A 72,089-nucleotide genomic window follows, 5' to 3' on the forward strand; every position below is an offset into this window, starting at 1 on the left:
AACTATTGCACTCTTTGCATCTCAATGTCATCATCCCAGATGGTCCCTCTGCCTGGAATTATTTCCTTCCTTCATCTAGCTAACTCCTAACATCCTTTAGACCTCAGATTAAATAATATTGCCTCACAGAAGGCTCCCTTGAGATAGTAATGTAATTAAGCAATCTCCAGCATGTTTTTCACACTACTCTGGGATATGAAATCATTTTAGAAGCTGATAAGCTTTGAATCTTATATTTATTTCCCTTGTCCTGCTAGCAAACATAAGGTTTCTGGGTTAGAACAGACCATTATTATTTATAGCGATAACCACATTGGTTTCCCAAGCCCTGTTCTCCCTCTATGGGGTGATAAGAGCCAGATGGTTATGTCTGCATGTATAAAAAAGCGGTTGTTGCACCACAGGAGAGGACCCTGACATTACAAACCTGAGAGCTTATACAGCAACTGCTATACAGCTGCATCCTCATCTTCTGAGAGAGGACAAACACCTTATCTCCCAAGGTAAAAATAGCCACGTCGAATAGAAACGAAGGGCTCAGGATTTCACTCCTTTGGAATGTGAGGAGCAAATGGATCTGGTAAAAGGAGACATTCTTTATCTTTATTGCAACTCAGTTTTCTTTACTCAGAAAGCCTGACCAAGTAAATATAGCAAAATAGACAATTCCAAGAGTCCATTTTTTAACATCAAAATATCAAACAAAAACAGTGTTACCTTAGTCAGAATCTGGGAAATAGTCAAAGGTTTACAGCAACCAAGAAAATGATGAATCAAGAAAGAGGCAACTTGCCTGGCCAGCTGTGGCTCAACGGTTGAGCATCGACCTAGGATCTAGGTGATCAGGGTTCAATTCCTGGTCAGGGCACATGCTTGGGTTGCGGGCTAGATCCCCAGTCAGGGGCCTGCAGGAGGCAGCTGATCAATGATTCTCTCATCATTGATGCTTCTATCTCTCTCTCCCTCTCCTTTCCTCTCTCTGAAATCAATAAAGATATATTTAAAAAAAAAAAAAAGAGGCAACTTAAAAGTAGTAAGAAAGCTTTATGAGAAGCATTTTAATCATCCTTATTGCATTTGCCTCCCTGGCTTGGTGGCTGTTTTGAAGACAGCACCCCACATTCCTAAAGGGGAACCCTGGTCCCTGGTTCCAGAAGGAACAGAGCAGACTTTATTTTCATAAAAATCATGTTTGTCTTTTTTCACCATTTGGGAGGCTACTTGCAAGAATGATACAAGATGCTTGCCTTTGTTTTGTACAGAAACGTGTCTGCACAAAGAGGGGACAATGCTCAAAAAACTGGAAGACAAATGAACATCATGCTGCTGCCTGGGACAAATATTACTGTTGAGGCAAACAACAGAGGCACTGAAAGCCTGAAAGGAAAAGCTAGGGAGAATTTCTCTGGGAAGTTAGGGCATTTAAAAGTGCCTGCATATACTGGGGAATCTGAAAGCCATCTACCTGCCTAGGGCAGAATGTATCCTTGGGAACAACCTAAGAAGACCCTAAGCTTTCAGCTCTGGTGAAATTTTATTTTAATTTACTTATTATCCTATCTTGTTTTCTTTTCTTTTTTTCTATTCTATTCTGGTGATCAAAGAAATCTCTGTCAAACACTAGGTGAACACAAGCTAAAGGAACAGAGACTTTAGAGACCACACATGACACAGAATACACACTTTATAAAAATTATGTATAAAAATCACCAAATAAGCAAACAGCTACAGCCCACAGCAAGCAACAAAAACAAATCCTAATTAGGAAAAAGAATCTGTTTCCAGAGTTAGCGCATTTTAATATTCAAATGTCTGATTTCTAGCACACACACAAATTACACGGAGCATTTGAGATCTTGCTCCCCTACATATGTCCTCAGCTTGGCTTAAGTAAACTCATAAGAATTAAAAAACCAACCAAATAAACAAACAAAAAACACCCCAAACAAAAAGACTTACAAAGCATGCAAAAAACAAAAAAACAAAACCCAGGAAGTATTGCCCATTCATAGAAGAAATTAAAGAAATTAATTCCTAAGTCCTTGAGAAAGCACAGACACAGCAGAATAATCTCTCAACAAACAGAAAATATAAATAAAGGGATATCAATTATAAAAAGAAACCAAACAGAAATAGTGAAGCTGGAAAGAACAATAACAGAAATGAAAATTCACTAGAGGGTTACAATAGCAGATTTGAACAGGCAGAAAGAAAAAACAAGTGAACTTAAAGACAGGCCAACTGAAAGCATCCAGTTCGAGGAGCATAAGGAAAAAGAATGAAGAAAATGAACAGAGCCTAAGATACCTATAGGAACTATCATGTATATCAACATGCATTATGGGAGACCCAGAAGGAGAGGAGAGAGAAAGGAGCAGAAAGAATATTTTAAGAAATGGCCAAAAACTCCACAAATTTGATAAAAGACAGAAATACACACATACAAGTTCAACAATTTCCAAAAGGGGTAAACACAAAGAAATCCACCTCAAGGCACATTATAAACAAATTATCAAAAGACAAAGACAAAAAGAGAATCTTGAAAGCTGTGAGAAATTTATCCCATATAAGAAATCCTTGCCCTAGCCGGGTTTGCTAAGTGGTTAGAGCATCGGCTCTCGAACTGAAGGGTGCCAGGTTTGATTCCAGCCAAGGGCATGTACCTTAGTTGCAGTCTCGATCCCCAGCCCAGGTTGGGACACATGTGGGAAGCAACCAAACTGATGTGTCTCTCTCACGTGGATATTTAAAAATCAATGGAAAAAATATTCTCAGGTGAGGATTAACAACAAAAAAAGAGTTAATGCCGAACAAACATAAAGAATTCATACAACTCAACAGCAAAAAAAAAAAAAAAATCTGATTTTTTTTAAATGGGCATAGGAAATGAACAGACATTTTTGCAAAGAAGACACATATGGCCAACATGTACATGAAAGGGTGCTGAACATCACAAATCCTCAGGGAAACATAAATTAAAACCATAATGAGATGTCACCTCACACCTATTAGAATGGCTGTCATCAGACTTACGAATCTCAGAGGGATGGAGGGGAGTGGTGAGTGGAGGGGAAAGATTAATCAAAGAACTTATATGCATATATGCATAACCCAAGGACATGGACAATGGTATGGTGAGGGAGTGGGGAGGAGGGTGGGGCAGGGTGGAATGGGTCAATGGGGAGAAAAAGGGACATCTGTACTATTTTGAACAAAAACATTAATTAATTAATTAATTAAAAAACACAAGGGATAAATGTTAGCAAGGATATGAAGAAAGGAGAACCCTAGTGCACTGGTCCTGGAATTTAAATTGGTCTAGCCACTATGGAAAACAGTACAGAGATTTCTCAAAAAATTAATCATAGAACTACCATATGATCCAGTAATTCCATTGCTAGTTATATATCTGAAGGAAATGAAATCCCTATCTCGAAGAAATATCTGCACACACACATTCGTTGCAGCATTATTTACACTAGCCAAGACATGGGAATAACCTAAGTGTCCATTTATGGATGAATGGATGAAAAAAATGTGGTGTATATTTACAATGGAATATTATTCAGCCATAAAAGAAAAGGAAATTCTGTCTTTTGCAACAACATGGATGATCCTTGAGACATTACAATAAGTGAAATAAGTCAGAGAAAAACAAATACTGTATGGTCTCACATATATGTGAAATCTCTAAACAACACAAAATACCTGAACTCACAGACACAGAGAACAGATTGGTGGTTTAATGTGAGGAGGGGTGGGTGAAGGTTATCAAAAGGTACAAACTTCCAGTCATAAAATAAATAATTACTGGGGATGTAATGTACAATACAGTGACCATATAATAATAATTATATTTAATAATTACAATTACTAACACTGTATTGCATATTTGAAAGTTGCTAAGAGAGTTGATCTTATAACTTCTCACCACAAGAAAAAGAATTGTAATCGTGTGGTGATGGATGTTAACTAGAAATATTGTGGTGATCATTTCACAATATATAAATATATCAAATCATTATATATACCTGAAACTAATATAATGTTATATGTCAGTTATATCTTAATTTAAAAATGTTTAATTAAAAAAAAAACTTTTAAAGCCTTTGAGCCAAGGCCATGTTCTTCCCAGACAACCCCCACAAGACAAATTCCAGGAACTATCCATATCTTCCCACTGAAGAACTCCTCTGATGAGCTACCCCAAATCTCCCTATTGGGTTAGGCAATACTTTGTCAATTCTACATTGCAATTTTAAACTCTCTCTGCCCAATTCTGTTTCCTTCTCCCTTTTACTTTCAAAAATGTCAAATCTGCATCAAGATCTGAAGGTTTACCAGACCCAATCCTTCCTCCCTCTTAAACTTTCACAGGCCTTATCTTCCAATAAATCTCTTGTACTTCTAAACTCCATCTTACCCTAACCTTCCTGCAGGATCTGAACTGATACACCTTCATAGCACTTATTACAATTTGCAATGTTATGTTCATATGTTTGTTTGTATATCTCCATCACACTGCAATCTCCTTTGCAGTCTTTTCCACTGAAGTGTCCTTCTCTCATAAAGCCAGGATAACCTCCATCCTCACCCTTCCTCTAGGCCAGGACAGGGCAGGAGTAGTTGTACAATTGTGTTTTACATAAGGGATCACAGCTGAGAGAATGAAAAGAGACTAAAATCGTATTTCAGAGCTACATCTTCCAAGTGTAGGATTTTTCAACCTTGGCATTACTGACATTTTAGATTGGATAATTCTTTGTAGTGTAGTGGTTATCCATTACTAAACATCTAGCCCTCTATTCAATGGCCCCCTTCTCAGTTGAAACATTGTGTTTAAATGTCTCCCAACATTGCCAAATGGGGGGGGGGGGGGGGCGGCAAAATCACCTCTGATTGAGAACTATAGGCCTTGAAAAAAAGAATGTATTTTTTTTCTAATTCTCCCCCAAATGCCATATGGTGAATTAGTACCCCTGATGGAATTTACCATGGTCCTGGGAATATTCCTCCAGGCTAAGCAGATCTAGATGCCTTGGCAACAATTCCCACACAATGTGAGGCTTTCAGTCCCTTCCTCCTATGTCTGTCCTTTGGACCCTAAATGGGTCTGCATATGTTCTCAGGAATTAGGCTTAGGACTGGACAGAAAATTCTAGGTGGCTGGCTGTGACTAAAAGCTCTCCCCTCCTGGCAGCAAACTTAAATGAGGATCCATCCAGGGCATCACCTTGGTGTTCCAATGGACAAATGAACATTGTCTCTTGGCCTCTATGCCTTCTCATCACACTTCTCATCACAATCTACAAACTGTTTTATCCAATTTTGCTTGGGAAATCATTAGTCATCCTTATGAAAATTCCTGTTGCTGTTCACTCTGAAACATGTTTACTTCTCACATGAGAAGTGGCTAAAGAAAATCTATAATTCTGAGAGTCTGCCCTTAATAGTTCAAGGTTTCTGTTCCGGCTTAATGTTGTGACCCATAGCTATCTTGACATCATCAGACATAGAAACCTCTCATGCCTCTATTTCAGATGCTCTGGAGTATGAACGCCATCTCTTCAAAGTTCCTACATTCCACAAAGTGTATTTCATACATGTCCCTTAACGTATATTCCAACTCTGGCTTTTCCCACAAATCTGGTGCAAATCCATGTCCTGCCATTTCCTCATTACGCTGTACAGGCAGAAACTTCACTTTATCTTTGTGGATTTGCTTCCCTCCCCGCGCCCGCCAACTGGTTTCATTTCCTTACTTGCCTTCATTTGCTTATATTTCGGATTCTGAATATTCGGTGTGCTCAAGACTTAGTGGATACAGGATTTAGAAGAGGGGATTGCAAAAGTCACTTTAAAAAAACAAACAAAAAAAAAACCCGCCTGGCCCGGCGTGGCTCAGCGGTTGAGCATGGACCTAGGATCCAGGCGATCGGGGTTCGATTCGGGTCAGGGCACATGCCCGGGCTGTGGGCTCGATCATTTATGTTTCTATCTCTCACTCCCTCTCCTTTCCTCTCTCTGAAATCAATAAAGATATATTTTTAAAAAACCAAAAACATTACCACCGTTTCAGCCCAAGCTTAATGGAGAAATACGATGAGTGCCGAGGAATTTTCTTGGAAGAGACCTACAATAAACTCGTGTCCCAAGTGTGGGGGTGGGGTGGGGGTGGCGTTCCCGGAGAGACGACCCAGGACTGGCGCTGGAAGGGGTTTGTTTAGAGACGAAAGCCCGTTGCTCCTCTGGCTCCTCTCCGCGCGGGGCTGAAAGGAGGATCCCTGCGCGATGCCCCGAGCCAGCGGCTGCGCGTCGCCCGCACTGAGGCGGGACACTCGGCACTGAGCACAGGGCAGGGCTCAAGTCTAGGCGTCACTGCTATAAACTGCAACGAACCCAGAGTCCTCGAGATTAAAGTTTTTAAGATCCGAGGTAAGGTTCAAAAGCCACCCTTCCTGAAGGAATAGCTCAAACTAAACATCCCTTTGAAAGTGTAACTTTGCATTCAGTCCATTATCCCCTCAAATAGCTTTTTCTCGGCCTCAAACATCGGCGGGCCTGAGAAAACTAAGACCTCTCTCGACCATAATCGGCAGGCTGCGGCCTCAGACCGGGCGGAAACAAAGCTCCACGCCGCGGGCCTGCCCACCCTCAGGCCAGGCGGCGGCCGGAAAGGACCAAACTTAAAATCGCAGCGGCGCGGGAGCGCGCAGGCTCCGTCCCACCTAAGCCTGTGTGACGCAGGCCTCCCTGCCGCAGAGCGTCATGGGAGGAGGGGCGGAGCGCGAAGACCTCGCGCCGTGTGAGGCCGAAATGGATTCTGCGGACGACTAGAGAGAGGGGCGCGCTCGGTACCCGTGGCAACTTGGGGTTACCTGTTTTCTGTGGAAACAGCATTGCCCCGCCGCGCGGAGGCCGCCCCAGCTAGCGTGAGTCCGCGTGAAGCGCACGGTGACGCCGTTCCTCAGCGCTCCAATGCGGTCCTGGCTGGAGGGCGGGGTTTTCAAATTTGAATTCACCTACTGTTGCGGAGGGTAGGGAACCCCCGGCTGCGGGCTGGGGCCGGCGAGGTCCGGAGGCGCGATTCCTGGGGCGCCTGGCCCCCGTCCGCACGGAGCGGAGCCGGGCCTGCCGCCGTTCCCCGCTTCACCCGAGGTATGGCCTCCCCTCATCCCCTCTCCTGCCGCCGAGCCGCCGGCGCTGCGAGGCCCGGCCCTTCAGCATTCTAGGCCCTCTCGAGCTTTTGGACGTTTCTGGCTTTGGCAGTGGTTTTATAAATACTGATTCATTCGGTGTGTGCATTTGTTGCGTGTCTAGTGCAGTTATCAAGAGTGGACCACTTTCGTTCAGATTCCTTTTGATGATGTGCGCTCTACGTCTTTGTTCTAAAGTCACTAATAGGAAAAAACCTTTCGAATGATTACCAGGTAGGAAGATTGTGTGCATCACTGCCTGGTTTTTCACCGTGGAACCCAGGATCCACAGGGCTATAGAGACAATTGATCCATCCAGCTTGTTTTCTTCTGATTAAATTAGATATTCTTTGCAAACATTTTCAGATGTAAAAATAATTTAGAAAATGGAAGGCCCCTTCATCCTTCTTTTCAAAGATAAACACTGTTTACAGTCTGGTACACTTCCATATTTTTCCCTGTGCTTACGCTGGGAGAGGGAACAGAAATGCAATTGTATGGTCTATTCTGCTGCCTTCCTTTTTTTTGTTTAATATATCCTAGTTACTTTCTAGTTATTACATATATATGTTGTCAATGTAAGAAACATTCAAACCTGTAGAGAATTTTTGTAAGTTTATTTGAACCAAACTGACAATTGATAGAAAGCAAAATCTCAATGGATTGAGAAAAATGCTCTGGGAAGTGGCAGTGCTGCACCCTGCTTTATACATTACAATCAAAAGAAGAAGTAGGTGGGATACATGAAATCCATTGGTGATAGATTAGGGAGGTGGGAGAAAGCAAAGCAGGAAAACCTTTGGGATTGGATAAAAGGTAAAATGATAGACACAGACCTCTTTTACATAGGTGGGTACAGGTTAACAGTCTACAATAAATTCAACAATAACTGACGATTTGTGGTCTCAGCTCTTGTGCATTCATTGGCTGTGCCCTGAGGGGTCTGGAAAAAGGGAAGTTAACCTGACATTCCTAAGGTGTGTTATATATGCCAGAAGGTGATAGACAGGCTCAACTTAATTTTGTTAGGAAGATTTTAGCCTAGGATATACCTGCCATAAACTGTTTTTCGTTAAAAGTTTTCATTTCAGACCAACATGGCCCCTTTTCATCCACAAGGTTTCTATTGACTACATAGAATTCAGTTTGTATGGATGTAGCAGAATTTCATTCCATATTGGACATTTAGATTGTTTCTAATTTTCTCTGCACTTCAGTAAACCCCTTATATAGTACCTCTTTAAAAACTTGGGCTTTGAAATCAGGTAGTCTTGGGTCCACTCCTAGTCATTGTCAGTGAAACCTTGGGCAGGTTATTTAACCACCCTGTGCCTTAGTTTCCTCATCTTCGAAATAGCTTTAAGCAGTTAATGAAAGCACAAGCATGCCATTTTAGAATTCACCTTCTCTTCCCCAGTCCAGGAAGAAGCTAATGATTTCTTATTTTTGATCTCTGTTGAGGCAAGTATGCTTGGCCTTCAGGGCACTCTGTTCTTTCCTTAACTTGAGGAACGCCAATTACTGAATCCCCATTGTCTAAGGTTTCTTTGTTTCATTAGAGTCTGAGCAGTTTAATTTTTCTTTGTTTTGTTCTTCCACCTAGAAGGAGAATGGGGCTTCAGATGTTTCTTGATGGCCTCTACCCAGTGGTGCTTTGTTTTTATTCTGTATCTATTCTGCAAAGCCTCTATGGTCAGAGGAAATCCTTGGTGATTTTTTCCCTTCATTATCCTTCCTTGTTCCATCAACCACAGTGAAACCACTGTCCACTATTGGCAACTCCTTTGGCTTCTGTTGAGTTGCTATTTGTCACATAATGGGAAAGAGGGACTCATAGAAGAACTGTCTTCCTGGGGGGGAGTGGAATTTGAGGATCTTAAGTCTTGACTGCTCACCTCTCCATCCTACTACATGCTTGAATTGAGAGGGAGGAGGTTGGGCAACATCAAAGAGAAGTTATGGACTTGTCTTGGAGCCTTTCAGTGTGACGGTAATTATCTGCCTTTAGGTGAAAACAGTTATGTATGTCTACTACACACTGGGCTTATTTTCAGTTCTGCTAGTTAATTTGCTGTTTATACTTCCTGTTGAGCATTTCATTCTGGTCTAAAGAATTGACATTGTGTAAACCTACACATACTTTGCCATTTTTCCATGCAATTGTCCCAGTTTATTCATTTTTGTTTTTGAGAGTTTAAAGTGAACAGCCAGTAAGTGTTGTAGCTCCCAGCACAGGATTCCTGTCACTAGCACATTGCCACATAATTATATGTGATAGTACATATTTGCTGAGTTAACCTTCTGTGGACGAATTCAATGGTTTTTGTGTCACAAGGCTAGGCTCCCTAGATACCTTTCTTTGTCAACTCTTGTTATTGAGAAATAGTTCCTTCTGTTTTTCTCTTCTAAACTGTTGGAAAAATAGTAGTTTTTATATGAATTTTTAACTTGCATATTTATTTTCACAGAAGTTAACCATAGATAAAGATGTGTTTGGTCTAGCGGCATTAGTATTTTCTGTGATGAGTTTTTTATGTTTACATGATGTCAAAAACTTATTGGAATAAATATAAATTCGGCAATAAGAGATGCTTTAAATCTAGACTGGTAAGCTCCTTGGGTTGTACTATTTACCAAGTAGTACAGAATACAATTATATGGCTTATCACCTAGAATCTTAATTTCTAGGTGTCAGATATGAAATGTGTACATAAGAAACAAGCTGAAACAAGTCTAAGACCATGTATGCTCAAGTACATGATTCCCTTGAAAAATTCTCCATAGTATTAAAAATTTTTTAAATTAGAATAGCCCAGCTGGGCGTGGCTCAGCGGTTGACCTAGGATCCAGGTGATCAGGGCTCGATTCCCTGTCAGGGCACATGCCTGGGTTGTGGGCTCAGTCCCTAGTTGGGGGCGTGCAGGAGGCAGCCGATCAATGACTCTCTCATCATTGATGTTTCTATCTTTCTCTCTCCCTCTCCTTTCCTGTCTCTGAAATCAATAAAGATATATTTAAAAAAAAAAAAAAGAATGAATATAATTTACTTTTGATTTGAGGGTTTTTCGACTAAAACCTCATAATTGAAACATCCTGTAGCATAACAAAATCAGGACTGGGGATTTTTAACTAAAAAATTGAATAGCCTTTTCAGCTTTCGTTAGGATATATTATGATATCTGCTGCCTTAAAATTTAAGTATCTAAAGGGGAAAACCATATTTGTGAAACTTAATCTTTTCTAACCTAATATAATGCCATATGCAGATGTCATTTAATGCTTTTTGATGCTAATATTAGTTTGGAACCTTCAGGACTTGAAGTTCACGTAAATTTCAAAAACAGATATTCAAAATTCAGTTCTTAGAACTATTAAATAGATATTTTGGTGAGTGCTGCTTTTTTTCCCCTCACCCTAGAATATGTTTTTATTGATTGATTGATTGATTGATTGATTGATTGGTTGGTTGAGAGAGAGATGGATGGATAGACAGATATCAGTTGCCTCCTGTACATGCCCCAACCAGGTATCAAACCTACAACCTTTTGGTGTATGGGATGACACTCCAACCATATCTGATGTGTGAGCTATAGATTATCCAGTGTCATTATGAATCAATTAAACTTTTTAATTAGTATAAAGTTATTATGGAAAGCAAATAAACTTTACTTTTTCTACACCAAAGCATAATGAAGGTTGATTTCAATTGAATTACAGGTTCCTCTGGGCCCCTGTTGAAGATCTGTCCTGAAAATTGTGGTTAAGTAAATTTTCTGATAGAGGAAATTTGTTGCTTCTGTTTATCAAGATGATTACAACACCTTCAAAACATCCAGGAATTCACTTGTCCTCAGAGACATCTTCTCAGAGGAGAAATGTGCCTATTCATGCAGTTTTTTTTGACAGCATTCCTTCAGGCACACTTACTCCTGTAAAAGATTTGCTGAAATATCAGAACTCCTTTTTAAAATTGAATGACCGTAAAAAAAATCAATTCTCAGAAATGACATTTTTTCAAGATAAAAATGTATTTCATTCTACCATGGTAGCAGAGCCTACCACCTCTAACAGTCTTCTTAATATTGATATCAGTGCTATAAAGCCCAACAAGGATGGATTTAAAAATAAAGCAAACTATGAATCACCAGGAAAAGTATATCAAAGAATGAAAGAAAAGGTACTGCGTAATAAGCAAGAACAAGCATCAAGAAACAGTAATGTGTTGGAACCACCGAAAAGTGAAAGTAACAAAATTTTTGCCCATAATGGAGCTGAGAAAAGAGTATTGCAGCATCATACCTACCTCTGTGAAGAAAAGGAAAACAACAAATCATTTAGATCAGAAAACAGCTTATTAAGAGGTTAGTTACATTATGTGTTGGTTAAAAAGCTATAATGTGTCAGTTATTGTGTTCGGCACTGTTTTAGGTACTCAGGATACAGCAGTGAACAAAATGGACAAAATTTCCTGCCTTCATGTAGCTAACTCACATTCAGGTGGTGGGGGTCAGATACAGTAGGTAATTTTTATGGTACCGTAGAAACGTTCTATGGAAAGAAATACATAGCAGAGTAAGGATGATAGGGAGAGTTAGAGCACGTTGTAATTTTCAGTGGGGTGGTCAGGATATGCTTCAAGGAGAAGGTGAGCTGAAAAATTGAAGAAGGTGATAGATACAGAATGGGAAAGGGTGATCCAGACAGGTAACAGCTGGTACATATGCCCTGAAATTTCAGTGTTATTTCAGGAATGGGCCTCAGAAATTCAAAGACTAGCTTATGAGATTAATGTATCAGAGTGAGTGTACAGAGCTGGACGGTGGGGATAACTAGAGGGTCAGATAATGTAGGGCCTTATAGGTGAATGTAAGAATTTGGTCTTTTACTGTGAGCAAAATAGGGAGTCATTGAAGGTTTTGAGTAGAGAAATGACAAGACCTGGCTTACATTTTTAAAAAACCCTTCTGGCTGTTAATTTGAAATAGTTATTGCAGTAATCCAGGTGAGAGATGTTGTTGGCTTGGTCCAAGTACTAGTTGTGAACATAAGTGGTTGGATTCTGGGTATATTTTAAAGGAAAAGCCAATCACATTGACCCACAGAAGGGGTGTAGAATGTTAGAGGGATATAAAGGATGACTCCAAAGGGTGTGTTTTTTGTTGTCGTTTGGTTTGATTTTTATTACCCAAGCAACTGGAAGGATGGGGTAATTTAACTGAAATGGAGTTGACTGAAGGAGGAGTGGGATCAGGATCTCAGTTATTTTTATCAGGTGAATTTTGATATATGTCTTTTAAAAATTGAGGTGTAGATATGAATTAGGCTGTTGAAAAAAATTAGTTGAAACTTAGGGGCATAGTCCAGGTAAGAAAAACATATTTGGGAATTAATAGTACCTAAATGGTCTTTAAAGATACAAAATAAGATGAGATCATCAAGGAGTAAGTGTAGAAAGAGAAAACATTCAAGAATGAGTCCTGGGGCACCCCAAAATTTAGAAGTTAGAATAAAGTATAGAAAGTAGTGAAGGCCACTTAGAAGAAGCTAAGGAAGAAGGAAAACTAGGCTTGATACTCTGGAAGCCAAGAGAACAAAATGCTTTAAGGAAAGAGTCATTAGTTATGTCTAATGCTGCTCATCAGGTCCAGGAAGATGAAGGCTGAGATTTGACCATTGGGTTTTGGTGGACTGATAGAAACGGAAATGTGATGCAAGAGGGTTCAAGAGAGAACATGGAGAGAAATTGACAATGGTGAATATAGACAACTCTTTCTGAGAGGAGCTAAGAAATACGGGAAATATGGTTTAAAAAGATTTTCTTTTTAATGATTGGTGAAATAACATTTTAGTATGCTGTTGGGAATAATCCGGTAGGGAAGGAGAAACTTGACATTGGAAGTCTGATACCCTTGGGTAGCTGAGAGGGAATAAAATCTAAAAGAGGAGATTTGGCCTTAGCTAGGAACATAAACATCATCAATCAAACAGGAAGGTGGGCAGTGTTGTATGACTTCAGAAATAATCTGAAATGGGAAGTAAAGTCGTCAGCTGTGAGTGATAATAGGAAGCAGGTATTGAAATTTGAGGAGGTGGAGGTTTGAATAGTGGAGGGGAGTGGGAAATGAATGACCTAGGCTTAAATTTGATTTCCTGAACAACATTAAGGACGTACTTGAGATTTGTAGACATGAATTTAATTTGTGGACGTGAATTTAAATAAGACCAATCAGTATGGTTGTGAGTTTTCCTCTTGCCCTATTAGCTGCATAGGTGCTGTTGGGCAGTAGGCAAGGGGTTGGATTTTATCAGGACACCAGTTTTACCAAATAGGATGAAATGAGAGAAAGACATAATAGTTGGGGTTGTGTGTGCAAGGTAATAACCACAATTGGGCATGAAATTTAAGTTGGTTAGACAAGGAAAAGAAGACCCTGAAGGAGATGAGGAAGTGTGAAGAAGTCTTGTTGGGATGGTCAGTGGATTTGAGAGAGTGATCTGGAAAGATAGAAAGTGGTCAGAAATGGGACGCTTGAAATTGAGATTTTAGTGAGTTGAGTAATTAATAAAGATACTTTACATGTGTTATCTCATTTAACCCTTTCAGCAAACGCTATAGTAGATGCTCATTTAATAGACTAGGAAATGGGACTTATAAAGGGGTTTTATCTGCCCTTGTCTCACAGATAAGTGATAGGCTGAAAATTAAATACGGGTATCTATTAGAAAGGCCATGGTCTTAACTACTACACAGTAGATGGTGGGTGCATTGTTGTGTTTCAAAGACAGTGATATATTTTGACACAAAAAGCAGAGTTTTCTAGGGGAGTTTAGGCTGGAGGCAGAGGAGTACACAAAATAATCTGTTTCTCATACAGCCTGGGAGAAAAGGGAGAAGAAGCAAATGAAATATGCACATTAAAGTACATTTTATATGTAAAGTGGAATTAGAGAGCGGAAGAAACAAGTAACTGACTGCTTTGAGAATCTGATGACTCTTTCCCCAGAAAAGACATATACAAGCACAAATTTTGTGTGTAGTTTCAGAGATATTTTAGAGAGCCTCTGCATGGATGTTGGACTCTCAAATATATGTCCCAGTTTATATAGCATGTTATATTTGATCAAATTACCTGTTTGTCTTTACTGCATTGCCCTGCCATTTCTGTAGAATGAGTTAAAGAAAGAGAAATTTATCCTTTTGTAACATGTCATTATAATAAAATCTTTATATTATGATTTCTAAGGCCAAAGCAGCATACTTATTAATAAGCATAATCACTCCCAATTTGTTTCAAGTATAATATTTGAAATTAAACACATAAAATAATTTAGTTTAACAATCTAGGAGCTATCGCAGAATAAAATGTAAGCACTACTCGAAGTTCTTATTGTTTAGTTGATAAGCCTACCAGATTTGTGCCTTTGAAGATCTGCTACAGAGCTGTCAAAGGAATATAAGTTATTATTGAGTCTCAGCATTTTGATTTTTAAAGTATAAGTTACACTTCTTCAACTGTTTGTTCACATTTTAGAAATTTTCAGCAGCAGAAGCAGAATTTTCAAAACTGGATGGCACTTCACATATAATCTTAACACACACACACACACATACACACTCACACACACACACACACACTTAATTTTATTCCAGATCTCTAGGCTTCTAAGTCCAATAGTATACCTTTGTCTAGAGCTGGCAAGTTGTAACATTGAGAAGTTTTAAAAAATTATTTCTCAGCATAATGTAGGTATAGAGAATGGGTTGAAGGCATGAGAAGATAATAAAGGGGAAAACTTATCTAACTCTCATATATTACAAAAGTATATATACTATATTGGTCTAATCATTACTGAACCTAAGTATTTAAAGATTTTAAAAAGGCATTTTTTTCCTTCTCAGTGGCTAATACATCTCTACTTCTTTCTTTAAAAGAAATTTCAGCCTCAGTCCAAGAAGTTCCTCTAGAACCATCAAATAATATTTTACTCCCAGTCAAGCCAAAGATTCAACGTCAGCAGGCAAAGAAAGCTCCTCTGCACAATTTAACTTATGGTAAAGTGCTTTTGGTTTTGTTTTTTGGTTTGTTATTTGAATGTATTGTTAAATGTTCTAGATAATTATTTTCCCTGTGTAGGCAAATAAGCTCTGACTGTGGATGAAAGATTAAATCATAAAAGCCAGAAGCACTCAGAGAAAGCCTGGGCAGGGGGGTGGTGTATTCCTAACCTGAAGACTTCTTTTTAATATGAAGTTTTAAATTGTCCTGTTTCTCTCTTTTAATTTCATATTATTTTTCTGAAAATTTTGTTTGGCTTTGTATTTTTTGCAGAGCTTCCAGTTCTCAACCAAGAACATGAAAATGTTTCAGCTGCAGGAGTCTCAAACAGAGCGTTAACTAGAGCACAGCTGGCTAAACAGATTCTTTCAAAGGGGAATACAGTTGCAACCACTAAGTTAAAAAAGGACACATTTATTTTAGAAGGCATTGATTCTGCCTATGAAAAATCCCGAAATACTACTACTGAGACTCTCAGTACTCACTGTGTTTATAAAAATGGCAGTCAATTAATGGTTTCGGATAATAAGGTAACCAAAGGGACTTCACAACAGGAAATTAAGGAAGAAAATGAAAAAACAATGCCCGGAGAAACTGATATTCCAGGTTCCATAAATGACACATGTAAAATTCTGCTTGCAACTCCAAGATTTCATGTAACAATACCTCAGAGATCAAAAAGATATACTTCAAAGCTTCTTCCTCCAAGTATATGTCAAACTACTACAGATGGAGTTAAAAATAACAAGGTAGGAAAGCCTTTAAGGCAGATGTGTATTTCTGTTTTTATCCCCATTCTCCAAGAGCTTGACCTCTTAAGCTGTCTCATTATTACTGTTGAATGTAGAGGCAGTGGGTTGAAGGTAAGAAGGCCCAGGTGTTAATTATTACCTTGCTCTATTATTAGTTGTATAACCTTCAACAATTTACTTATTCCCTTTGAGGATGAACACTGATTTTATTCCTGTTTTTATTTTTATTTTTCCTGATTCTTGGGGTACTATTAATACAACAAGTAAGAGAAAGGAATTGTGTATAGCATCTAAAGATCTGAGAATTTTTTCTGTTGTAAGGTAACATAGTATTCAATAAAAGACTTCAGACCATCAAACTATGTTACATTAAGACATTCGCTGAAGAAACTGGAACAACAAGTTCAAGGAGAAAGATACGAGGTTAAGTTTGTAGTTGTTAAAGGTTTGACCGTTAATTTTTAAAAGGATGATGGTAGTGTTTTCCATACAGAAGCCAGGGTCTCAATTTCTACCCAGCAGCTCTTAAAATAGTAAGTTGTGTCATCCTCTGTTCAAAATTCTCCAGTAACTTATCTCAAGAGAAAACACTTAAGTCTTTACCATGGTTTACAGAACTGTACATAATTCAGTTTCTTGAGATATCCAGCTTCATCACTTAGAGCTCAACAAATATTTGCCAAATGAATATTTTCACATTTTATATAAGCAGTATAGTACAGGGTTCTAGAGCCAGAATTCCACTTTTGAAACCCACCTGTGCCACTTACTAGCTATGTGTGACATGGTCAAGTTATTTATATTATTTAACTAGACTTTACAGAGTTTCTTTATCTAGAAAATAGTACCTGCCTCCTACTGTTATGAGGATAACCTGAGTCAATGCATCTGAGGTGCTTGGAACACTATCTAGTGTTAACTTTTATTTTTAATACCATCTGACTTATTCTTCGATGTATGTATTTCAGGTAGTTCCAAGTGTGGAAGTAGGAAAAAAAGGAACTTTATTGCCTCTTCCCCAAATCCTACCTCTAATTTTTTTTTTTCATCCTCACCCAAGAATATTTTTTCCATTGCTTTTCAGAGAGAATGGGAAGGGGACAGAGAGAGATAGAAACATTGATGTGAGAGAGACACATTGATTGGTTGCCTCCTGCTCTTGTGCCAACCGGGATCAGGGATTGAGCCTGCAACTGAGGTATGTGCCCTTGGCCGGAATCAAACCCGGGACCATTCAGTCTGCAAGCTGATGCTCTAACCACTGAGGGAAACCGGTTAGGGCTTATGAGTTTTTTCTTTTAATATAAATTGATTTTGTAATGCTTATGCTACCAGTAATGCAGAAAATATGTACTTTATTTTATGTTTGATTAGGTAGTCCAGCTACAGGAATGGATGATTAAAATCATCAACAATAACACTGCTATATGTGTAGAAGGGAAATTGATGTAAGTATAACATTTGAATATTCTTTTAATAAAATAAGATACTGTGTACAAGAGCTTACAAGGAGAAGCATGAGAAATAGTATCTTCCTACAAAACAAAACAAAATTAACGGTTGAAAACTTAAGGCAAAAAAAGGTAAAATGACTATACATACTGATTGTAACTAGCTTTCTTGTTTTTGCCTCTTAGGTTATTTTTAAAATAGTGACAGCTCAAATTTTTATACACAGTGCTTTTTTTCCATAGGTTTTAATAAGTTGACTGGTATTTGCTGCTTAATTATAAATGGTTAGTTAATATTTACTACATGCATTTCAGTTCAGATTCTCACAACTAAATTGCGACAACCAGATATAAATTACTGATCCAGACAAGGAATCAAAATTAATTTAAAACTTTTGCCATACAGCTATATATTAAGTAACCATTGGCACTTTCTGGTTCTCCCTAAAGTGAAAGTTTTATCAGGTAAGGGCTTTAATTAATTCTGCTAATCTATTGGCACCATTTCCTGTTCTTCAAAACCAATACCTTAGTGGTAAAAAGAACTGTAAAAAAAACATGTAATGAAAACAGTACAGGATATCACTGTTCAAGGTACTTACTTGGAAATTTATAAGTTGAGTATATAAACTCTGTCTCATCCACTCCATTTCTGCCTGCCTTTTACCCATTTTTTGAATAACCAAGAGGCAGCATAGGTTGGAATCTTAAGCCTTTGTTGGAATCTTACAGCTGTTTCCTGACTGTGTGACTTGGGCAAGTTATGTATTCTCTTTCAGTCTCATTTTTTTCATCTGTACAGTGGTGGTAATATTACTACCTTTTTGGGTTATTTTGAGGATTAAATGAGTTATATTTTTAAAACAAGAAGAGAACTTTAAAGTGCTATTTAAGTGTTCGTTAAATAAAATTAATAAAGCAAAAATACAGAGGATGAGAAGTAATCTTGTATTAAGGTATAATGTATGAATTTAGTCTCATTTGACCAAATGAAAGGAACTTAACTTTCTTACTATACTTAGATTTAGTATGTTTATTATTAGTTATCTAGTGAATTGGAGAATGGTCAAAATTTTTCTGTTACATCTTCATGTTTCATTCTATTTTATATGTATTCTTCATTTAAGGAAATGTGAAGAGGAGATTTATGGGTAAATAATTTGATATTGCAATTTGCTTTTTCCCTGCAACAACTTTTTGGTACTTTCCGAAGAGAAGGATAAAAACATTCGCTGTATAGTGAGGGTTGGAAACCCGCAAGATTAGATGGGTCCAAACTGTGTAATTGCATGAAAGCTAACACAGTGTAGGTGTTCAGAAGAGGGACGGGGAAATCACTCTTTGGAAGCTTACCATCAGTTAGGATGGAATTGCGAGCGTTGTCAACGCCCGCTGTTCAGACATTCCCAGCTTCCTTGCTAATGATATATTTTATACTAGGAGTATGGTTTGGTCACAGCACAGTTTCTTGGCACATACTCTTAGGGTCACATTAGCCAAACAGTTGAGCTCTGCAACGTTTGGCCCTCATATGTTTTATAATTAGATTAACAATATTGTTAATGTAGCTGGAATGCAAATTTATTGCTATCTATTATAAATTGATATACTTATCTATGTACATTGTGACTACTGGTAAAATGAATATTTTGGCCTTAACTAAGCTATTTTTTTCCTCCTAGAGACATCACTAACATATATTGGCACAGTAATGCAATTGTAGAACGGATTGAACACAACAAACTTAGGACATTATCAGGCAACATTTATATATTAAGAGGAATGATAGACCGGATTTCCATGAAAGAAGCAGGTAATGACTCATAAAATTAATTGATAAGTTATTTTAATAGGTGAAGCAGTTAACCATATTTCTAATAGTTATATACATTTTTTTACTTTTAATTAGGTGTTTTAAAATTGTGAATCAATCAAAACAGAATTGACCACATTATATAAAACTATTTAACAATTTAAATAAGTCGATTGATTGATTGATTGATTGATTGATTGATTGATTGATTTTAATTCAAGTAAAGTGTTTCTTATTTCGGAAGAATTGCTTTATAAGAAAATAATTTAACTCCCTAGGTCCTCTCTTTGTTGAACCTTCCCAGCACAACCCCAATCTTGGTATAATCTAATTTTGTGCCTATGACTTGCACATAGCTAATGTGACTGAAGAAAAACACATCTGAGCAGTCTATTTTAAATTTATAATTACTAGCAACAGGTTGTGGTCCCTTAGTGCTGCTTAGCACCCTACAACATTTCTCTAATCCATTCATTCTCCCATCCTCCTTAATGACTACTTCATATTTTTACATACCTCCTCCCTCCCTCTCTCAGATGGGGAGATGGGGTGAGGGAGAGGGGGTATGACCTGAGCAATTGGAAGAGTCAGAAGAGAACGTATTCTCACATGTGCTCACCTGCTTGCATCTGGGCCTGCTTTTATATGGATGAACGGTCCATGTTTCTGTCTTTGTCAGCCTCTGCATTTGTACTCTAGCTCACATTTTCCCTTTTACTCAAAGATTTCACTGCAATAATTCTCCCTTCTGTCAAAAATAATCCCTTTTTTTTCCTTTTTCTTTTTTAAACATATCTTTATTGATTTCAGAGATTGGAAGGGAGAGGGAGAAAGAGAGATAGAAACATCAATTATGGGAGAGTCATTGATTGGCTGCCTGCTGCACACCCCCCACTGGGGATGGAGCCCGAAACCCAAGCAGGCATGTATCCTAACTGGGAATCGAACCGCGATCTTCTAGATCATAGGTCGATGTTCAACCACTGCGCCATGACAGCCAGGCCCACTTTTCTTTTTCAGAGAACAGTCCTTTTAACCACACTTCTTTTAACCACTGTTGCTCTCAATTATAGCAAAACAACTCAGAAGATTTGTTATATCTAGTTACTCTTGAGTTTTTTCCCATTTTTTTCTTGAATTCTCTTTTATTATGCTTTAATCCCCAATACTTCACTGAAACATCCCTTATCAAAGTCATCAGTGGCTCCCACATTGCTAAATCCAGTATAAACTTGACACACTTAATCTTACCTACCTCCTTGAAACACTTTTAACTTGGCTTCTGGAATACCATATTCCAGTTTTCATGCTGTTTCACTCCCTGTTGTTCCTTAGTTTTTTGCTCATTTTTCTTTTTCTTCTTTGCCTCTTAATGAGCAAAGACTCTAGGACACTTTCTACATTCAGTGCTGTGCTGATTTCTTTTAGGCTTTAAATCTTTTTTCTTTTTTTTTTTTAAATATATCTTTATTGATTTCAGAGAGAGGAAAGGAGAGGGAGAGAGAGAGATAGAAACAACAATGATGAGAGAGTCATTGATCAGCTGCAGCCCGCAACCCGGGCATGTGCCCTGACCGGGAATCGAACCCTGATCGCCTGGATCCTAGGTCAACGCTTAACCGCTGAGCCAAGCCCGGCCGGGCTAGACTTTAAATCTTATCTATATGGTGACAAGTGCCAAATTTATATCTAACCAAAAATACTCTCCTAGCCACTCATTTTCCATCTGCCCATTTGACATCTCCCTTAGGATATCTACAGGCATCTCAGACTTAATACAGTTATGTATCACTTAATGATGGATTTACGTTCTGAGAAATATATTAGGTGGTTTCATCATGCGAATATTATAAAGTGCACTTACACAAACCTAAATAGTGTAGCCTACTACACACCTAGGCTGTAAAGCATAGCCTATTGCTCCTAGGCTACAAACCTATACAGCATGTTACTCCACTGAATACTAGAGGCAGTTGTAATGCAATGGTATGTATTTGTGTATCTAAACATATAGAAAAGGTACAGTAAAAATATGGTATAAAAGATTTTTTTAAATGGTTACTTGTGTAGGTCACGTACCATGTGTAGAACTTATAGGACTGTAATTGCTCTGGGTTAGTCAGTGAGTGAATGTGAAGCTGGGACATTACAGTACACTACTATAAACTTTATAAACACTGTACAGTGAGGCTATACTAACTTTATAATAAAAAAATATTTTTCTTCAATAATAAATTAACCATAGCTTATTGTAGCTTAAACTCTATAAACTTTTTAATTTTTTTAACTTTCAACTCAAAACACAAACACATTATACAGCTGTTTTAAAATCTTTATATCCTTATTTTTTAGCTGTAATGCATTGCACTGTGACATCATGACACTATGATGTCATTAAGTGATACAAGTGTTTTGCCATCACAACAATTACGAAGTCACTAGGAAATACAAATTTTTCAACTCCATTATGATCTAATGGGACCACCTTCATATATGCAGCCCATCGTTGACCGAAACATCCTTATGCAGTACATAACTGTATATCTAAAACCTGATCTCCCTTAAATCTGCTTAGTCTACAGTCTTCCCCCTCTTTCCATGCTTCTAGGCTAGCCAAAATCCTTGGAGACATCCTTAAATCCTCCATTTCTCTCACACACACATCTCTGTGTCAGTACATCTTATTGGCATTATCTCCATAATATATCCAGAACCTAGGCCTCTGCTGACTGTCATGGTCCAGACCCCCTCTTGTTCTGTTTGAATCTTTGCAGTAACCTCTTAACTGGTCTCATTGTTTCTCCCCTTATACTTCCACAGACTCTTCTCAAAATAGCAGCTGTTACAGTCCTGCTCAAGTCAATTCCTGTGGCTCCTCTGGTCATAACGTTTCCATAGCTTACCCTCTCATCCAAAGTAAAAGACTAGGTCTGTAAAATTACTCCAGTGCCTTATAATCTACTGTGCTCCCCCACTGCCTCTGTTATCCATCTGAGTAGCCTCCTAATACTAGCCTCTCCTCACTCCACTTTATGCTGATCTCTTCTACAAAAGCAGCCTTTCGTTTTATTCTGTACTTCAAGTCCTTCAAAACTTTGCTGTGTGGCTTGCTTCAGGTCCTTCAAAGCTTTACTCAAAGCTTTACTGCTATTTCAGTAAAAACATCTCTGACTATTCTTTTTTTTAAATGCTGTCTGCACAAGCACACTGATATCCCTATTCCCCCTCAACTGCATAATTTTTCTCCATAGCATCAGTGTCCATCTAACAAGATATTTTACTTACTGGTTTAATTTCAGTTTCACACTAGAAGGCAAGTTTCATGAAGTATGGGTTTTGGTTGTTTTGTTAATTGCTGAATCCTCAGTATCTGCAACAGTGTCTGCCTGGCACATAGTAAATAAATAATAAGTATATGTGATTTTGAATGATTTAATGAATCAATGACATCGCTTTAAAATTCTAGGACCTTAGATAATTTTGTTTATTTATCGTTAAATAGGATATCCATATTATCTCATAAGGAAGTTTATGTTTGGCTTTCCAGAAAATTGGAAAGAGCACATTGATAATTTTCTAGAACAATTAAGGTAAAGTACTTTTTATATTTTAAAAAAACATCTTTATTGAGGCAGAATTTACATTTGATAAAATGCACCCATTTTACGTATACAGTTTGGTGAGCTTTTAAAAATGTATACTCATGTAACCAGTATGAAGTGGTTTTAATTTCTTTTTTATAGAAAATAAAACCTTGGACATTTCACAGAGTTATCTTTACTCTGCCCATTAAGAGTTATGTAGCTGTTAAATACAAGTCTGAAGTTCTTTGGTCCTTTTTCTTCCATTCATTCCCTCTGTAGTTGAGTGTGTTGGCACTGGAGAAAACAGGGAAGAATTTGATTAATTCTTGCCCTTAAGGAACTCATAGGAGATAGAGTGATGTAAGTTAGTCACAATACAATGTAAACATAGCGGGCTGGCAATTTTTTCTATAAAGGGCCAGATAGTATTTTTATGGGCATACTCCCTCTATCGCAACCACTCAACTCTTTATAGAGGAAATGCAACCATAGTCAGTACTTTAATGAATGTGGCTATGTTCAGTAAACTTTATTTACAAAGATAAACAGCTGATAGGCTTTGTTTTGTATTTTCTTTTAATATCAGCTTAAGTAGGAAATATAAAAGCATAGAGCAGGAAACACTTAAGAGGTTTTATTTGAATCTTTTGACTTAACAAATTATACTTGAGTTTTTTGTGGGAAAAGGGGGTAGAAGCCATGAAGGTTTAAATAATGTAAGATTAAAGGTAATCTTTACTACGGTGAAGAAAGCTTTGGCTGAGGGAGGTGTTTTTTTTCTGTTTTTTTGGGGTATAGCATTCGTGTTAAAGGTTAGGTTAGGGGTTGGGTTTAAAATTAGGGATAGCTTTAGGATTAGGTATAGGGTTAAAAGTTAAAGTTACGTTTAAGATTAGGATTAGTCTTTGGTTTAGGGTTAGGTTTAAAAATTAGGGGTAGGGCTAAGATTAGTTTTAAGGTTAGGTGTAATATTTGGAGTTCGGGTTATGGTTAAGTTTAGAATTAGGGTTAGGTTTAGAATTAGAGTAAGGTTTATGGGTAGGGTAAGGGTTAGGATTAGGTTTAAAATTAGGAACAGTGTTAGGATTAGAGTTATGGTTAGGGCTGGCATGTTATACTTAGGGTTGAGATTAGGTCATAGGAGAGTTTCATTTATTTGCGGGTGTAGTTTTGTTTCACATTTTTGAAAACCAGCATTAGAGGGAAAATGCTGTATTTTTTAGGGCTTGTGAAAAGAAAAAGAAAGAGGCCAGACAAAAACAGAAAAGTGGAAGATTTGTGCCTGACATATTAAAGTCAATGGAAAATGATGCAGGAGTAAACCAGACAGATGGCCTCCAAAGAACCAGCAGCATTTATGACCTTGATTGTAATCATTTGGGTATGTTTGCTCTTTTGTTCTCTATTGGAGTAGTGGTATATCCTCATATGAGCCCCACATTGTTTAATTGTTCACAGTGCATATAGTATTGAGTTCTCATATGGTCCTAAAGTGTTTCAGTTTTCACTACTTGAGGAAAAACTGCAAAGCAGATAGCTAGCTCATAGTCAGCATTCAGCTTACTTCATTAAATGTTACCTTTTAATTTATCTGATAAATATATCAGTAAAAGATAACTTTCAGTTTCCTAGACCCAAGGTACTTAAGCTGCCAGCCTACCTCAAACCTGTATATTAAAAATGCCTAATTTGTACCAAATTTTATTCCTGTTAGTAGACAAAACCAGTTCGCTTTTATGGAGGAAGTGGCATGGTTTTTTGAATGGCCATTGCTATAAAGGTAGCTGGCAAAATTGTTCTGTGTCACCTCTTTGCAGAAACTAATTTGCCTCACATCCCAATCCTCCCCCACTCCTGCCCCAAAGAAGTATGACCATTAATTAACTTTCAGCCTTTTCTAGAAAATATAGATGAATAAAAGTTACTAGAATCTGTTGTATAATTTCTGTTGGTTCTGCCTTGAACTTGTAACAAAGAGCTTTACAGAACTGCAAAAGTTGAGGATTGCTTCTACCAAAAACATGGCACCATACTGAGTATAGGTTACTCCTTTACCCCACTGCACCCTATTTCCCTGTCTTCATGGTGCCTCACCCCCTTTGTAATTTTGCTTATCCTTTGTAGTACAGACAAAGAAGCGGATTAGATATGTAGATGACTGCTTGCTCAGAGCTAGCTAAAATTCACTCTTTATTGTTCCAGTTTCTTCTCAGCCTTTCCTCATTTTTTCAAGTCATCCTATCACCTGTAAATTTAAAATATGCTTTTTGTCATTGCTAGAACATCTTCAGTATTCTGGAGTCCTGGGGCTACAGGAACTCTACGTACTTTTTTACTCCTAAATTTAAAATTTCCAGCCGTGTATCTCACTTTTATCATTTATTAATCTTCTTTAGTCTTAGATCTTAACATCCCTCTACCCCATCCTTTCTTTCTCTTAGTGCAGTGTTTTTAAATTGTGAATGTTACGGGTAAAGTGTTTGAAGATACAAATGTAGAACGCTAAAGTTTGGTAAACTATTTTACATGCTACCTGTATCCATAGGAAAATCATTCAACAAATATTTTTAAAGCACCTTTTGTGAACCTTTATCTGTGTTAGCTGTTAGCAACTTAGAGATAAATAAGATGAGATGATGCCTCCCCTTTGGGAAGCTCAGGCTAGGGGCAGATACTACTGGATTCTGTTTTGAATGTATCATTTTTCTAGTGTGATTTATTAGGTCTTTGTTTTGTGCCACTGTTAAGACATTATGTGTCCTCGTATTACATAAGTTATTTTGAGTGGTGGTGGTTGATGCTGTTGTTTTTATTATTATCATTACACTTTTCATGGGAAAACCACTGAAATAAAACCACATCTAACATTAAACAACTAAAGTTATGCAAAGGTGCCAACCAGTGAAAACTTAAGATGATGTGATTGTGTGTATTTTAGTGATTTACCTAAAATGTGGTTTTGCATATTTAGTGCTATAATCTATATATCATAGTATTGTTATTAAAGTACTTTATGTCTGTTATTATACTTAACAAAAATATAAATGATCTATTATAGTAGCCTCATTCACTGTACTGTAATAATCTCAGAGTAAGGACCATCTGTTATGTTTCATTTTTTGTTTTTTGTTTTTGTTTTTGTTTTGTTTTTCAAAAATATATATCTTTATTGATTTCAGAGAGAGGAAGGGAGAGGAAGAGATAGTTGAAACATCAGTGATCAAGCCCACAACTTGGGCATGTGCCCTGACCGGGAATCGAACTGTAATCTCCTGGATCCTAGGTCAATGCTCAACCACTGAGCCACACCCGGCTGGGCTATTACATATCTTTAAGTACAGCTTATAGAATAATAATAAAAATGTTATAGTTTTTCTGAGTCCTTTTTAACTTATCTAGAATTTTAGCTCAATAACTATTAGGCCTATATTGTATACTATATAGTTTGGTTTTGCTTAAAATTTTAATTAGCATGGATTTAGTTGTACATTGGTGTACATAAACTAATTGAAACATAAGAATTCAATATACATGAAGAAATATAAGGGAAATAGAGTTATTAGCTTCCTGTTTAGTTGATACAAGAGTTAGGATGAACAGGAACTTGTATTTACAAACTGGCTTAACATTTCTGTTTGCCTTTAGATGTGGCAAAGGAGACCCAAAACAGATAGTAAGGAATAATATGGCTTTCCATTTTTTTCCCTTTTTTTTTTTTTTTTTTGAGAATAAAAGCAATTTGAACAAAACATGGCCCAGTGCAGAGTGATATTCTGTCCAACTAAAATTGCTTTATATCATAATCAAATTTAACAAATATTTGTGACATTGGATTAGACACTTTTTCAAAGTGAATTCTTAATGTGGAAGGGCAGCTTGTCTTTTATATAATCATTTATCGAAATCTCCATCTTTGTACTCATAGAACTAAAGAATAGTAAACATAGTAGGTTGCCAGGAGCTACAGAAATAGACATCTGCCAGAGTAATCCTCAAAATAAACCACCATTAAGGTTCCCAGATGACCACATAAAGAATACTGTTCAAAATGGAGGAGGCTGTGACTTACCAACTCAGGTAAGCTTTCCCTGTGCCCTGTACAGGGGTGGCGTGATACTGCTGAAAAGGTTCAGGACCAAATCAGAAATCATGAGTTCTGGTTGTTAAATATGGCTTTTTATTAGTTTTGGCCCTGTAGATAAATGTCTTGATATTTATTTTCCCAGTGTCTCATTGGAAAAATGTAGGCAACAATAACAAAACATTCAGTTCTTAGAGTAAGGCTTAAATAAAGTGTGTGTGTGGTGTGTGGGTGTGGTGTGGTGTGGTGTGTGTGTGTGTGTGTGTGTGTGTGTGTGTGTGTGTGTATTTTAAATCTATTTTAAATCAGTACAGGAAGTGAGAATGTGGATACCCAGGTGGTGCTTGTTGAGTTCTGAATGCTTCTGCTAATGAAATTTGTAGAACTATAAATACCTAGAAATTTGTATACTTTATTCATACTGTGAAAATTTTTGTGGTCATATTTATAGGTAGTACTTGTTATAATAAAAACTTATCTTTTGATTTTGAAGGAATTGACTGGAAAAAAGGAACATAAAAAGTTATCTTCAAAGAAACTCAGAAATTGTGAAAGAAGAACAAATGAAAAGCTAATTAAAAGTCAGAAGCAAGGTAACATCCTTATTACGTTATTTTATAATAAGTAGAAAGCTACTATTTGAAATTTTTTAATATAATAAAAGTGATTTCATAAATTTTCAAATCTAAAATGGTAGACCAACTGTTTTAATGGTTATTAAATATTCGATGGTGTTTTGGGTTTTTTTGGGTTTTTTTAACAGATGGTTTACAAAATAAAAGAATTCATTACTTTAAATACCAGATTTACTTCTAGGTTTGCCTCCTTTAATCTAGGTGGCTTTAATAATTTTAAATCACAAAATATACATTATTTTAAATATGCTTCTAGTAATATTTAAAGACACAATCCTTTTATAAAATTGTTCATAAGCCATAATTTAATTTTGTGTAAGTGTGGATTTTCAGAGTGATTTCATTGAAATCCTGGATTCCAGAATGTATAGAACTTTTTCTCTATGCATTAGGAAGTTTAAAGTTTCATGCTGAGTTAAATCTATCAGCTTAATGGCAATTTTTCTATTTAGTTCTTCTTATAAATGAAAAGTGAAAGTGGAGGACATTTATAAGTGTGCAAAAAAGTAGACTGGAGAGCAATACTACTACTACCAACTTTATATGACTTAGGTAAAAGAATCCAGAATAGGTTGAATCTTTATTTAGATTATTTAGTGAAATTAATAAAAAATGTTTTGCTCAAAATTAGAAAGTTTAAAATTTTTAAATTGCCAGTTGAACATTTGATTCATATTATTATGAGGAATTAGAAAACATCTTACTCATAATGTGAAAAGATAGCTAATTCCATTGAGAAGTCTTGTGGAAACTTTCTTGATTTTTATTAGTGCTACTTCATGAATTATAATTTAGAAGCTTCTTTTCTTTTTGTTATTCATCTTTTAAATGTCACATAATATGTGTAGGTTGTTGCCAGTATTGTTTGTGTGATAATTTACAGTTTGTGTCTATAATTACAACTGGATAATTTAAAGTTAGAAACTAAATTAGTTTGGCTTCTGGTTTCTTAAGTTTCAGAGGATTTCTCTTATTTAATTTGCTTTCTTTAACTAGTGGCACAGTATAGTAAAGGCTCTCCAGTTCCATTCTTGTTGTTTTCCCACGATGATTCATAGAGTTTTTGGGTATTCAGCAAAAGCGAGTCTTGATGGCTGCCGTCAGGGGTGAGAATGAGGCCATGCAAGCGGAGCTCCATGTTCTCCGAATTCTCTCCTTAACAAACCCAGCTTCTGTTTCATATATTACATACCTAATAAGGTTTTAGCAACCCAGCAAATACTTATTTAGCATCTACTGTATATGTGAAAGACTCTGAACTCCAACCAAAAACAAATTTTAAAAATAAGACTAAGTTATTAAGTGGCTTCTTCAGTCTAGTTGAAAGATAAGACAAGTATAATTATATGCAGGGCATATTATCAAACATGGCATTGTTTTAAAATGTTCTGGAAATTTGAAAGCGCTTTCATTCAGTTGAGGAAATCAGGACAAAGTTTGTGGCCTAGGTAGGTTAGAGTATAAAACTGAAGCAGGTAGTGATTTGGTTTGTAAATGAGTGAAGGAAACTTTCCAAGCAGAGTGAAGGTTCAGGATTAAGAAAATGTGAGAAATGGTGGCCTCACAAACAGAGACTGGTTCAGGTATGAGTGTAGTGAGAGGTTAGAACGTACTGAAGGCCAGGTAGGGGAGCTTATATGCACACTTAGTAGACTGTGAGAAGTCATAGACAAGTTGGTATAAAAAAAAAACAGTATGTTTACAATTGAAGGGTCAGTGATCTAAACAGACTGGTGCTTCAGGAAGATTAATATGACAGTAGTGTGGACAGTGGAGTTTGTTGGGGGGAAGACAGTGTATTTTGTTTGTGAAAATAGTTTTATATTTTGTTTGTAGCTAATTTGATATTTTGATCTTTGGTTTTATCTTATGAAATTAAAGAGCAAACCGAAGAATCGAAGGTATCCATTGATATTATCATCTCAGGAAAATCGCCTTTCTCAGACAAAGAAAGAAAATGTATGGCTGCTAATCAGAAGGAAGTTTATATTGTACTAACACCGCTTAAATCTAAAAATGTGATAGAGCAAAAATGCATGAAGTATAATGTGTCCTCTGGTACCATTAAAGCAGTAACAGATTTTATAGTGCCAAAGCATCAAAAAGAAAGTGAATCAGACATAAATGAAACTACATGTCCAATCAGTAAGCCCAGAAAGACTTTGAAAAATGCATTTGAGTGTGATGTGAGTAATAAAAGTGAAAACAAGGAAGACTGCATTGAACGTGATATACTCACTGTCAACCAGAAAATAAAAATACCTGGTTTGAAAAAGAAACAGTCAGTCACCTCAGGGTTTAAGAAAAATACAAGGTTGTTATCAAAATTGAAGAAAATTGAAAAAAATCAAGTAAAACATCAAAGTTTGTCTGTTGACGAAAGTGAAACCAAAAAGATTAGCACAAAAGCTGGAGATGTTAAGAAAACCACAGAAAGAAATACCAAAGAAACAGTAGTTCACCAGAGAAAAAGCAGAAGGAATTCCACAAGGGAAATCTCAGTAATTTCTGAATCTGAAACTGAAGAAAGTGAAACTGAATTTCATATTAAAAAAAAGAAAGCTAGATGTTCTGCTAAAAATAATTCTGAGAAATCTGATATTAGAAATGAGTTTCCAGTTATTGACAAAATGGGATCTGATAAGACAAAGAAGCATTCCTTAGAATGTTTACCTGATTTAATTCAGGAGGATGAATGGAATGAGAAGGAATTACAGAAGCTTCACTGGTAAGTAGATTTGACTCTGAAATATCTACAGTGGCCACAAAATAGTTGAAGAAAACTCCAATGAGGGACTCATTTAATGACTTCTAGTCATTAAAATGGAATATGTCATCCGAAAGCACATGGAGAGAAATTACAATTTATACAGAGAATGGAGGGAAAATATAAATAACTGCCAACTAGATGGTATTTTGTGGCTGTCTATACAGTATACATATGAGAAAAATAAAAGAGAGCTTTTCTTGATTCACATTTAATATTGCAAACACATCCTCTCCCCCTGCCTACCCGTATCTACCAAAGAAAGGTAACTATGTGAGGGGATGGATGCATTGATTGTGGTGATCATTTCACAGTGTATATGTATATCAAATGATCATGTGTAGACTTTAAATATGTGTAACTTATCAGTTATTCCTCAATAAAGCTGGGAAATATATTTCAACACAGACAAATGCTCTCTCACAGCTTCACATTTTAAGAAATACTTTATAATTAAATTACCATTATAAAACCTTCAAATTTATATAGATTATTTAATTGTGTTTCTCCCCACCCCCCAATTTATAGAAAAGAAAATAGTCTCAGATATTAAGTGATTTTTTCCAAAGTTTCATTGTTACTGCAGCTTAATAAGACCTGGATTTGGCTACATAGACTTGACAAGCAGCATCAGTAGTCTACTAGTATTAGAAGCCAGATCATAGTTGAGCAGTGAAGAGCGAATGGGATAATAAAGACAGTTTAGGTGGACAACAAAGGAGTTTGGCAGTGATGGGGAATAGAAAAGCGTACGTAATAGAAGAGAGTGTGAAGGGAAGACGTGTGGTTGCTTGTTTGATTTGTAAAGGACTCATGCCAGAGTATGGTGGTTTGCTGATGGAAATGAGCTAGTAGAAAGGAAGGAAGTATGATTGATAGAAGAGAGAAGGATGACATGGAAACATACTGCTTTCAGTGTTCCACTCCCTTGTATACTCCTGAACCGTGTAACATTTGGAATTCATTCTTGAAACTCTTCTTACAGCATCTCTGCACCATATTCTTCCTTTTTCAGTTGCCTAAATGTACCTTCTCTTTCTTGAGGCATAGAAGGTAATCTTCATTCTTATTCTTCAGAGATTTTGGTTTGGCCACTTTCTTGCTTCTCAGTGATCTTTTCCTCCTAGATTTCTAACTTCCTTCTATGTACAGGGACTTCCAAATCTTTATTTTTGGTCCTGAATGCTTATATTTAGGTTTGTATTTTCCTTTGCCTGCTGGAAATCTCTACGTAAGTCTCACCTATATCTCTATATCAAAAATCAGACTTATTTCTCCTACCTGTACACTGCCTGACATTCCTATTTCTGAAAATATAATTCTTTCAGTCAACTAAGTTTAAACTCTTTGTCATTATTAATTTTTCAAAACTTTAATTAGTTCCCAAGGAGCTACAGATCTTTCTCACAGGGTCATTTTTCATCTGCACCCTTTTTCTTGAGACTACTCTTTTTCAGATTTTTAATGCCTTTTGCCTGAACTATGAAAGTAGCTTTATATTTGTATTTTGTTCTTTTCATCTGTGTAACCTTTTATACATCTCCAGATTAGTCTTAATGTATAGTTGTGATTCTGACAGATCAAAAACCTTCATTGCATTATTACTAATCTTCAAATTGTATAGATTTTTCTGCCTTGCATTGACAGCATATAATATATTGACCTCAATTATTCTTTTCAGCTGTATCCCCCATCATTTCCTTATAATAAAGGTTCTCAACCTTTGCTGTATATTTAGATCATCTAAAGAGATTTTTTAATGCTTGAACTGCAGTTCCCAGTAAGATGGAGTAAGCCCACTCCACTCTTGCTTCTCTGCCGCTATAAAACCAAGACAGAATGCATACAGCAGCTTTTTATTGACTCAGGTAAATAGTAGCAGGTCACTTGGGGAAGACAAAAATTTAAGTACTACCAAACTGGCAGTGAATTTCCAGTTTTTCACTTGATATCACCCAAGCTAAACTCAAGGCTGCCTAACACCTGGATGTGGGCACTGGGGTACGACAGGGTTAAGAGAAGAAAGGGGACTACTAATGCTCAGAAACAGTAGGGGAAATGCCCCAGTTCTCTTTCTTTCTTTTCTTTTTTTAATACATTTTTATTGATTTCAGAGGGAAAGGGAAAGGGAGAGAGAGAGAGAAACATCATTGATGAGAGTCAGTGATCAGCTGCCTCCTGCACGCCCCCCTACTGGAAATCGAGCCCACAATTTGGATATGGTGCCCTGACTGGGAATCAAACCATGACCTCTTTGGTTCATGAGTCGACACCAGCCAGGCCAGTTCTCTTTCTTTTTTTCCTTTCTTTTATACCCCATTTCCATGCAGTCCTGCAGGGATTAAAATCACAGCAGCAGCTGGGGCCCACACATACCTAAAACTCTGAAAGTGGGGAACCTTCCTCTCCAGTAAGAGAAGTAGAGCTCTCAAGAGGGTGGGAAAAATCGTGTGTTTTTCTCATTCTGTCCTCATCTTGGCACTGGAGAAAGATGCAATTGTAAGAAGTTTACAGCAAAGCTAGGTAACTAAAGCCCCCATCTTTCTCCCAGAGAAACAAAAGCAGAAACCCTAAGAAACCCAAAGTTGCAGAGAGGGAGAAGATAACCTTTTAAAGCTGTTTATGAACTTTTGGGCTCACCCCTGAGAAATCTAGAGCTGCTATACCAGTACCTATGAAAGATTTCAGTAAGGAAAATTATGAGGAATAAAGAAGTACTTTACAAAATTATCAAGGATATAAAACAACTCAATGATACATCAACTGTTTAATAGACATTTATGGAACAGTCCACCCAGTAATGGGGCAGGGGGTTAATTCCAAGGGTGGGTAGAGCATCAAGATAGGACATCATATTTACTGGGTCATAAATATTAAACTTAAAATAACTGAAGTCATACAAAGGGTGTTCTCTTACCATAATTGAATTAAATAACAAATCAATGAAAGATAACAGGAAATTTTCCAAGTGGTTGAAAATTTAACACACTGTAAAAGTCCACAGGTCAAAGAGGAAGTTTCAAGGGAACGTATTCTGCACTGAACAAAAATGAAAATACATCAAAATCTGCAGTGTAAGCCCAGAAGTTCATAACTTTATGGGGTAGTTTTACTGAGCTCATCTCTTCTGATTTCTGTGGTACTTTCTGCATAAATTAATTGTTGCACATTCTTTAATGAATGGACTACTAAGTAGTAAAACAGAAGAATTACTGTTCCCTATAACAACTTGAACGAATTTCAAAGGTATTATGCTGAGTGAAAAGAGCCTGCTCTAAAGGCTACGTGTTATATGCTTCCATTTACTATATATGAAATCCTGGAAGAGACAAACCAAAAAGAAAATAGATCAGGGGTTGGCAGTTGTTACAGTGGTGGGTGACAGCAAAACGGCAGGGATTTTTTTCAGAACTCTGACCTGCAGCCATTCCTTTTGAAATTTACCAAACTATAACTATGAACTGTTTTCATTCCTTAACCACATATCTTGTTTCCTCATCTTCATTTCTTGGCCAATATAGTTGCCTCATTTTCACCTGTTATATTTTTTATCCATCAAATTTTATCTCACATCACCTCCTCCTTGTAACTTTTACATGTCATCATCTGTTTCTACCACAAACTCAGATATAATGCCTCTTTCTGAAAAATGCAAAGTATTGCCACCCTAGACCTACTAAATTGAAATCTTCAGGGGTAAAGTCTGACTCTGTTTATTTTACTCGTTTGCTTACTTGCTTGTATTTTTGCTATAAGCTCAACTGATTCTTTTTTTGAGAGAGAAACAGTTGATCATGATTGATCGGCTGCCTCCTGCACATGCCCCAACGGAAGATAAAACCCTCAACCTGGGTATGTGCCCTGACTGGGAATGGAACCCGCCACGTTTTGGTGTACAGGATGACACTCCAACCAATTGAGCCACACTGGCCAGGGCATTCCTCAAGTGACTCTTAGTTGCAGCCCGCTGCTTTGTTTGCCACATCATGCTGATAAACTAGGAGGATAGACAGATATTTGGCAAAAATAACTAATCACTGTAAGAAAATTATGAGTGTGTATTAGAGAAATCTGATGGTGCAGATACTTGAACTGAGATCTAAAGGATAAATGAATTATTTAAGCCCAAGATTTATGATAAATATATTTTAAGTAGGACAGTATGTAAAAGTAGAAAGGAAGAGCATATTTAGAAATACTGAAAGGCCAAAATGACTGGAGTACAGAAAGTGAGAGAACAGTACAGGATGAGACTAGACAGACAGACAAGGAACAATGTAGGTTGTACAATTTTGGTTTTTATGATAAGAATAATGAAGTGAGGTTTAAGTAGGACTGGAGTGACATGACTAAATCTGCCTTTTAAAATTATCTTGGAGGAGACGTTAATTACAAACTAGTTTCTTATTAAATGTATTAAGTATTTTCATGACAAAAGAGCCCTTTCAGGCATTTCTAGACTTGAAAATTACCTGTGTACACAAATAGGGAATCTTGAGCTCCTAAATCTTTTTAGTGATTAATTGTGCAAAAGAGTAGATCATTAACAGTTTTTAATACCCATAGTATTCTTTTCTGCATGCAGTGAATGGTATTTTGTAGTCAGCTGGTACCTGTTCACAAGAGCTGATTTCTTAAAATTTCAGGAATCCTACAAATTGTCATTTAAAAGTAAATAAATTTAGCCCTAGCCCATGTGGCTCAGTGGTTAAGTGTTGGCCCACCTACCAAAGAGTCGAGGGTTCTATTCCCGATCAAGGGCACATACCTGGGTTGCAGATTCGATCCTCAGCCCCATTCGGGGCATGTGCAGGAAGCAACCAATTGATGTGTCTCTCATCTCACTCTCTCTCTCTAAAAATGGGAAAACTATCCTTATGTGAGGATTAACAGCAACAAAATTAAATTTATTAAAAACAGTAATACTCTAAACTCATTACTTCCTAGTTATTTCAGTACATTTTATTATGTATACCCTTAAGGTTCTTCACATCTGTTATACCTGTATGGTGAAGATTCTTTGTAGTCATGTGCCATGGCACATTTCTTATTCCTCATTCAACATGATGTTGGTAGGTTGAAATCAGCCACATTAGGGTTATTTACAATATGAAAATTTGCCAGCTCTGAAAAAAAGGACTTTTTAACCCCAGACAGCTGGTTGTTAAAAAATTTATCAGTACAACACTGCATAATATAAAATTTATTCAGGGGGAGTGGTGGTGCGGTAATATGTGTACCAGGTTCTAAATAATAATTTACAAATGACCTTTTAGAATGTAACTCATTCGTTAAATTGGAGAACTACCTTATATTGACTTAGTTTTTTTTCTATTTCAATTTTCATTTCCCTTAAGTATTATATCTAAAATATTCTGTTCTATAAAATGTAATGCTATACTGAAAGCAAGCATAACACTTTTTAATAATTTAAAACCTGGAATGTATACAAACTAAGAGCTCATCTTCCAATATATTTAACACCAGTAATATTTGAGCAACAGTGTAGAAAAGTTAGTCATGCTGGAACCTCCCAAAAGATCACATCATTGACTAGTTGGACTTGGGAAGAAATGTCTTAAGACAGGGAATGATTTAAAAGATCATTCAGATTAAAAAGATTAAACAAAATAGAATGCATCTACTAGATATGTTAAATTACATCTTCATATTTTAAGCAGTAGAATAAGTTATTGAGCGTAGGGAGTAGTATCTTCTTTCCAAATAGTTATCTAGAATGATTTTGGTAAAATTCCTTTAGTTCATTAAGTCTTGTTGATTTAGTAGTACAAATTCAGGTTGTTTTTCTTTATTTGAATTTCTTATTCTTTAACTGGTTTTGATCTTCCATAGTGCTTTTACATCTTTTCCCAAGCACAAACCTGGTTTCTGGTCAGATGTAGCTATGGCTGTAGGTTCTCGATCTGCTGAAGAATGCCAGAGGAAATACATGGAAGATCCCCAAGGAAATGGATCCCAGAAACATGTTGCTAAGAAAAAGCCAGTCAATCCCAAAGGCCAAAAAAATGGTAACCTTTATAGTAAATATTTTTTTCCTAGTTATCAGTATCAATTTCTAATCACTCACTAGATATATTTTATATTTATCCATGTGTCTTACAGACATTTTCTTACAATTTTAATGCTAGAAAGAACTCTAAAGATCATTTGTTACTCTTTAATCTTACCTAGTTAATTCCATCAGCATTAGCCTCAGCAGCCTTGTGCTTTGACTTTGTCCTTGGAAATCTGCAGTTGGATCCACAAATTTCAATATCTGGATTATTGTTCTAAGGGTCTAATTTAATTTCCGGTCACTTGGGTAGGGTACCCTAGTAATTCATAAGAAAACTCAGAATAAATTTCATTTTCATGGCCCCCAGGAGCAGAGAAGTCCTATTCTAAACTTTGGGGAATGTCCAGTATCCCTGTCCTAATTAAATGAGGTTTATATTTTAGAAAAATCAATAAATTAGTTATCAGTAAGAGGAGAGTGGAAGGTAACCTTCCTCACAAAATAGAGGCTGAATTTACTTAATATGAATACACAGTTTAGATTTTGTAAAGTTTGTTAACTTTAGAACAGTTACTCTAAATGACCAAATTCTTACCAAAATATTTTTCTGACTCTTAGGCAAGAGAGGTGATACAGATAAACAGGAAACTATTAAGATAACTGCCAAAGTGGGAACTCTTAAGAGGAAGCAGCAGATGAGGGATTTCCTGGAACAGCTGCCAAAAGATGATCATGATGACTTTTTCAGCACAACACCTTCGCAGAAACGGAGAGTCCTGGTAAGAGAGAGTCCTTGAATGCATGAAATCACTGTTTTCTTCATATTTTTATCTTCATTTTTATATATGGTTAACGTTCGTCCCTAATATTTAGGATGAGGATTGATAGTCTCCACAGACATGACTCAGGTGTAGTACAGGAAGCATTCTGCCAATACATGCCATTCTCATTAGTGTCCAGAGTCTACCCTTCAGTGGGGTTCAAAGGGAATGTTTGTATAGAACCAAATAGAAAACCCAGAAACAGGCCAAATGTATATATTTCACATTTCATATGCAATGACGCAAACTTTTTTTTTAAGTGATAAAAGATTATTACCTACTTACTGTATAGTAAATTACCTACTGTATAGTAAAATCAGTGACAGCACAAGATTGACAGATTTGAATGTTTAAAAGAATTTTTATAGTATGAAAAATCATAACTAAAAACTTCATGATTAGGATAAAATATTTGCAACAAATAAACAATGCCAATAATATTTATGGTATAAAGAGCTCATTTAAATAATGTTGCTAGAATATAAAGTATCAAGATCACAGAAAAAAGTGGGCAAGAAAATTTCAAAAGGCTGAATGAACTGGTCATTTTACTGTCATCAAAGGAAAACAAAATAAATTATATGTAAGTATACCTTCTAAATTATAGAATCATTTTTAAAATAAGATAAAATATCCACTAACAAAAAGCAATGGAGATGTTGATACAGTCATACATCAGTGGATGTGGAGTTAAATCATACTGTTTGGAAAGTATTATGGCAACATATGAGAACCATAAAGATTAATTCTACTCATAGGAGTCTATCCTAAAAAATTGAAAAGAAGCCACAAATCTTTACAAAGATATTCATTGCATGTTTATCTTTATATTGCAAAAAAACCTAGAATCCATATGTCCACTAAGAATGTTCTCCATAAACATAGTGAAGTACAGTACAAATATTAAGTGCAAATTTGAGACTGTTTCTAGAACCTAAATATAAATGTTAAGAATATTAAGATGAAAGTAATGCTAAGATAGATGGATCTACACAGCTGGACTATTAAGTGTAAAAGTTGAGTTTTTTTATAAGGGTACTTTTTTCATCTCATTTTTTAATACTGTCAAGTCGTCTCCACTTTTTAAAGGCTACACAATGATTTAATAATTTAGTAACATCATTATCTGGGCCCCCTTTTGCCTACACAGATTATAAAGGGAAGTATTTTAAGGGAGCCATCTTAGGCTTACTGTGTTTTCTGTATAACAACATGGTCCTTTAGCGGTTGTACCCATTGTATTATTCCACCATCATTTCAGTTAAAGATAATGAAATAGAGAAAGCAGTGAAGTAGTTCACTTTCTGTAGCATAAGTTTGCTTTCTCTGAGGTTTTAATATAAAGGTAAATAAAATCTTAAGAACTGAATTGTTTACTGGACACTTATACACATAAAAGTTTAATACTGCTGCCTGGCCAGCGTGGTTCAGTGGTTGAATGTCGACCTATGATCCAGGAGATTGAGGTTTGATTCCCGGTCATGTGCCCGGGCTGTGGGCTCTACCCCCAGTGGGGGGCATGTGGGAGGGAGCCAGTCAGTGACTCTCATCATTGATGTTTCTATCTCTCCCTCTCCCTTCCTCTCTCTGAAATCAGTAAAGACATATTTTTTTTAAAAAATTTAATATTGCTTGAGTTCATATTAAGTACCAAGCATAATAGTAAATGAATTACAGTTTTGTTTTGTCTACACAGAGGTCAGCAAACGATGGCCCATGGGCCAAATCTATCATACCACCTTTTTTGTAAGCACAATTTTATTGGAAAACAGACATAACCAGTGTTCACACATTGGCTGTAGCTGCCTCCAAGCTACAACAGCAGAGTCACGTAGTTGGGTCAGAGAATATATGGACCACAGAGGCAAAATATTTACTATCTGACTCTTTACAGAAAACATTTGCTGACACCTGGTCTATTACAACTTTTAGAAACAGATGTCATTGTCTCATTTTACACAACAGAAACTCAGTTTTTTAGAGGACAAGGCTCTCTTCTCTGCCTACTAATATTTTTCATTATCTCAGAAAATTATAAGGCAGAAAAAACATAGCCCTTCAAAAACATGTGATAATGAGTTTTATTATTAGAGGTGCCTGCTGATAATGAATATTTGCATTCTAGTTGCCAAATTTCCAGTTCGATCAAGAAGATGATGATATGCTGCCAAATATGGACAGAAATCCAACAACTCCATCCTCAGTTATCTTTCCATTGGCAAAAACTCCTCAGTGTCAGCATGTGAGTCCTGGAATGCTAGCCTCTATAAATAGGTAAATATTTATGCATGTGATACTGTCATTCTCTGCATCAGCATTTAATATTTCATGAGTTGAGGAGTAAATGTCAGTAATGAGAATAGTCGTTATTTTTTAAAAAATCAAGAATAGTTCCTAGAAGTCAAGAATGGACAGTTTCAACAAGCAAAGGTGTTATTCAATAATGTTGGGACACAGCTCACACTTTACCTTAGGATAAATTCCAAATGGATCAAAGTTTTACATGTAAAAAATTAAACTATAAAGTATACCTAAAGTAACCTTGTAGAATTATTTTACAGTTTTAGATTAGTGAAGGTCTGACTATGATGCAAAACACAGAAGCCACTAACAAAAAGAATATAATGCGCTATATTAAAAAAAAGTTTCATCTGGTACCAACCAACCATAAACAATCAAAAGACAACAAATAACAATTGTTGGAGAAGATACAGAGAAAAAGGAACCCTCGTACACTGCTGGTGGGAACATAAATTAGTATAGCTATTATGGAAAACAGTGTGGACCTTCCTCAAAAAACTAAGAATAGAGCTACCATATGACCCATCAATTCCTCTTCCTGGTATCTACCTGAAAAATTGAAAATACTTACTTGTAAAGATATAAGTACCCCTATATTCACTGCAGCGTTATTCGTGATAGCCAGGACATGGAAACAACCCAAGTATCCTTTGCTGGATGAATTGGATAAAGAAGATGTGGTATATATATACAGTGGAATACTACTCTGTATAAGATGAAATACTGCCATTTGTGTCAACATGGATGGATCTTTTTATTTTTTTTATTTTTTAAATATATCTTTATTGATTTCAGAGAGAGGAAAGGAGAGGGAGAGAGAGAGAGAGAAACATCAATGATGAGAGAGTCATTGATCGAGCCCAAAACCCAGGCATGTGCCCTGACCAGGAATCGAACCCCAATCACCTGGATCCTAGGTTGATGCTCAACCACTGAGCCACGCCCAGCTGGGCTGGATGGATCTTTTTTAAAAAATATTTTTAGAGGAAGGGAGAGGGAGAGAGAAACATTGGTGTGAGAGCAGAACATTGATCAGCTGCCTCCTACACGACCCCCACTGGGGATCCAGCCTGCAACCTGGGCATCAGGTTGATCGAGCCCAAAACCCAGGCATGTGCCCTGACCAGGAATCAAACCAGCATCCTTTTGGTGCACAGGACGGCGCCCAACAAACTGAGCCACACCAGCCAGGGCTCCATGGGTGGATCTTGACTATCATGCTCATTGAAATAAGTCAGATGGAAAAGGACAAAGAATCACGATTTCACTCATCTGTGGGATATAAAATAGAAAGCAACAAATGAATGAACAAAACAAAGACTCAAGGACACAGACAACATTATGGTGGTTACTAGAGTGGGTGGGAGGGTCAAATAGATGGTGATGGGAGGAGACTAAACTTTGGGTGGTGAGCACACTGCAGTATACAGATGATGTATTATAATGACCACTCGAAACCTTTATAATCCTATTAACCAATATCATCCCAATATATTTAATATTTTAAAAAGACAAATGACAGTTTGAGAAAAGAATATGTGGAACTCATCCCGGAAAAAGGCTAATTTCCCTAATATAGCAGTCCTGCAGATTAGGAAAGCCATTCTCGTGAATTACTAGCAAGAAGGTAAATTAGTTCAATCTCTTCAGGCAGCAGTGTTATCAGTATATATCAAAGTTATAAATGCGCATGCTCTTTAACCTAGCAATCCTACTTCTAGAATTGTGAATGTTCAGTTTATTCCTTGCAGTATTTATAATGGCAAAATACTGGAAGCATCTCAAATGTCCATCAATAAGGACTAATCAAGCCCTAGCCAGAGTGGCTCAGCAGTTAGTGTCGGCCCCTAAACCGAAGGGTTGAGGATTCAATTCCAGTCAAAGGCATGTACCTGGGTTACAGGTTCAGTTCCCGGCTACAGTCAGTACATGAGATGTCAAGTAACTTCTGATACATTATATAGCTATAGAAATGAATGGGAAGTTCTTTATGTACTATTATGGTAAAATGTCCACAATATAATATGTAAAAAATGTTATATACATTGAATTATGTTGCCATTTATATATAGGTTTGATATACATGAGTATGTATATGTATATACTTTTACATAATTGCTTTATTTCATTAAGTATCTCTGGAAGGATACATGAGAGACTGAAAACATTGATGATCCCTAGGGAGAGGAACTGAGATACCTTGGGAGACTTTGAATTTTTAACTATGTGAATATAGGAACTATCTGAAATGTAAATAAAATTTATTTTTCTAGACTGAGGACTGCAAAAAAAAAAATCATTGGTATTTTGATGGGGATTGCATTAAATCTTTATATTGCTTTGGGTAATATGCAAGAGTATGGTACACATTATATCTTAATACAGTCACACATTTACAAATTTCTACGTCATACCTTTTTTTTAAAAAATGTCTTTATTGATTTCAGAGAGAGGAGGGGGGTGAGAGAAACATCAATGATGAGAGTCATTGATTGGCTGTTTCCTGCAGGCCCCCTACTGGGGATGGAGCCCACAACCCGGGTGTGTACCCTGACTGGAAATTGAACCTCGATCTCCTCATAGGTCTATGCTCAACCCCCAAGCCCTGCCTGCCAGGCTCTACACATCATACCTTTAAGGTTGCTCATGGGCGTTTCCCCGCTGCCGGGGTCAAGGGTCAGGGTTCCGGGTTCCGGTCCGTGGGCCGAGGGAACAGCGGGCGGGGGAGGCTCCAGCACCAGACTTGAGGAGCTAGGAGTAGCCACCTAAAGGCCCCAGAGCCAGCGAAGACCGAGCCAGCAGCACCGCCTTGGCCCTCCATGGCGGCCGTCAAGGACATCGATGAGGACCATGATACCTCCACTGAGAATGCAAACGAGTCCAACCACGACCCTCAGTTTGAGCCTATAGTTTCTCTTCCTGAGCAAGAAATTAAAACGCTGGAAGATGAAGAGCTTTTCAAAATGCAGGCAAAGTTGTTTCGATTTGCTTCAGAGAACAATCTCCCACAATGGAAGGAACGAGGCACCGGCGACGTGAAGCTCCTGAAGCATAAGGAAAAAGGGACCATCTGCCTCCTCGTGAGGAGGGCTAAGACCTGGAAAATATGCACCAACCACTATATCATGCCAATGATGGAGCTGAGGCCACACGCAGGCAGTGACAGTGCCTGGGTCTAGAACACCCACGCTGACTTCACTGACCAGCTCCGGAAGCCTGAGCTGCTGGCCATTCGCTTCCAATGCTGAAAATGCACAGAAACTCAACACAAATTTTGAAGAATGCAGGAAAGAGATCGAAGAGAGAGAAAAGAAAGGAGGATTGGGCAAAAACGATAATGCCAAGAAAGTGGCTGAAAAGCTAGAAGCTCTTTTGGTGAAGGACAGCAAGGAGTCCACAGACGAGGAGACCACAGAGAAAGCTGAGGAGAAGCAGTAAGTCCTCTGCCCTTGTTTTCTGTTCCTTCCTTTCTTTTCCTTTTTTAAAATTTTGCCCTGTGCCGCCTTTTTGATTTTTTATTTGGCTCTGTTTTTACAAGGGACTTCATATATATAAAGAACTGAATTTAAAAAAAAAAAAAAGGTTGCTCCCAAATAGTCATAAAGGAATGGATAATCAATCATATAGGATCTTGGAGCCAAGAGGAAGAATTAGAATTGGTGCTCAGCTAGTATTTACTGTCAAAAAATAACACACAAAAAAAACTAGAAATTGTAGGGGGAAATGAGAATAACCATTCTGTTTAGCTGCAGTTTTCATCTATAAATTGAGGAAAGCATATTTGCTAGGAATGAGAAGATTAAGAGATAAGATATATCTCAAGGGGCAGGGGTTCAGCCAGGAAGAGATCAACCAAAGAACTCATATACGTAACCAACACACACAGACAGTTGTATGGTGAAGGCCTGGGGTGGGGCAGGGGGTGGGAGAAGGGGCGTACAGGTTGGGGGAAATTGGGGACATTTGTAATACTGTCAATAAAATTTAAATAAATAAAAATTATAACGAGAAAGGGAGAAAGATAAGATAAAGCCCTGGCCAGTTTCACTCAGTGGTTAGTGTCAGGCCGTGCACCGAAGGGTTGCAGATTCGATTCCCTGTTCAAAGGCACGTACTTGGGTTGCAGGTTCAATCCCTAGTCCCAGTTGGGGCACTTGCAGAAGGCAAGCCAATTAATGTGTCTCTCTCTCATTGATGTTCCTCTCTCCCTCCCTTCCCTCCTTCCCTCCTTCCTTTCTCTTTCTCCCTCCCCTCCCCCTTCCACACTCAAAAAATCAGTGGAAAAAATATCTTCGGGTGAGGATTAACCAAAAAAAAAGAGAGAAGGTAAAAAGAAATGAGAACAAAACTTCATATATGTGCACTGAATTGAAGACTCAACACAGTTGGATGCTACAAATTAAGGGTTTTCATCACCTTAAATTTATCAACTTCAAGATTCAATCTGGATTAGGGAAGGAAGTGACCAGGAGAAAAGAGTGAAAGGTGTAACAAAGGGAATCTAGGGATAAGAAGTCTCAGTGAGTTTTGAAAAAGAGGCAGCAGCAAGATAGATTGGAAAGAGCACAAATGGGACAATGAAGAAGCAAAACCGTAATTTACTAGAATGTTCTTATTTGGTATTTCCATTTCCTTTAAATGTTTGAAGTTTTTTTTCCATCTCTCAGGGCATACCATTGTCTTCTTAAAAACATTAGAGAAAACGCACTTTTTAAAGACTGAAACACAAATTAATTTTGTCAGTTGTTGTTCAACCTGTGGATAAAAGGTATGATAGTTAATGTTGACTTGTAATTATTTTGTCTTCAAACAGGAATGATTGTGATAAATATGTTTTTCATATGCAAAAAAAACATAAAAATAAAGGCGGCATTGTCTGGGGCAATATCAAGAAAAAAACAGTAAGTATTTTTGTTCTTTGCATTGGATTTAGTAAATGCATACATATTGAACATATGGCAAATTGTGTAAGTTTTAAGCTATGTAAGAGACCTTACTTAGGTGCTTAAAGCCTAATACAAGTAAATGAGGCTGTGAATGAAGTAAGTACATAAGTGCCATAAATTACAGGTGGCAGTTGATAGACTAAAGCATTTGAGGAAAGTGAGAATGGTAAAAATTTTCATTTGAAGAGTCAGGTAGGGTGGGAAAAGTACTTACAGGTCAGGGAAGGACATTTCAGGCAAGACACAAAAGCGTGTCTGTTCAATGATTGGGGAATAATCTAGATTGAGTTATGATTGTCAATATAATAAGAAATTGCATCAAATCCCATGCATCTTCTTAATGTTTTTCAGATTCAGCTACTTAATTTATATATATAGATCAAGATTTAAAATGTAATTACAGAAAAAATTTTAACTCTAAGTTGCCTTAATAGTGATCTATATCCCTTTGATAAAAAATTGGGAGAATCCTTTATCCTCTTGAATTAATTTTTAAATTTTTAGTTTGATTTTAATTTGGATAATTTATATCCAGATAAATGTACAAGTATTCTGGAAAACTCATTCACCTCAAATTTCCTCAAAGTAAATAGCTAATTTTAGAGAATGATAGTTTATGGAGGTAGTAGAATGGGAAATGACTGCCTTATCCCCTGAAGGTATATTCCTTCTGACCAAATTATGGCCATCTCCTCCTCCCTTACCCATGTTGAAATTTATATTGTACACTTGCTAGAGTAAAATTTCTCTCAGAGAGTCTCTAAACTTTGGGATTACTTAATCACATCCATTCTTTGTGGGCTTCACTAGTCCATAGGAAATGATACCTCTGGTGACCTTGGTTGAAAATTAGCCTGGAGACTAAATTCTTCAAAAGAAATCTCTACTCCATAATTGAAAATGTAGGCAGACTCCCTCTTGGTGTTTCTCAGAGTCCCCTTTTCCAGTCCCACATTCCTTATGAAAATTAAATTTTGGTTTGTTGTAAAGGACCAGGAATCACCTTAACATGGTGAGAAAGACTTGCCTTCTAGTCCCTGTTTTGCCAGTAAGGAGTTGGGTTGCCTTGACAAGTGTTTGTCAAACTTTAATGTGCATGAGAGTCACCTAGGGATCTTGTTAAATCCTAGATTCTGATCCAGTAGATTTGAGATTCTTTCTGCATTTCTAACAACCCCCAATCCAGGTGATGCCCCTGCTACTTATCCATGGATCATACTGAGTAGTAGCAAGACCCTAGTCCGTTGTTCTCTGCAAAATGAGAAAAAGTTCATATGGATATATGTATAAGGACCCTTCCTATTAAAAATTTATTTCTCTGTACTTCTGACATAATGTCAACTACTTTTCTTTTTCTTAAAATATATCTGTATTGATTTCAGAGAGAGGAAGGGAGAGGGGGAGAGAGAATTGAAACATCAATAATGAGAGGGTCATCATTGATCGGCTGCCCCTGGAATGCCCTCGACTGGGGCTCGAGCCTGCAACCGGGCATGTGCCCTGACTGGGAATCGAACCGTGATCTCTTGGATCCTAGGTCGATGCTCAACTGCTGAGCCATGCCCTGCCAGGTGGACTTTTGTTTTCCTTAATGGATTATAATTTGAGCCACCAAATTATATCATTATGCTTTAGCCCCCTTTTTTCATAGACTAATATTTTGTATCCAATGTGTGAGGATAGAAAGAGCAAAGGATTTATATAGTGTTAAAAGTTTGGATGTCAAGGTCTGTCTCCCTATACCAGCTTTATGTTGAAGCATGACCTGGGGGTCATAATGATATGGTTCCTCTCACCAAATGATTTTGAGAGCTAAAAGATGTAATAGTGTTTTGACTCATTTCACACAAAAAATTTATTTACATCACAATCTATCAACACAAGTTTGTATCTCAAAAGTTTCTTTCAAAAATACTTGCCTTACCATAGTGGTTATACTGTCATGTTTCCTTTTCTGTTTCTTTTTATTTTTTAAAGATAACCAGCTATGGCCAGTAGTTTAAAAAGCACTCATGTATGTAAGCATGCATTACACATTTAAAGCTTACAATATAAATTACCATTGTAGACAAGATTTTAAAGTACAGAGAATTTTTAAATTTTGCTAATATAATGTCATGGCATAAGTACTTAGATTTTGGCAACTTTTAGAGGCCCATAGACTATCCTTTAACTGCTGTTGCATTAGTTTGTAATGTGGAAAACAACACTGAATAAATCGTGGTTCTTGCCCCAGATAAATTCATCTTAAAGAGAATTAGACATTTTATGGATAATTATAATGTGATTAGGTATTGTTATAAGGACTCTGCTCTGGGGATAAAGCATGCTTAATGTTGTCTAGGTTTAAGGCAGGCTTCACAGGAGGTACCATTTTGCTATTAATATGAACTCTTCTTGTAGGTTGAAAGTGATTTTCCAACTCCAACAAGAAGAAAAACCCCATTTAACAAAGGTAATACACTTATATCTTTCTTTATTAGCTCAGTCTCTTTATTAACATGATACTAAAATTAACTGCTCTCAAGTGGGCAGACCTACCATTTGGTTTCTTGTGGTTATTTTCTTTGAAATTACTTTTAGAAATGTATTAATCTTTTTTATTAAACTCTTCTTAGGAGAAAACTCTAATATTGGAAAACTTTTCATTGATGCTATGGAGTCTTTGGATGAAGAAGAGAAAGATTATTATTTTTCAAGCTCTGATTCTGCATAGTAAAAGTGAGAATATTTCCAGTATTTTTATCAAGAAGCAGACAGTTATTCATACCTTCATTTGGAGTATATATTTTCTTTATAATGTAGCATCTTTTGAAATTGTGGACTCCTTTTCAAAGGTTTATATGTTTGTATTCAAAGTTAAAGATCCTTCTATGGAATATTCCTCATTGCTGCAGCTTACTAAAAATATAAGGAAAAATGTTTTGCTTGCTGTATAGATATTTCTAAAATTCTGTTTTTGCCATGTTTCATAAGCATCTGTTTAAGAAAATCATGTTCCAAACTGGACTTTTTAAATTTTTGAAGAAAATGTTGCTATCCTTAAAGGAGGAGGTTAGGGAGAATAAAAGATAGATTGTACTGATAGCTAATGAGTTCATGAAAACTTGAAGTTAGCATTCTTTTCACCTCTTGGTATATAAGCCAGAGTTGATATGATGTTTAAATTACATGTTTTAACTATGCTTTTTTTCCTCCTGATTGTTTTTCTTAAAACTTGTGATTGTCATACCTTTCGAACCTATGTAAATTTTAATTTATTGCTTTTTCAGTATTTTATTAGGTAGAGTCCGAGAACAGATTTTGTTGCATTCTTAAGCCTTATTTACATATGCAGACATAGCTTAAATTTGGCCCTAAGTATTTAAAAGACTGGAAGAGACCATAAGGACTCAAGTTAGTATGTCATAGTAAACATTGTTTTCCTTTCAGACAGCTCTTTTAGGGGGGTAGAAAAACTTCTTTTCGCTTATTCTGCCATTATGTTTTAAAATTTGACATAGACTATTCCCCTTTAGTTACAGTACATGTTCACCTACCTTTCTCTCCAGTTAGGTTGTTCAAATAAAATTAGTTTGCTTTTATAATATTTGTGTTTTTGTTTTTTTCCCCCCAGAACGTGTAGTAAAAGGTACATTTTCTTGTGTCTTAAGAATTGTCAATAATAATCAGCAGATATATAATAAAGGATTTTTAGAAACACAGGATCTAAAAAATAGTGGTTAGATCATTCTCCTTTAAACTGCCATGCTTTTTTCTGCCACAAAGACTTGACAGATAGATGTAGGGTGGAACAAATGAAGGTTTATCTTAGAGTGATTCTAAAAAACAGAGTTGTAGAACTTGAGTTGCCAATATTCAGTATATTGCCATGCTGCTTGATGTTAACAGATGATGTTTTAGGAGTTAGAAGCTACTTAAATTGCTTAATGGGAAACAAAAAGATAATTTTGAAATAGCACAGATGGGCGCAAACCAAAGTATGACTCCCTATCCCCAAACATATTCCCTGTGTCCTATCAGAACTACTCGTCCTTCCTAGTCCATTGTATCTGCCTGCCAAGTTCAGAGTTAGTCCCATTTCTTTCCATCAGGCCATAAAGTAAGCTAGTAGGGTTTAAGGTAACCTCCAAAGAAGACTTAAAAGTGAAAAGAAAGACTTTAAGGGCTCAAAGAAAAATAGTAAGATGGACTGATAATCAATAGGGTTGATAGTTAAGTGCTACCAGCTAGAGCTATTGCAGCTTAAATATAGACAGAGCTCTCTATACAGCAAGCATAAACAAATGAAATCCTTTAGTTACATCCCTCACACCATGTTAATTTATGAAATATTTTGTCTGACAGGCGGACATAGAATGCGGGTACATTAGTGTCCGCGTGGGAGGTGCTTCCAGGTGGTGGTCAGCCCAGGTCAGTGTGAGGTTGCTGAGGAACTGCATGCTTCCCACATACAGCTGGGGCAGAACACACCAGACGTCCCAGCTACGCGCACTGCTGATCAGGAGCAGAAGGGCAGAACAAACTGGAACCAGGAAGACCCCCTTCCTTCTATTGATAAAACTTGATTGTGCTCACTATAGAGAGAAATGCTCAAAAAGTCCAGTCCATTACAGCTGAGCAAGATACTGAAGGGTAAATTGAGCCTGAGAGACAATAGATTGGTAACTGTTATCAGCCAGTAACTTACAGACCTTCTGTTCTCACTGGCTTTGACAATTATTGAACAGAAATATGACATCAGTTACTTTCAGAAGAATTGAGAATTTATAGTATCCCAAAAGAGCTAAATTCACAATTATAATAACTTTTGAGCAGAAGAAAACTGTATCTAGTTCCTGTGATCTGGTTCTAGATTTCCATAAATCACTTATTTCTGTGCCTCACTTATCTGGTAAGAAAGGAAAGAAAAGCAATTTGAAGTCTATGGTAAGAAAAGCACTCTTCTGTGAGGGATCAAAAACCCACCTGCAACAAGAAAAAGGCAACCATAGACAAAGGGCTATAAATGGGGGGAAATGTCCACACAATTAAAGGCTGCTTTAGCACTGGACTGACTAGAAGGAAGGGCCTCAGCTGTTGCAGATAAAAACATAGATCCATCTTAAAACATGAATAGCATCACAAAAACAATAATGGGTCGCAACAGAAGTCCACATTCAGAAGCTCATATATGAAAAGTTTTCCAAGTCCAAGCCACTTCTTTGAATATGATATTTCAACAAAAAAGTAGCATAAGTTACAGTTTATACTAACAGGATTTGACTACTTGATTGGGTCACTTTTGGTAAAATAAACATACAGTACTCATTTACACTTTATAATTTCCTAGTTACTGGTGCATTTATCTCACAATACACCCACACCTTATCCAATATGTATGTAGTCTCAGGACATTTAAAATATTCTAGATATTATAGGTAAAATTGTTCATGACCATTTTGGCAGCAGTCAGATGCATCAACCTATTATGCTAACATGACGATAGTACAAAAATCTTTGGGAAAATTCCAAAATATATCTCAAACTCTAGCTTTTACTTTCTCAATAGCACCTTCAATAAACTTTTATTATTCAATAAAAATACAGTTTCATAGTCCAGTTAATCAAATGGTCATTATTGAGCATTAGATTTTTAAAAATACATAACCCATATAAAAAAAATAGACACAACATAAAATAATAGATATGGAAATGTTCTCTTATTTACTTATTTTAAACTGATAATCACAAAACATAGCAATGATTACTGAAGTGCATTTAGTGTTGTGAGAGTTCTTTGATAACCGCACCTTGAGCAGTCTGATTGTGCATCAGATTTCAGTCTTAGTTAAGACCATTTGGTAACATTTGCATGTCAAATACATAGTGAATATATCTATAGATCTCCTCAGCCTTTTGATGAGTTACTTGTGCATACATGGAGATTTCTTGAGGTGAACTGAAAAATAAATTAGACCAAGAAAAATATTACACAGCTGCTCTGTCTGTGGAGTAGCTCCTCCCTGTCTTACTGCTTCACTGATAAACTCACTTTCACTTTAAACTCTTAAAAAAAAAATTATACTAGAACTTTTGACTTATAAAGTTTATCTTGCTTAAAGAGCACTAAACATAAAAGCCTTTAAGAAAATCTCTTCCTAAGCATTCTACATCCAGTTAATGTCTTTAGCATTAGTTTAAATAAAACAAGTTTATTTCCTATATTTAATATCATATAACAATAATGGGCCTTTAGTTCAATAAACCTATTTCCTAAAATCTTCCTTTTAAAACAATGTAATAATCAAAAACTAACAAATGTTCAACTTGAACATTTTGCTAGGTATAGGACTAACTATCCCAGAAGTAATAGAATGCAACATTCAATGTAAATGCCCCCTGCCTACTTCCCTATAGAGCTCTAAGCTCAGACAATGCCTGTCTTTTTCCCCCGTTAATGTTCTCAGCTTTCACGCAGTGATTGTTACATGTTGGCAAGCAAAAAGTCTACTGAATGAAATATTCTAACAGCCTATATCTTTTAAAAAATACATTAAAATTTCTAGGAAATACTTCTAAGAATCATTTAAAAGTAGCCATTTAAAAATATTAAAACAGACATACCTGTTAGTCATCTTTTTAACAGATGAAAACTGATGACACATATTTAATGCAGTTATATAACTTACATTGGGAATACTTAGATAAAAGTGAAGTGCTTCACATTTATTACTGTTCATTGTTGGAACCTGAATACCAACATTCTTTCTTTGTTCCACTAAAGACAGTTCCTTTAGCAAATCTGCAGTTTCTTCTTGGCAGGAACTGAAAAGAATTCGAATTCCAGCACCAATTAAGGTAGTCAGCAGGTTGTCATAGCTCTTTGTTCTCCTAAACATCCTGGATGTGTCTCCTAAATGTTTCATATTTAGGAAAATGTAAACATTAGTAATTTACATTAACTAGAATCATTATACTGTATATTATTAAAATCCCAAGATCTACACCATTAAAAAAACTACTGCCATATTATTTATGATGGGAAATTCTACAGCTAAAGACTTAAAGTGATGGCCAAAGATCTGAGATAAAATATTGAAACATGTCTTTATGAGTGTCTTGAATTGGAAGAGCTTATATTCCTAGCTAATTCATTCCTAAAGGCCAAAAGCACATTACTCCCCTCTAATAAAATTCTTCATGATGCTAGCACTGATGATGATTTCATTAATTCTGGTTTAACTGATATAAAAATATATATTTATTCCAAAAGTAACTCAATACTCTGCACACCCATTTTAATGTTATCTTTAACTCTTGCATATTAATTTAGATCCCTGCCTTTCCCATTTGTTCTCTTTTCATAGAGATACCAGAACTCAGTTCAGTGCATCTTGCATCTTGATTCCATATCCCATGATCCTTTCACTATTCCCAGTGAAATTCCCCAAATGAAGCTCCAGTCCTGCATTTCCAAATGTATGCTAGGTATCCATTTCTGTGACCCATTGAGAACTCAATTTTGCCCCTCAAATCTACGGCTTCTCTTATGTTTATAATATCAATAAACAGCACCACTACCTAACTGTCCAGTAACCAAGAAATTGGTCAATTTAAGAGTAATCCCACCAACTCCTGCTAACCCTGCTTCCTAAACCTGAATCCTTTTTCCCCACCACTTCCTTATTTAAGGCCCTCATACTTTCTGGGGCTCCTGAAAAAGATTTATGATTGGTTCACTTGCTTACAATTTATTACCCTTCAATTCTCTTAAGCTGCATTTAAACATAATGACTATTGAAAAACATCATGTAAATATGAAATGACATTCATGAAAAAGATGATATAAGAGCTTCCCCCATCTTGACAATAGAAGAATGAATTAACAGTCAAGTTCCTTTACAGACTTATAAACAAAAACATTTAAAAATGCAAACCTGTTTTTTCTCTGTCCTTTTCCACAATCACACATATTCTTTCAAACATGCTCTGTAGGTACTGGATCTGGTCAATGAACTTGTTTTTATTAATATTATTTAACATCTCAGATTGATACCTCCTTTCCACCACCATGCGGTTACTTACAATGTAATCACAACCATTAAGAGGACAAACCTCTACTTGAAAGCCATGAATTGCTCTTAGGGAAGAAATTACTTCTGAACCAGAAGTGATTTCACGACTATCTACAAGAATACAAGTTCTCTGGCCCTCCTGTGGGAGTCTGAGAGAAGCATGTGTGGCAGCCCAACGTGGTCTTGAGTTAGAACTGTAAGCTATTGAAGTGCTAGAATCTTCTAGAGCACCACCAGCCTGAAAAAGTAGAAAACACTGATCACAATCAGGTTAAATATATATTAGCACCATACACCTGAAGTTGATTTCTTTATTGACACTCTTTCTTCCTTCAACATGACCAAAGTGACACACCTAGCAGGATGGCTACAATTAAAAAAGGGGGTGGAGGGGACAGGGGAAATAAGTGTTGATGAGAATGTGAAGAAACTGGAACATACATTGCTGGTGGGAGTGTAAAATGGTATAGCCTCTATGGGAAACAATTTGGTGATTCCTCCAAAAGGTAAACACAGAATTACCATATGACCTAGTAATTCCACTCCTAGGTGGAATCACTTTCCAAAAGTAGTGAAAATGGATTCATATACTTGTACACCAATGTTTGTTAATTTTGGAAAATTCTCCGCCACTGCCTGTTCAAATATCTCTTACTGTTTGCTCTTCTTAATTCCAATTACATGTATCTTAGCCCATTGACACAGTCTCACAGCTTCTGGATGCTCCATTTATTTTGTCACTCTTTGTTTCAGGTTGGATAATTTCTATTATCCTTGCTTTAAATTTGTTGGTCCTTTCCATGTCTGTACTGAGTCTACTGATGGGCCTATTGAAGACAATCTTCATCTCTCTTACCATGTTTTCCATTTCTAGAAATTTCTACTTTGTTGTTCTTTATATCTTCCATTTCTCAGATCATATTCCCTGTCTATTCATGCATTTTTGTTTAACTTTTCCTCTACAGCCTTTAACATATAAATCCTGTCCATTTTAAATTCCCTGTCTGATTCTGATAGGTCATATCGGAGTTTGGTTCTTCAGAATGTGTTTTTTTCTTCCTTTTATGTACTTTGTAACTTTTGGTTGAAAGCCAAACATCTTGTGGACAGCAGTAATTGAGGCAAATAGTATTTATACCTAGAAACAGGTATGCCTTTCTTTTGCTAGGTCTTAGTGTGTGGGGTTGAGTAAATCTAGTCAAAAATTGAGTTTGGGCCCTAGCCCATTTGGCTCAGTAGTTAGAGCGTTGGCCTGCAGACTAAAGGGTCCTGGGTTCAATTCTGGCTAAGGGCACATACTTTGATTACAGGCTCAATCCCCAGTTGGGGAGAGTGCAGGAGGCAACAATATCAATGTGTCTCTCTCACATCGATGTTTCTCTTTCTCTCTTCCACTTTCTCTGAGAAGCAATGGAGAAAATATCTTCAGGTGAGGATTTAAAAAAAAAAAGATTGAGTTTGGCCAGCCAGTGTTGCTCAGTGGTTGAGCACTGACCCATGAACCTGGAGGTCATATTTCATGGTATATGCCCCAGAGTTTCGGGCTCGGTCCCCACTGTGGGGCTTCCAGGAGGCAGCCGAGTGATGATTCTCTTTCATCATTGATGTTTCTCTCTCTCCTCCCTTCCTCTCTGAAATCAATAAAAACATATTTTTAAAAAAATTGAGTTGGGTTTGGGTTTACTCATTGTTATGATTACTCTTAAGTACAACCAGAGGCTTTAAACTTGGTAGTGTTACTTTGTAATTAGGGTGGGAGCTGGGTTGCCAGGTAATTTTTCTAAATGTTCTTTCAGCTTTAGGTCTTCTCTGTCAGCCTGAGCAAGCTTCTCTCCCCATATTGTTATTCCAGTCAGCAGACTGCTTGTTACTTAGTGCTTGCTAGCCTGGTTGGAGGGAGCACTAGGAGCATCATGTTGGGGGGGGGGGGCAGTATTTTCTATTGTCTTGGTTCAGCCTGTCTTGGGCAGGATTTGTGTCCTGGTCTCAGAGGTGGAACCTTCTCGGTGATCTTGCCCTGCCTCCTAGGGGCTGGAGATCGCTAATGTTCTGTGCCCAAGATGTTTTCCTGACCCTTTCTTGGGTGTAGAGAATTTTGTTGTCGTGCTGTTCCTCCATCTGTAGTCTTCACCTAAGCCCTAAGGAGCTATAGGGTTTGCTGCTCTATCCCCAGTGGCTTAAAACTTAAAGCTTTTTGTTCCATAAGGGAGAATGAACCAGATGAGGTTTGGTGCCTTTTCCACAGTAACTGCTGATCACTTCCCCAAAGCCTGTAGCAGGAAAACAGTTTTCTCTGAATCTCAATCTCTCCTGTAAATACCTGATGAGTCTGTGAAGAAGAGTCCATGAGTGGTTGCAAATTCCTTCTGTCTGCAACTCCCAGGGATTCTAAACTCTCAGGCTAGTCCACTGCCTTTTGCAATTCATTACAGTTTTATCTGAATTCTTCTTACCAGATTGTACAGTGTCCAGTGACTCTCCCAAGTCTCATCAAGTCTCTCATTGAAGGCACTTGTCTCTCCTTAAATGTCAGACTAACTGGTTCCCCTGCAACCTCAGCTCCATAAAAATTGACTAGACCTATGATTTTATAGATTACCTGGATTTTGTTGTTGTTACACGGACGGGAACAATGATCTTTCCAGCTTCCTACATCCTACACTAGATGGAATTCCTAAATCACTCAGAAATAATCTTTAAAACACAAAAAGGAACAAATGTAATGAAGAAAGAAATGGCCACTAAAAAAAAAAAAAGAATTCCAGAAATATGTACTTATCTTGGAATAGAAAATGGCTTTCTAAACATAACACTTAAATCAGAAACTATAAAGAAAAAAATGGGGGAAAATGGGGACTGTATAAAAGTTACCTCTTCCTATAGCAAAAACTACTACAAACAAAAGAAAAAGGTAAATGACAGATGAGAATGCTGTTTGCAATATACATGACAAAGTACATGTTAAATTTTGACTAACCGTTTTTGACAGATACTTAGTCTATGCTCCATCTTCTCAAATTTACCTCAAATTCTTTCCCCTTCTAATTTCAAGTGAAAAGAATCATACTTTATGGAATTGTAGTATTAGATATAGAAGAAAATTTAAAACACATTTCTGTTAAAATCTGTGTATCTTTTTCACAATCCTCACAGTATTACTAGGCTATATCTGTTTTTTAGTTAAAACATGCCAAAGTAGAAATGTAGATAGTGCTTACTGGGCTTCCAAGTATTGTGCAATATTATGTTACCTACCTTGACCCTCAGGATTACATACTACTTCTATATACTACAGCTGAAGAAACAGGCTCAGAGAAATTAAGTACTTTCTTGATCTCCAATCTATTATAAAACTTAATCTAGTTAACTTTATCCTAATTATACCTTCAAGAAATAACTTTCGGCAATAAAAGCCTGAGGACAATTTAAAACTGGCCAATTTGAGAGCCATTGTGTGGACACTGGAGCATATTCCTAAGGCAGAATGGACTGAAACACCTGGAATAAAACAGAAGTCTAGGTCTAGGTCTCACTCCTAAATGACAAGTAAATAAATGAATATTTACAGTTAAGGGATTCCTATTACTATAACTTTAATCCCTTAAAACTACTTAACTATAACTCTCAAAAACTAAAAATGGTCTTAGGGGTTATTTAAGCAATAGCAAGATAGGGAGAAGCTGGAAACTGGATTCCTCAGCCATTCAGGAAGGAAGGAAATTAGGTGCTGCCCCTAAACTCCTCTACCCAACAGAGATGAGAGTTACATACCTGAAGCCTTCAGTAGGGGAAAGAAAGGTTCATCTGAGTGGAGGCCCTAGTTCTAAGCATGTAATTTTTGTTAATTTTACCTTACAGAAAGCTCATTTTCCTACAGCCTTTTTATAAAATTAGCAAGTTTCCATATAGAGTGTTATTAAGAAAGCTATTAACATATTTTAAAAATTACAACCTAAGCACTCATTTATGAATTATTCATAAAATTTAGTGGGCTGTTTTCTTACCTGAAGAATCTCAACATTAGCTAATTTTTCTTTGACCTAGTATTTGACACAAAACACACAAGAAAGCAGGCCAAAAAAAACCAAACTAAAAAAAACACCTTTTGGTAAACATATGAAGGCTTTTTCCTCTACTTTGATCCATACCTTCAACTGAATTGGAAATTTTCTACAGTCTTTCTGTGAATCAACAGCAGTGACGGATGGTGAGATAGATTTAATTTTATTTCGGCTCTGAGGTTTAGAGTCCAAGACATCAGAAACTGTATCCTTTAAATTAAGTAGTGTCTCTTGTCTCTCCTTTGGCAATTGATTAACAGTTGGATTAGAATGGTCCTTGGACTGCAAGGAAGACCCAGAATGTGCTAAGTTCAAACAATGGTCCTGCTGTTTGCTCTTTTTAACAGTGCTTGAGTTAACCACAATATTGGATTCTCTTTTATCATTTACACTGTTTTCCTCCTCACTTGAATCATCCAGTAAAATAATTCTGGATAATTTCTTTTTTGAAAGTGCACAATTCTGTCCCATCTTCATTTTGTTTAGCTTTACTGCACGTCGGGTTTTATATTTTTTACTCCCATTTGCAAAAGAATCTTCAGTTATTAAATTAAAATCAACACACACTTCTTCACTTGATTGACTTTTGCAAGACTCCTCTTCATCAACACAAAAACTGTCTTCTAAATAGGTTTCGTCTTGCTCAGGAATCTACAATAAAAATATAAATAAGAAATTACAAATTTCTTTCATAAAAACAATATGTAGTTAACATTCTTTTAAGATATTTGTCAATATTTTATCTATTTCACTTACTTTGTTAATTGAGTCATTTGCTCAACTAACATATACTGAGTATATTAAAGTGGGGACTTTGGGGATAAAAAAAATATAATTATTTACCCTCTAGAAATGAACAGTCTAGTGTAGGTAGCCAGAAAAATAAACAGTAACTTATAAGCAATGTGATGAGTGCTATATAATAAACACAGTGGAAGCACAGAGATATGAATGATCATATTACCAAGCTGTACATTGCAATTTATAGACAAATAAGACTAATATAAAAATGTTATCCATAAATGAAAAATAATTATAATTTTTAGAATTAACATTTTTATGGGGGGAAAAATTTTCAAAAGAAATATGAGAACATATAAGAATTAAAAATTTAACTGGTAGCCCTAGCTGGTGTGGCTCAGTTGGTTAAGTGTCGACCCATGTACCGAAAGATCACCAGTTTAATTCCCAGTCGGGGCACATGCCCAGGTTGCAAGTTTGATCTCCAGTCACAGTGTATGCAGGAGACAACCGATCAATGTTTCCCTCTCCCTCTCTCTAAAAAAAACAATAAAAACACGATTTTAAAAAAAATTTAGTAGATGAAGTTCTAGTCACTTCTTTAAACATTCTCCTAAGTAGAAAATAATTTAATGGTATATTCTAATTAGCTAAAATGAAAGACAACAATTTGAGCAAAATTAGGACTAAAAGGGATTTTGAGAATTCATTTAGTCCACCTTCCTGACTCAGAGAAGAAATTATCCCAATTATCTCTGATAGTCCAGTTTTAGAAACAAAATGGAGATTTCACTAATAGAAACATACTTGAACATCACCTTCAGGAAATTCTCTACTATATCTCTGGAGTTTATACCTGTGAGAAAATGTTTATGTTGTTATGTTTCTTATGGACCATTTTGTACCGACTGCTCATCAATGGACTGCGCACAGATTTCATGTAAATAGCTCTCATTTCAGAATCTGTGTAAAGATAATAAAAATTTCAAATAGCAAAATTATTTAAATGAAAATTAGAAAAGTATTTAATTTTAACCTATTCCAAATTCACATGATTCAAACCCTGTAAAATTATTTTACACAAAAGGTATTTAATATATAAAAAGATGTCTAAAAATTATTATTTAAAATGCAGAGTTAGAAGTTTTGCCTTTGAAATCAGACCATCTAGTTGGGTGATCATGGACAATTTAAGTGCTATACCTTAGCTATCTCTCCTCTCTGAAAATGAGGATTAGGATAGTGCCTTTTCATGAAAAATAAATGTATACAAAGACCTTAGGACTGACCTATAGAAAGTATTCAGTAAAACACAAAAAATCCAGCCTCCCCCGTCCAAAAAAATGTTCAAAAACATCAAAAGCCATGGACAACAGTTATGTATGTTTCATTGTTTTCAGTCAAGCAAACACTGAACACCACACAGGTTTTTATTTATGTCTATATTTTTAAGGTTATAATCAGAAAGCAACTTAATTTGTTTCCCATTTTCCTGTACATTTTGGGGTGATTAAATTAATTGGCACCCATTATTTTGAGGGATAACTGCTAATCTGAAGACTACAGTGCTTGGTACAAGTCATATAACTCTGAATACTATTTCCCTTATCTTCATTCATTCCATAGCTAGCTTCAACTATTAGATGTCCTTCCTCCTGACTCATGCTAAATCCCTACAAACTCAATGAGATCCTTACTTCCAGTTTACTGTTTAGGATTCAAAATCAAGGAACTTTCAAAGATTTTTTTTTTAGATATTATGTATATACAGTAAAATTCATCCTCTTTAGGGTACAGTTTTGAGTCTTGACAAATTCATTGTTATGGCAACCACTAATCTATTTACTGTCCCTACAGTTTTACCTTTTCCAGAATGTTGTATAAATAAAAATATACAGTATGTAACCTTTTGAATCTGGCTTTTTTCACTAAGCATAATTCATGTGAGATTCATATGCCTCTCATTTTTTAAAGTTTTAGCAAAGAGTACTTAAGAAATGAAACATGAAAAAAAGATGTGAATTCTGAGGTTTAACTTAAAAACACTTTGAAATCCTACATATTTCAAACATACTGTGTCTAAAATAGAGTTTCAGATCTCCCTACTCTTCATCCCAACAGCTCCACAGGCAGCCTCCCAAATCAGATAGCAACAACTAGGTCCCTCCTGTTGCTCAAGCCCACTGACTCCTCTTTTCTTCTCTAACCCATCAGAAAATCCTGTCAAGCCCTAGCCAGTTTGGCTCAGTGGTTAGAGCGTTGGCCCATGGACTGAAGGGTCCTAGATTCGATTCTGGCCAACGGCACGTACCTCGGTTGCAGGCTCAATCCCCAGCCCCAGTCAGCGTGCAAGCTGGAGGTAACCAATCGATGTGCTTCTCTCACACTGATGTTTCTACCTCTCTCCCCCCTGCCCTCCACTCTCTCTGAAAAGCAATGGAAAAAATATCCTCTGGTGAGGATTGAAAAATAATAAAAAAAATAAAAATAATCCTGCTACCTGTACCTAGAATCCAATCTTACCCACCCTCTCACTGCCACTACCTTGGTAGAAACAACTATCACTCCTTGAGTAGATTATATATAGCCTCTTAAATGGTCTCTTCTTCCACCTTTGCTCCCCTATAGGCCATTTTCCACACAGAAGCTACAGTGATATTACTACAATAAGTCAAATCATGAGCTGGCTACTCATCACCTCTCTGATCTCACTTTCTTCTACTACCCCTCTCCCTCACTCAGTTCCAGGCACAATGCCTTCCTTGAACATGCCAAGCACACTCCTGCCTCAGGACCTTTATACTGGTGGTTGTCTATGCATCAACTTTCTCCAGCCAGATTATACTGTAAACCTTCAATAGCCACTTCTGTTAATAAGTATCAAGGGCATACTACTAAGAAACCTTATTCTGTAAATCATATTAGTATCAACAACATAGCACTGAAAACTTTGTCTTTAAGACCTTTTTCCTTTAAAGGCATGGGCCACACTGGCTGGGTAGCTCAGTTGGTTAGAGTGTCTTCTCAATATGCCAAAGTTGTGGGTTCAATCCCGGGTGAGGGCACATACAAGAATCAACCAATGAATGCATAAATAAGTGGAAGAACAAATCTATATTTATCTCTCTCATTCTCCCTCCTGCCCTCCCTCCTTTCCTCTCAAATCAATAAAAAAAGTGTTAAAAAAAAAAAAAAGTCATGGATCTTGGGAAACTTTGCTGTCTCAAATCGTATCAGGGATTGCAAGAGCAGAATAAATGGCAAGATCTATAAAATATCAAAACACTGAAAAGCCCAACAGAAGCTTTCCTATTTCAATTAGAGCCAATATGAATCCTCTTCTCTTAATGTATTATGTATAAGATTTGCTCCAGCATTTTTTAGAAAGAGTGTTGACCAAAAGTAGATCTCCCCTTCTCAGAAAATTTAATAAATTTAGCTTTGTGTCTCAGCTGGTTTTATAATCCACATTGCTAAATTCTTCATCTCCTTCTGGAGTTTGATGAAATGTCACCTCAATAAGGTCTAACCCTCAACACTTTATATAAAATTACAGCTTGTGCATTATTAATCCCTTTAACCCCTGCCACTCCAAATCCTTGTCTTACTCAATTTTTTAATTTCTCTATAAATTTTTCATCTTATACTAAATAATTTAGTTATGTGTATTGTCTCCTTCCATTCAAATGTTAAAGGTAGAGATTTCTGTCCATTTTGTTCACTGATATAGCTTTCTCAAGAACCTTACATAGTACCAGGCACATAGTGGGCACTAAATACTTGTTAAATAAACATTTGACACTGGGTCAGCTAGGTTGTTCTGGAGAGAAACAATCAAATTAGCAAAAGCCTATAAATAACCAAGTCTAAAATAAAGCAAACATTTCAGAATTTGAATGAAAATGACCAAATATTTCACATGTACCAAATTTAATTCCATTTAAAATCAAGGTTCTTTGATAACTAAAATGCTTAACTACAACCACATTAAAAACACTGAAAATTCAAAGAAAAAGAAGCATCATTATATCATTTACCATTTATTGCCTGTGAAAGTTGAGTCTCATCATTTAAGAAGTCAAGTAATGAGGAATCTTTTTCATTTTCTGACTCATCGTTTTCATCTGATGAAACACATTCTGCATCTTCTTGGGAAAGGTCTGCTTGATCATCTAAAAACTTCCTAGCTACAAGCTAAGACAAATTAGAAAAGACAATACTGATGAGAAAATCATTTACTTTCCTTAAATAACTGGAAATAGTTCTGGAAAATGGATTTCATGCAAATGCTTTTTAAGACCAAAAAATGAAGACACAAAACTGCAAGAAGACTTGATAAAGTAGCATACCTATTTAAATAAGTACATGTCAGCATGGCAGCTTACTGAATGTTTTTCGTTTTTCTTTTCCTTTTATTTTTAATCCTCACCCAAGGAGTGAGGATATTTTTTCCATTGCTTTTAGAGAGTGAAGGAAGAGGGGAAGGAGAGAGAAACATCAAGGCACACATGGATTGGCTGCCTCCCACATGAGCCCCGACTAGAAATCAAACCTGCAACCCAGGTATGTGCCCTTGACTGGGAATCGAACCATCAACCCTCAGGTGCCAGGGCCAATGCTCTAACCAATGCTCTAGTCATGCTGGCCAGAGCTCTTTTTTTTTAAGTAAGCATAAAGTTTCCTGACTCTTCCAGCTATTTTAACTTTTGCCAGGAAAATACTGCACCACAAAAGGACTGATCAGAAAAAAAGGTGCTGAGAATTCTTTTCCAAGGATTTAAATATTGGATAGAGATAAGAAAAACAATACAATGATTGTAATAGCTCAGTTGGTTCGAGTGTCATCCTGATACGTGAAGGATGTGGGTTCAATCCCTGGTCAGGGCACATACAAGAATCAACCAATGAATGCATAAATAAGTGGAACAACAAATCAATGTCTGTCTTTCTAAAAAAATCAATTAGTAAAATAAAATTAGTGAAAAAGCAGCAAATACTCTAAAACTCAGATTTCCTTCAATTTGAATCTTAAATTGTCAATACACTAGTTTCTTCATTTAGTTACTCAAAATAACACAACACTGCAAGATAGTTTCAAAACACAAAAAGAAACAAAAATACCACACCCTGAGATTTTAATTCCAAGTAAAAACATAAAATTGGGCCCTGGCTAGATTGCCTCAGTGGTTAGAGTGTCGGCCTGTGGACTGAAGGGTCCTGGGTTCGATTAGGGCCAAGGGCACATACGTCGGTTGCAGGTTCAATCCCTGACCTTCGTCAGGGAACATGCAAGAGGCAACTAATCAATGTGTTTCTCTCACATCGATATTTCTCTCTTTCACTCTCCCTTCCACTCTCTCTGAAAAGCAATGGAAAATATACTCGGGTGAGGATTAAAAAAAAAAAAAGTAAAATTGGGGTAAAAATATTTTTGAATTTTGGAATTTTTTTCTATCAATTATAGAGCCCAGCTGGGCATGGCTCAGCGGTTGAGCATCGACCTAGGATCCAGGAGATCACAGTTTGATTTCCTGTCAGGGCACATGCCCGGGTTTCGGGCTGGATCCCCAGTCAGGGGTGAGCAGGAGGCAGCCGATCAATGATGACTCTCATCATTGATGTCTCTCTCTCCCTTCTCTCTGAAATCAATAAAAACATATTTTTTAAAAAAAAATTATAGTGAGAAATCTATTTCTATGTAAAATCTAATGTTCTTTAAATACATATATAGTATACATACATATACATACACATATATATATAAAAATAACAAACTAAAAAAAAGTTTACCTTCAGGTGATTCTGTCTCTTCCGGACTTTGGTGCTTCTTTTGGTATTCCTGTTACAACTCTTAAAGTCTTCTAGTTGTGGGTGTTCAGAAAAATCCTCGCTCTCATCACTAGATGATAATTCCAACTATAATAATTCAATAAAATTCTTGCATAAGAAAATATAATTTGATTATTGTATCTAAATATCCTAATCTCCAGGGTTGTTGCTTTTAGTTTCAGGTTTTTAAAAGCTGACCTAACATTTTCTTGTTAGAAAAATAAAATGCTCTCACAACTCAGGGCCCTGTAACAAATACATAATATTTAAGAATTGAGTTTCCCACTCGGTCGCGGCTACCTTCTCCACCCGCCCCTCCTCGCCTCTCCTCTCCTGGCCGAAGCCCGGGGGATCAGAGCGAGACGCCGGGACCATGTCCATGCTGACGGCCCTCGACTACCACAACCCTGCCGGTTTCAACTGCAAAGATGAAAGAGAATTTAGAAACATTATTGTTTGGCTTGAAGACCAGAAAATCAGACACTACAAGATTGAAGACAGAGGTAATTTAAGAAACATCCACAGTAGTGACTGGCCCAAGTTCTTTGAAAAGTATCTCACAGATGTTAGCTGTCCTTTCAAGATTCAAGATTGATGAGAAGCAATTAACTGGCTTCTTGGTTTAGCTGTTAGACTTGAATATGGAGATAGTGCTGAAAAATATAAGGACTCAGTATTTGATAATACAAAACATACTGACAGTGCTGCTAAAAATGCAGAGCCATTGATCAATTTGGGTGTTAATAATCCTAATGTTAAGGCTAGTATAATGGCTCTGGCTAAATTTTTTCAGATTCATTGTCATGACGACTACCTGGTGATGCTTAAGACAATTTGCATTTTGGTCCAGGAGTACCTGACACAGGATGCAGTTGCTAAAGCAAAAGAGGGATTGCCTGTTGCTTTAGACAAGCATAATCTTGGTTTTGACACAGGAGATGCAGTTCTTAATAAAGCTGCTCAAATTCTGTCATTGCTGCATATAACTCAGAGAGCTATAGACAAAAATTAATGAAGCCATAGTAGTTGTTCAGGCAATTATTGCTGATCCAAAGACAGACCACACACTAGGGAAAGTTGGAAAATGAACATTTTAGGATTTCGGCCTCTCACCTACTTACTACAGTTATAAACCATGTATGCCCTGGTATGTGTTTTGAAATCAAACATCAGATTTTCAAGGGAAGAATCCCAGGAAATTGACTATGTTTTAGAGATTTACCATCATTGCTTTTCCTTTTATAAAGTTTGGGAAAGGGGGGGGGGGGAAGAATTGATAATAAGTACAAAAATACTAAATTAGGTAATATATGTAATACTGTACTAGTATAGTATTCACTCAATTTAGCATTATATCAAATGTACTTGATGAAAACTTCTATTTTTAATTTAACTGTTTCCTTTAGAAGATCCTGAAAGCCTTCACAAAATATAATTAAGTCTGTAAATATAAGTATCAAAATCAGTCCAAGCATACAGGAGTCCTTGCAAACCAAAAAACTAATATAAGAAAAACGAATTTTGGACAGTCATACAACAAGATGGCAGCATAGGTAACTGCAGTACCCACCACCTCACACAACCACATCAAAATTAAAACTAAAATACAGAACAACCAACATTCAAAACCCCCTGAAATAAAACTGAACAGAAGTCCTATGACAAGGGAACAGAAGAAGCATTGAGACTGGTAGGAGGGGCAGAGATGTGGGTGGAATCCAGGCTGGATCCTGGAGATGCAGCCGCAGACCCACACCCGGTGCTGTGGTTTAAAACCAGGAGGAATATCTCAGTGGTGGAGGTTTCCCAGAGGAGCAAGGGGGTCCCAGCCCCACAACAGTGCCCCTAGCCCAGGGTTCCAGGGCCAGGAAGAGAAGTCCCCACAACTTCAGGCTGTGAAAACCAGCAGGGATTGTGACTGAGTGACATGGAGGCTGTGGGAGTCCCAGGCAGCTCCTCTTAAAGGGCCCACATACAAACTCACTCAGGCCTGCTCCCTCTGAGCTACAGCACTGGGGCTTGAAAGGAAACTGGGAAATTCAGGGAGGAACTAACTTGCCTGAAATTGGGGTGAGAGGTAGAGGGACAGCTTTCCCCCAGACAAAAGAGCTGGCAGAGGCCACTGCTCCTTTGGCGAGCCCTCCCCCCACAGAGCCAGCAGGCAGGTGCCATATTTGAATCTCCAGCACCTGACTCACACCTTAGGCCCCACCCTGGTGATTCCTAGAAATCCCGACCCCTGCACTTGCAAGCTCATCCAAGCCATTTCCAGTGGCTTTTCTATGCAAGTGGCCTCTCTAGCCTCAGGCTTAGGACTTTCCTAAAATCCCTCAAACAAGTTGCACCTGGCCTCAGCGTGTCCCATACGTCTTGGAAGTAATGGCAGCCTGCACTGGTTCATAGTTTGGCCTCTCCTGGACATCGCCAAGCCCAGCACAAGTAGCAGCCAAATACAGATTGCTGTGTAGCTCACACTGGGGGACCCTAGACACAGACAGAGGCTGACTTTGCACCTCCTGGACGGTGCAAAGAGACAGTGCACCTGGGCGTCAGGCTGAACCGTGCTGGATTACAACCCTAGCACATGCACGAATGACACACTCAAGGGGCGTACTAGGTACACCAAAACTCCACTAAAGTAAATCCTGCTCTGTAGAGGTGTCTCCAGCACAGCAGTTCTTTGGCTGCAGTTGCAGCTGGTCCTCACAGCCGATTGGCCTGTGGGTAAATTCCTCCTAGTGATGCCAACAGCAACCGAGGCTCAACTACAACAGGCACACAGCCCACACAGGGGAGCATCTAGAAGGCCAGTACAGGTGACTGTGGAGACTGAGCGAAACAAACACCAGGAAGCTGCCAAAATGTGGAGGCAAAGAAACACGTCACAAAGGAAAAAACAGAAGAAACCTGTAGAAGAGGAACTAAATGAAATAGAACCAAGCAAGCCACTAGATATAGAGTTCAGAATAATGGTTATAAGCATGCTCAAGGATCTTATTAAGAATATTAAAGAAACTAGTGATATTATTGATGACATAATAAAGTACCAATCAGAAATGAAGGCTACACAAACTGAAATGAAAAATAATTTACAGGGAATCAACAGTAGAGTAGAGGATGCTGAGAATCAAATCAGCAATTTTCAATATGAGGAAAGAAAAAACACCCAACCAGAAGAGTAAAAAGGAAAAATAATCCAGAAATATGAAGACAATGTATGGAGTCTCTGGGACAACCTCAAGTGGTCCAACATTCGCATTGTGGGCATGTCAGAGGGAGAAGAAAGTGAAAACCTATTTGAAAAAATAATGACAGGAAACTTCCCCTACCTGGGGAAAGAAATAGACTTACAAGTCCAGGAAGCACAGAGAGTCCCAAACAAGAGGAACCCAAAGAGGCCCAGAGCAAGACACATCATAATTAAAATGCCAAAGGTTAAAGACAAAGAGAGAATCTTAAAAACAGCAAGAGAAAAGCAATTAGTTACCTACAAGGGAGCACCTATACGACTGTCCGCTGATTTCTCAACAGAAACTTTGCAGGCCAGAAGGGAGTGGCAAGAAATATTCAAAGTGATGAAAAGCAAGAACCTACAACCAAGATTGCTCTACCTAGCAAAGCTATCATTTAGAACTGAAGGTCAGATAAAGAGCTTCACAGACAAGAAAAAGCTAAAGGAGTTCATCACCACCAACCAGAAATGTTGAAGGGTCCTCTTTAAGAGGAAGCTAATGCACAAAAGAATCTGACAAACTAAATAGATCCAGAGACATTGAAGCATGCAACAGATGGTCATATTTCAGAGGGAAGAGGGAAGGGGTGGTGGAGGGTGAGAAGAGATTAACCAAAAAAGTTATATGCATATATGCATAACCCATGGACCCAGACAATAATGGAGTAAAGCCTGGGGAGTGGGTGGTAGTGAGGTAGATGTGGGATCAATGGGGGGGAAAAAATGGGATACCTGTAATACTTTCAACAATAAAGATAAATTTAAAATAAAATAAAATAAATAAAAAATGAAAAGTGAAAAAAAGAAAAACAATTTCTGACTAGGAGGCCTATCACTGTATCTTTGACAGAACAATATAAAACTGATCAAAAGACTCAAAAGTTTATCAATCAAATTTCAATTAATAGGAATAATTTTAGTTTAAAATGGAATGATTACATTATCAATGTTTTAATTCATTTCTGATAAGTCAACCAGTCTAGTTAGAGAGATTCTCATTTTATATGAGTTTACAAAGTTAATATGGACTGACTGCATTTTTTACTAATATTGCACAAATTATACTATATTTTATTAGGGAACTGAAATACAAGATTTCCTAATCTCATAATTTAGTCACCAGCTATAAATTGATGACAAATATCATTAACCTTAAGACCTGCCTCCTACGTAAACTTCATATTCACAGTCACCAATGCCTGCCAGACACTGACACTTCACTCAAACATGTTCAACACTGAACTTACCTCTTTCTTGTCTTCTCTAGGTTTGTGATACATCTGCCAAGCAGCCCAAGCCAAAAACCAGTCATATTGGACTCCTTCCTTTCCTCTTTTCAAACCCACTCAGTAAGCAAATGAAAGAATGAGGCCTTCCAAAAACGGACCGATATTTTTCTCCAGTTTTACTTCCTGTCACTCTTTGTTTTAACAATCCAATTAAGAGATGCTGTTTCCCACTGTGTGTCATTCTTTAAGCTGTTCACTGGTTGACAATGCCTTCCCTTCTCCCTTCTCTTGCCTAAGGCCACATATGCTTTGAGATTTAATAAAGTTTTAACTTCAAGAAGCTTGCCAGAACTCCCAAAGTGTTGGCTAAGTGGTTATCTTTTCTTATCACTCAAAAGATTTACTTATCTTTCTTTCCTAACATATTGTAAGTGACTTAAGCAGTTCCAGGGTATAATCAATGCAGTATCTCCAGCATCTTCCCGGGCAGATAAACAGTAGGTATTTAATGAACACCCGCTGAATTGCTGAGGTATACTGACAAAAGTAGGATAGTTTTTAAAACAAATATAAAATTAAAATAGAAATTTCAATCAAATAGAATTTACTATCTATTTTTCTATTAACTATATACTTGTAAGATCAAATGTATCTACATTCACCTATACAGATACTATTTTTGTAATATGGATTCCAAAAGAATTTGAGTTACTATACATTACTATATATTATCTATACATTACTTATGTACTTACTTTCTTTGGAGGAACCCTGCGCTTTCTTACAGCATGAAGTGGGGAATCAACTTCACTATGTTTCTGATCCTAGATAAATAAAGTAAAAGGTAAAAAGTAAAAAGACATAAGGAGAAAGAAAAAGCCTTTGTATGATCACATTGCTGTGATTACTGACTCACCTCAGGGGATTCCAAAACATTTCCTTTTGCTTTTTTACTCTTTCTTTGGAAAATCTCATCACCTTCACTTTCATTGCTTGTTAACTGTTCATCTATAAAATTTATTTAAAAATAATTAATCTAGTCAGTAGATTTAAGTTTATCCAACCACAACTATTTTATTGACAGTACAATAAGAACTGTTTCTGTCAATCTCAACACTTACTCTAAAAAAAATAGCTTTTCAGAAGTTTGGTCAAAAAAATCAGCATAAGCCCAAGCTGATTTGGTTTGGTGTTTAGAGCGTGGGCCCTCAGACTGAAGGGTCACAGGTTCAAGTCCAGCCAAGGGCACGTACCTTGGTTGTAGGCTCCATCCCCCACCCTGGCGAGTGTAGGAAGCAATCAATGACACATCGATGTTTCTCTCTCTCTCTCAATTCCACTCTCTCTAAAAAGCAATGGAAAAAATATCCTCAGGTGAGGATTAAAAAAAACAGAAACAAAAACAAATCAGCATGAGCCCTGGACAGTGTTGCTTAGTGGTTAGAGTGTCAGCCCTCAGACTGAAGGGTCTCGAGTTCGATTCCCAGTCAAGGGCACGTATCTAGGCGGCAGGTTCAATCCCCAGCTCCAGTCGGGGCATGTGAAGGAGGCAGCCAATCACTGTGTCTCTCTCACATCGATGTTTCTTTTTCTCTCCCCTCCCCCCCAGCCTCCTTCCCTGCCTTCCACTCTTCCTAAAAAAATCAATGCGAAAAATATCCTCGGGTGAGGATTAACAACAACAAAAAATTAGCATAAGAGACAGAAAAATAAAACACTGCTAGTGAGAAAACTGAGACAACTTTTGCTGATAAACATATATTTGACTCAGGTTCAATTTTACAAATTAACTGAAAAGAAGCTAGAAGAGTATAAAACATAATTCTATTAGTCAATGATTCTAGAATTCATCTGTAAAATCTATGGTAGTATTCCTGCCCTTTGTGTCTTATTCTCTTTCTAATTGAACAAGTTAAAGCATGAAAATGCAGGCTATAAGACAATATATATAAAGACCTTTTATGTATGTATGTACATATGTATGTCATATATATGTATATATACATATGTTTTTGTGCACAGCATGACATTAAACACTGGTAAGATATTCAGCAAAATGTTGTAACTAACACAACACATCTGGGGGAATGAAAAGATTGCTAAAAACAAAACTCATGTATGAAATAAGATGCTTCAAATATTCAGGTACTTAAACAAAGCTTTAAGTCTTGCCCTTTCATAAAATTTTGATTGAAAATACTTTGTGTCTTTATGAAACCTTCTGTAAGAGCCTTATCATTGTTTCAAGATATAAATTCTTTGATATGTCTCCCTTTCAAGAGGTGAATCAGAATTCCTCTCCCCTTAACTGTCGAGCAGACTTAATCACTTGCTTCTAACAAAAGAATATAATGAAAATGAAGGTGTATCACTTCAGAGTCTAGGTCATAAAAGTCATTCCAGCCTCATCCTTGCTCTCTCTACATCTCACTCACTCTGGAGGAATATAGATGCTACATTGTAAGGACATAAGAAGAAACCCTATTGGAGAGGCCCCTGTGGCAAGAAATCAAGGCCTTCCACCAAGAACAGTGTGATCCTCCAAGCTTACTCAAGCCTTCAGATAACTCTAGCCCTGACCAACATTTTTTTTTTTTTTTTTAATATATCTTTACTTATTTCAAAGAGAGGAAGGGAGAGAGACAGAAACATCAATGAAGAGGGAGTCATTGATTGGCAGCCTCCTGCACAGCCCCTACTGGGGACCGAGCCCGAAAGCAGGGCATGGTACCCTGACCTGGAATCGAACCTCAGCCTCCTAGATCCTAGGTCAATGCTCAACAGCTGAGCCACATCAGTTGGCCCTGACCAACGTCTTGATTGCCACTTCATGAAATATCCTGAGCCAAACCCCTTACTAAACCACTCTTGAATTTCTAGTCCACAGAAACGTCGTTTTAAGCCATTAAAGGGGGTGGGGGGTGTAATTTGTTATGCAGCAGTAGATAAATAATACAGGTTGTGGTACCTGGAAATAGTGAATTGCCATACCAAAAAACTAAACTATGGAGGGAGCTTTAGAACTAGATTGGGGGCTGAAGCTGAAAAAACTTCTGGGGAGAGTTTTAGTGAAAGCTTGAAGAGAGTCACAGGAATTGTTTGTAGGAACAATTTCTGGGAAGATTAATGGCTATTGAGGAGGCTGTGGGTGAGAGGTTAAAGTAAGGAAAATCTTACTAGAAATTGGAGGAAAGAGAATCCTTTATGTAGTGCCAGAAAGTTTAGCAACCTTGCAGTAACACAGAAAGTAGAAAATGTGCCTAATGAATGAGGTGATCTAGCTAAGGAAATTTCTAGACAAAATGTTTAAGGTATCATCTGTGCTTCTTGCTGTTAAAGTAAATTGCAAGAGGGTAGAGATAAGCTCAAGAAAGGACTACTAAACAAAAAACAGCCTTGCTGGCTTTGAAATTCCCAGCAAGCAATATTAAACTAAGAAGTCTTCCAAGCAAAGATCTAATCTAGAGGACTGCCAGGAAAATATTGTTCGATGAAGCTGAGGGTATAATTGTAAATGCTTTAAGACCTAAGAAATATCAAGCATGGTGCCTCAGAGTAGCATTCAGTCAGATACAAGGCTCTCTCGATACTTTAGGATGTTTATCGCGGGTCTTCTCAAATAGGCCTTCTGAGAGGATTAAAGAACTCTCTCTATACACCTCAGCAGAAACCCAAGGTAGAGAAGAATTTAGCTCCAAAAGATTTGTGGGCAAGCTAGTGTCTAATGGAATGAACCCCAATGAGATTCACAAGAAACCCAAAAATTTACAAGAATTATATGGGAAGAAACACAGCCAGCTATAACTAAAAGGGGCAGAGACAGGACAAAATGAAAAGAGGGCTTTGGATTCCCACATTTTTACTAAAAGGTATGCTGCGAAAACTCCATAGGTGCTATCTGTTATGAAAAAGGATGCTACCAAGCATCCAGAGGGCAAAGTCAAGAACCACGGAGAATTATTCCCAGACTTTGAATCCTAATCAAGGAACTTCCAATCTCAGCTCTGCTGCATTTTAGAATTGCTATGGACTAGAGATTCCTGTGTGCCTCCAATTACCCCTCCCCCTCATTTTGAACAAGCCATCTTGAAAGTAGATTGTCCATGCCCAGTTAAGTCTTCAGATGACAGCAACCCCAGGTGATATCTTGAATATAACCTCCAGAGAAATCCTAAGCTAGAACAACCCAATTAAGAAACTCTTGAATTCCTAAACTACAGAAACTGTGAGATAAATGTTTATTTTAAGCCACTAAGTTTCTGGGACTAATTTGTTACACAGCAATAAAAAACTAACACAAATACACAGTATATTTCTCTTCACACTCTCTGACAATAAAATATATACCCAGACAAACCTGAATAAATCCTTTTTGCAAAAGAGCCACTCTATAATTGAACTAGATTTTTTTTTCATTACCTTCTAGAATTAAATGCAGGGCTCAGCTATAATAATCAACTAATTCCAGAAGGCTTTTCTTTTAACTACTTCAGTGACTTTTTTTTTTTTAAATATATCTT

General features: G+C 36.9%; 2 protein-coding genes and 2 pseudogenes across 2 annotated transcripts; 3 read left to right on the plus strand and 1 right to left on the minus strand.

Moving 5' to 3' along the window:
- The first annotated feature begins 6,970 nt into the window (after nt 1-6,970).
- MIS18BP1 (MIS18 binding protein 1) lies at nt 6,971-47,334 on the plus strand. Its single transcript, XM_016217353.2, has 17 exons — nt 6,971-7,158; nt 10,914-11,557; nt 15,130-15,249; nt 15,527-16,002; nt 17,380-17,453; nt 19,139-19,269; nt 22,772-22,859; nt 24,077-24,234; nt 26,779-26,930; nt 27,428-27,527; nt 29,451-30,297; nt 36,190-36,365; nt 36,971-37,131; nt 39,299-39,447; nt 44,288-44,375; nt 46,824-46,875; nt 47,039-47,334. Exons 2-17 carry the CDS (start codon nt 11,005-11,007, stop codon nt 47,134-47,136), a joined length of 3,423 nt encoding a protein of 1,140 aa, XP_016072839.2. The 5' UTR covers nt 6,971-7,158; nt 10,914-11,004; the 3' UTR covers nt 47,137-47,334.
- On the plus strand, nt 42,248-43,478 carry LOC107540577 (ran-specific GTPase-activating protein pseudogene; annotated as a pseudogene).
- A 2,766-nt stretch (nt 47,335-50,100) lies between the features above and the next one.
- LOC148094292 (Fanconi anemia group M protein-like) lies at nt 50,101-58,259 on the minus strand. The gene is made up of 5 exons (XM_087824919.1): nt 58,136-58,259; nt 56,626-57,189; nt 52,340-52,715; nt 51,027-51,315; nt 50,101-50,361 (listed from the first exon to the last, which is right to left on the minus strand). Exons 1-5 carry the CDS (start codon nt 58,232-58,234, stop codon nt 50,247-50,249), a joined length of 1,443 nt encoding a protein of 480 aa, XP_087681045.1. The 5' UTR covers nt 58,235-58,259; the 3' UTR covers nt 50,101-50,246.
- Nucleotides 58,260-63,481: 5,222 nt separating this feature from the next.
- Nucleotides 63,482-64,196, plus strand: LOC107540576 (tRNA-splicing ligase complex subunit RTRAF pseudogene; annotated as a pseudogene).
- The last annotated feature ends 7,893 nt before the right edge of the window (nt 64,197-72,089 follow it).

Source organism: Miniopterus natalensis, chromosome 1 (genome assembly GCF_054644295.1).
Source record: "Miniopterus natalensis isolate mMinNat1 chromosome 1, mMinNat1.hap1, whole genome shotgun sequence".
Lineage (NCBI taxonomy): Eukaryota > Metazoa > Chordata > Mammalia > Chiroptera > Miniopteridae > Miniopterus > Miniopterus natalensis.

Excerpts from the sequence above, each read along its gene's own strand:
- MIS18BP1 (XM_016217353.2), top strand. The coding sequence starts at position 11,005 with ATGATTACAACACCTTCAAAACATCCAGGAATTCACTTGTCCTCAGAG. Across the intron at positions 24,235-26,778 it reads CCTTGATTGTAATCATTTGG|AACTAAAGAATAGTAAACAT; the intron begins GTATGTTTGCTC and ends TTGTACTCATAG. Across the intron at positions 39,448-44,287 it reads ATGCTAGCCTCTATAAATAG|GAATGATTGTGATAAATATG; the intron begins GTAAATATTTAT and ends GTCTTCAAACAG.
- LOC148094292 (XM_087824919.1), bottom strand. The coding sequence starts at position 58,234 with ATGAGAGCTATTTACATGAAATCTGTGCGCAGTCCATTGATGAGCAGT. Across the intron at positions 52,716-56,625 it reads AATTTCCAATTCAGTTGAAG|GCTGGTGGTGCTCTAGAAGA; the intron begins GTATGGATCAAA and ends CTACTTTTTCAG. Across the intron at positions 50,362-51,026 it reads GTTAAAAAGATGACTAACAG|TTCACCTCAAGAAATCTCCA; the intron begins GTATGTCTGTTT and ends TTTATTTTTCAG.